Source organism: Ovis aries, chromosome 14 (genome assembly GCF_016772045.2).
Source record: "Ovis aries strain OAR_USU_Benz2616 breed Rambouillet chromosome 14, ARS-UI_Ramb_v3.0, whole genome shotgun sequence".
NCBI lineage: Eukaryota > Metazoa > Chordata > Mammalia > Artiodactyla > Bovidae > Ovis > Ovis aries.
The window spans coordinates 62,330,193-62,387,772 of record NC_056067.1 but is presented as its reverse complement, the minus strand read 5'-3'; the positions used below and the strand labels follow the sequence as shown (position 1 = coordinate 62,387,772).

At 51.5% G+C, this 57,580-nt stretch overlaps 2 protein-coding genes across 3 annotated transcripts; both read right to left on the bottom strand.

Annotated features, from left to right (window-relative positions):
- Window positions 1-10,725: 10,725 nt before the first annotated feature.
- Window positions 10,726-36,178, bottom strand: CACNG6 (calcium voltage-gated channel auxiliary subunit gamma 6). 2 transcript variants are annotated; one of them, XM_004015414.5, is made up of 4 exons: window positions 34,555-36,178; window positions 29,975-30,049; window positions 28,103-28,240; window positions 10,726-20,675 (listed from the first exon to the last, which is right to left on the bottom strand). In XM_004015414.5, the coding sequence occupies exons 1-4, from the start codon at window positions 34,886-34,888 to the stop codon at window positions 20,437-20,439; spliced, it is 786 nt and encodes a 261-aa protein (XP_004015463.2). In that variant the 5' UTR covers window positions 34,889-36,178; the 3' UTR covers window positions 10,726-20,436. The 2 variants fall into 2 exon arrangements, with proteins under 2 accessions (XP_004015463.2, XP_042088367.1); XM_042232433.2 differs by lacking the exon at window positions 28,103-28,240.
- Window positions 36,179-38,240: 2,062 nt separating this feature from the next.
- Window positions 38,241-56,731, bottom strand: CACNG8 (calcium voltage-gated channel auxiliary subunit gamma 8). Its single transcript, XM_027977981.3, has 4 exons — window positions 56,400-56,731; window positions 46,211-46,294; window positions 44,892-45,032; window positions 38,241-43,146 (listed from the first exon to the last, which is right to left on the bottom strand). The coding sequence occupies exons 1-4, from the start codon at window positions 56,584-56,586 to the stop codon at window positions 42,380-42,382; spliced, it is 1,179 nt and encodes a 392-aa protein (XP_027833782.2). The 5' UTR covers window positions 56,587-56,731; the 3' UTR covers window positions 38,241-42,379.
- Window positions 56,732-57,580: the final 849 nt, after the last annotated feature.

Genomic DNA, 57,580 nt, shown 5'->3' with positions numbered 1-57,580 from the left:
TTTAAAGTTGCCACTGTTGGAGACGTAAGAAACATGGGTTCAATCCCCAGGGGAAGATTCCCTGGAAGAGGGCACAGCAACCCACTCCAGTGTTCTTGCCTGGAGAATCCCAAGGACAGAGGAGCCTGGCGGGCTATGGTCTATAGGGTGAGAAAGAGATGGTCACGACTCAAGCAACTTAGGACTTCCCTGGCAGCTCAGACGGTAAAGCGTCTGCCTACAATGCAAGAGACCTGGGTTCCATCCCTGCGTTGGGAAGATTCCCTGGAGAAGGAAATGGCAACCCACTCCAGTACTTCTTGCCTTGAAAATGCCATGGACGGAGGAGCTTGGTGCAGGCTACTGTCCATGGGGTTGCAAAGAGTCGGGCACGACTGAGCGACTTCACTTTTTCTTTTTCACAGGCAACTTAGCAAGCACACACGCACCTATCTCTAATAATTAACTGAAATACAAATGGATTAGAAAGTACTGAACTGTAATCACCCCACAGTATTTTGATGTTATTGTTGTTTAGTGGTTAAGTCATGTCCGACTCTCTGTGACCCCATGGAGTGCAGCACGCCAGGCTTCCCTGTCCTTCACTGTCTCCCAGAGTTTGCTCAGACTCACATCCATGAGTCAGTGATGCCATCTGTCCATAGCATGCCCTGTTGTCCCCTTCTCCTTTTGCCCTCCATTTCCCCAGCATCAGGGTCTTTTCCAACGAGTTGGTTCTTTGCATCAGGTGGACCAAGTGTTAGAGCTTCAGCATCAGTCAAATTACAACATTTGATGTTATAATTGTCCCCATATAAAAATAACAACCAGCGGGCATAACAATAAGGCGTGCCAAAGGGTTTCATTAAGAAAAATTCAAACACAGGGCTTTCATAAATTACAAATAGAAGACTTGTTCTGTATGGACTTGCCCTGTTCGCTATATCCAAACTGTGACTTTGCTTTTGAAAAGGAAATAAATAAAAAGCTTGTTGCCACATCGGTTTATGTTCTCTGTAAGACAGAAGGGAGAGACAGAAAAAATAGAGCTTTCCAAACACACTCTTCCATACAGACCTCTGCTGAGAGAGCCACACAGAGCCTCTACACATACACAGCCACACACCAGAGCACACTGTCACGGGCTGAATTTTGTCTACCCCCTGAACCCACATCTTTAAGTCCCAAAGCACCCGTAGCTCAGATGTGGCCTTACTTGCAGAGGGGTCCACTGCACATCAATAAGAGGATGAGGTCATCCTGGAGTAGGGTGAGCCTTCAACCTGTATGACCATGTCCTCGTCAAAGGGGAACCCGGGACACATACGCACCCCGGGAGAGACAGCCATGTGATGATGAAGGCAGAGGTCGCGGGGATGTGTCTAGGAGCCAAGAAACGCCAACGCTCCCCCCGGGACCCACCAGACGGCTAGAGAGAGGCGCGTAGAACACGAGGAACCAACCCTGCCCACATCTTGACTTCGGACTTCTGTCCTCAGAACTGTGAGAGAACAGACGTCTGTTGTTCCAGCCTCCCCACTCTGCGGCATTTTGCTAAAGCAGCCGGAATACAGGGAAGACAGATGAATACAGGGAAGCGGGGAGGCTGCGGAGGCTAGGGGATGCAGACGCTCCCAGCATATGCTCCACAGTCCCATCGGAGCCCGCCCACGAAGCACAGAGACCTATGATTAAGAACTTCCCCATCGGACTCCCTCGGTGGTCCAGGGGTTAAGAACCGACTTTGCAATGCAGGCGACGCCGGTTTGATCCCGGGTGTGGGAACTAAGATCCCGCATGCTAGCGAAGCAGCTAAGCCCTCGAGGTGCAACTCCTGAGCCCGCATGCCACAACTGGAGAGTTCGTGTGCCAGAGCAGAAGATCCTGCTTGACTCAGCGAGGATCCCACGGGCCACAGCTCAGACCCAACACAGCCAAACAGATAAATACACGTGCAGTTCAGTTCAGGCGCTCAGTCGTGTCCGACTCTTTGCGACTCCATGAACTGCCTCACACCAGGGTTCCCTGTCCTTCATCAGCTCCTGCAACTTGCTCAAACTCATGTCCATCGAGTCGGTGATGCCATCCAACCATCTCATTCTCTGTCATCCCCTTCTCCTCCTGTCTTCAATCTTTCCCAGCATCAGCGTCTTTTCCAATGAGTCATCTCTTTGCATCAGGTGGCCAAAGTATTGGAGCTTCAGCTTCAGCATCAGTCCTTCCAGTGACTATTCTGGGTTGGTTTCCTTTAGGATTGACTAGTATATATATTTAAAAAAAAAAAAGCAGCATAAGAAGAACTTCACGATGGCCGGGACTTCGCTAGTGGTCCAGTGGCTAAGACTCCATGCTCCCAATGCAGGGGGTCAGGGTTTGACCTCTGGTCAGAGAACAAGGACCCAGGTTCGATCCCAGGGTCGGAAAGATCCCCTGGAGGAGGGCATGGCAACCCACTCCAGTATTCTTGCCTGGGAAATCCCATGGACAGAGGAGCCAGGTGAGCTACAGTCTATGGGGTCACAGAGAGTCGGACACGACTGAGCGACTTCACTTTCAGGGAACTAAATCCCACAGGCTGTAGCCAAGACCTGGTACAGCCAAATAAATAAATATTTAAAATTAAAATAAAAAAGAACACAATTGGGACTGCAGAGTGTCAGGACCCAAGCGCCGGTCACCTTCTGAATGCGAGGTCCCCTTTGCCCTGAAAGCTGGCCCTGTGAGCATCTCAGCTTCAACCTCCATCGACGGTTCATCTGAAGAACTCACTCGGCTCCCCTCCCCACCGAGCCACCCAGCCTCTGGGTGCCCAGGTGCTGAAGTCACAGCAGGGACGATCGTGATGGAGGTGGGGAGCGCCTCCCTGTTGCTCTTGCCCCCAAAGCCATCCTCTCTGAAACCTGGGAGCTCTGGGGGACCATCTGTCTCAGCATGTGGAGGAAGCCCGTCTCTAACAAGAAACATGAAGATGACTCAGAGAACTTTGGAAAAGGAGACGGAGCGACTGTGCCTTCAGTTGTGTATCTGGCTTCGGATGGCTTTCAGAACTCAACATTGCTTCCCTCCTTACTGCTTTCTTGTTCAACCATTCTGGGAGCCTTCTGAGCCAACACCGAAACCAAGAAAAACCCAAACAACCCAGAACAGTCCTTTGCATCTAAGCTAGTCTGAGAAGGGACTGTTGTTCTGATCAAAGAATCTTGACAAATATTATTAAAATCAGTGACCCTGGAGCAGGGGGGTGGGAGGCAGGTTGCCGAGGGAGGGGATATATTCGTACTTGTGGCTGATTCACTTTGCTGGGCAGCAGAAACCAACAGGACATTGTAAAGCAATTACCCTCCGATTAAAACAAGAAGAAATCAGTGACCGTAATAGACATCTTTTACGGACATCTGCTCTGGTATTCATCCTCCTTAAATTTCCGTGTGTGCTTAGTCATTCAGTCATGTCTGACTCTGCGACCCAGACTCTGGACTGTGGCCCACTAGTCTCCTTATTCCCGGGATTCTCCAGGCCAGAATGCTGGAGTGGGTGACCGTTCCCTTCTCCAGGGCGTCTTCCCCACCCAGGGATCGAATCTGAGTCTCCTGAACTGCAGGCACTTTCTTTACCATCTGAGCCGCCAGTCTTTAATTTAAATGGAGTGATCCGTGACCTTTTATTTTCCGGGATCACAAATGCCGTAGCAAGTGTAGTCCAGTTTTGTTTTCTTAACTCGCGTCTTCCGTGTGGGACACCCTGGAGAAGAGGCCAAGATTCAGGGGGCACAGGTTCCATCTGTGGTCGGGGAGCTAAGATACCACGTGCCTTGGTGCCAAAAAACCCAAAACATAAAATAGAAGCCATATTGCAACAAATTCAATCAAGGTTTTAAAAATGGTCCACATAAAAAAATAAGCTACTGTACACAAAACTGATAAGCAATAAGGATTTCCTGTATAACCCAGGGAACCGTGAGGCTCTCCAGGTGGTGAGGGCAATAAAGAATCTGACTGTCAAGGCAGAAGAAGCAAGAGGGACGCGAGTTCGATCCGTGGGTAGGGAAGATCCCCCGGAGGAGGGCATGGGAACCCACTCCAGTGTTCCTGCCTGGAGAAGCCTGGCAGGCTATAGTCCACAGGGTAGAGAGTTGGGCAGGCCTGAAGCGACTTAGTGTGCACGCACAGAGAATTATACTCAATATTTTATAATAAACTGCAATGGAATATGGGCTTCCCTGGTAGCTCAGACGGTAAAGAAGCTGCCTGCAGTGCAGGACACTTTGGTTCAACCCCTGGGTTGCGAAGATCCCCTGAAGAAGGGAAAGGCAACCCATTCCAGTATTCTTGCCTGGAAAATCCCACGGACAGAGGAGCCTGGTGGGTTACAGTCCATGGGGTCGCAGAGTCGGACCTGGCTGAGCACACACACAGGGATGCGGGAACAATGAAATATAATCTGAAAAAAAGAAAATAACCGAATCACTCTCCTGTATTCCTGAACCTGACACAATATTGTAAATCAACTACGCATGCGTGCTCAGTCACTTCAGTCGTGTCCGACTCTGCAAACCCATGGACGGTAGCCCTCCAGGCTCCTCCACGCATGGGATTCTCCAGGCAAGAATACTGGAGGGGGTTGCCGTGCCCTCCTCCAGATCTTCCTGAGTCAGAGATGGAACCCATGTCTCCTATGTCTCCTGAATTGGCAGGTGGGTTCTTTCCCACTAGGGGCCACCTGGGAAGCCCAAATTTACTTCAATTAAAGAAATAAAAATCTGGCACTCACCCTCTGCAATGGCCCACACTGTCTATAGAGCGTGCTTCTCTCTGTATCTGAAAAAATCCACTTCCTATCTATCAAAAATAAAAAAGTAAAAATCTGAGTCAGAATTTAAAAAAAGTCTCCAGGGCTCTGTGACCTCATCATAGAGACAGAGTTGTAAATAGCAGGATTAGCCAACCCAGGTTTCCTGGAACAGGTTGCGGGGCAGGGGGTGGGTGGAGGAGTCGGGGTGGGAATGAGACGTTTCCTAGGACATGAAAATTTCAGGGTTAAAACTGAGAAATTCCCGGGCAAATCGGAGTTGGTCACCCTGGTTGTAAGTACGCAAGGGACGGTTGCTCAGTTGTATCTGACTCTTTGTCACCCCATAGTCCATGGGATTCTCCAGGCCAGAAATCTAGAGTGGGAAGCTGTTCCCTTCTCCAGGGGATCTTCCCAACCCAGGGATCAAAGCCGGGTCCCCTGCCTTGCAGGAGGATTCTTTACCAACCAAGCTATCAGGGAACAGTTGTAAGTGCACGGCCTTGTAAAAATGTAGGTGTGACAATCACACTGACTCAGAGAACAGCTTTCCCCCTCTTCCTCTTGCTCCCCTACAGCACCCACATCCCGGGTCTATTTTTTTTTTATCTGTGTCCTTGCTGCTGCTGCTGCTAAGTCACTTCAGTCGTGTCCAACTCTGTGCGACCCCATAGACGGCAGTCCACCAGGCTCCTCTGTCCCTGGGATTCTCCAGGCAAGAACGTGGAGTGGGTTGCCATTGAGAGACATCTAAAACAAATCTCATGACTTTTACAGTCATCTTAGATGATAAAGACTTTCAGTCCTTTTTTTTTTTTTAACTCACATGCAAGGAAAATATTGGTCTCAGTTCAGTCACTTCAATGCATTTGGCAAGTTGCCTGCAGCTCCCGCGGGCCTGGTCAGCTTTTTCTTTACGTCCCTACCTGGAGCTTCTGCTCCTCTTCCTCCTCACTCTCTCTCGAGGCTGCAGTTTCCTCGTCTGATGTCTGTAGGTGCATCTCCTCCAGGGAGGAAACCCTCGGTCTTGGCGGGGGGAGGTTGGGGGGCGTCCGCCGTTGCGTTTCCAGCCTGTCTCTGCAGAGTTCACCTCTCACCTCCAGGTGGCGCTCCTGTGAAGGCTATAAGACCCCCAGTTTATATTCTCTCTCCTTCCCCTCGCCGCCTCTTCCCTTCCCTTCCCTCTTCTCCAGGCGGCTGTTCCCCTGAACGCTTTCCAGGCCGTTAGCACACTCTGGAGCTCCTGAGATAGTTCAGACATGAGCGAGATCCCATTCTTCTCTGGGTTCTGAGCCTCTTCCAGTATTCAGTGCTCTGAATGATCCAGGTGAAGCTTTTCCCCGCTTGAAGCTTGAAATGAGTAACCATCAACCTCACCACACTCGTATGCTGAAGAGCGAATGGGACCCACAGCTCTGCCAAGAGCTCTTGTAAACGAACACGTGAAAACAAGACAAGGCAACTCTTCCAGGGACTTCCCTGGTGGTCCAGGGGTTGAGACTCTGGGCTCCCAACATGGCGAGTGTGGCTTCCGAGCCCAGTCAGGAACTGAGAGCCCGCATGCCCCTGGTGCATGGGTGCTGAGTCTCTTCGGTCAGAAAAAAAAAAAAAAAAAGTCTCATAATTTTACCACCAGGTGGACAAGGAACCAAGGGTGGGGAAATCGGCTTTCTAGCTTAAGTCATAAATGGATGGTCCTGCTTTGGATTCTGGCCTCACTGACACCTGTAGTCTTTGAGCAGAAACTGAGTTTATAATGATTCTGCTTGAATGTTTGGTTCTGCTGTTGTTGTTGTGTGCAAACACCTTGCAAATATTGCGCAAGGGCCACGCACACAAGAATTCATGAACTGGGACTTCCCTTGTGGTCCAGTGGCTAAGACTCCTTCCTCTCAAGGAAAGGGGTGCAGGCTCGATCCCTGGTTGGGGAGCTAAGACCCCACATGCCTCACAGTCAAAAACCTGAAATGTAAAACTGAACCAATGTGGTACCAACAACAAAAGAGACTTAATAAAAACTTTAAAAATGAAACAAAAGTTTCTTAAAAAAAATGCATTCATGAATAAATGCACATGAAAATGTAAGGGAACTCCATCAAAACGTTAACAAAGGTGGGGAACTTGAGTAATTTCTTCTTTTAATTGCGTGGGTGTGCTGTTTCTTTTTAAAACTAATTAATTAATTAATTTTATTTCTGCCTGCACTGGCTTTTCCTTGCTGCTCATTGGGTGTTTCTAGTTGCGAGCGGGAGCTACCGGGGAAGTTCAAGGAGGGCTTTGAAGAAAATCTGTTTCGACTGAGAATTAAAGGCTGTGAACTGGGACTTCCCCGGTGGTCCAGGGGTTAAGAATCCGCCTGCTAATGTAGGGGATGTGGGTTTTGTTCCTGGTCTGGGAATTAAGATCTCATGTGCCATGGGGCAGCTAAACCTGCACACAGCAACTATTGAGCCTGCACGCTCCGGAGCCTACACATCACAACGGAGACCCAACACAGCAAAAAAAAAAAAAAAAGCCCGTGATCTATCTAGCCATGAGAAATGTAAGTGGGATAACATCTCAGGCAGAAGATATAGTCAGTGCAAAGGCCCTGAGGCAGAGGCGAGCTTGTCACATTCCAGTCCTAAACTTCTAGTTCTTGGCACATTCTAGTCCTAAAATTCTAGTTCCTGGTACATTCTAGGTCCAGCCAATGTGTCTGGAGCAGAGAAGGCTGCTCAGAACCTAGCACAAGAGAAGAAGGGATATGTGTGTATATGTGTGTGTGTGCTAAGTTGCCTCCAGTCACGTCCGACTCTTTGCAACCCTATGAACCATAGTCCACCAGGCTCTTCTGTCCATGGGGTTCTCCAGACAAGAATACTGGAGTGGGTTGCCAATTTTTTCTCCAGGGGATCTTGACCCAGGGGTCAACCCTGAGTCTCTCTCATCCGCTGCACTGGTAGGAAGGCTCTTCACCACTAGTGCCACCCGAGAAGTCCACGTATATGTATGGCTGGGTCACTTTGCTGTGCAGCAGATGAGGGAGGAAACAGGCAGAGCTGGACTCCATCCTAGGCCCCGCCGCGAACACTGGGCTGCACGCACGGTCACCCTCCCAGCGGACACTGAACTTTGTGCCCGGCCTCTATAGAAGTGGCATACCAGTGGGAAACCAGACCCCCGGATAAAAGAGCCTCAGGACTTGTACTTGGACTCTCCGTTGCCTAAAAGAATATGCTAGTTATCTCTGTAGCAGAACAAAGGGGTAAATTCCACTATGTTTATCAGGATATGACCACAGGCCTATTGATAAATGTCCACTGTTTATCTATCTTGTGACACATGAACCATGGGTTAACTTTGATCGTGTCTCTCTTTTACTTTGTCCAGACAAGTTTTAGGGAATTTGGGGAGGTGGGTTTGAGCAAGAACACTTAAGGTATATAAGGTTTTCACAAAAACTGGTCGGGGTCCTTGGCTAAGAGGAGACTCTGCCTTGGGCCCGCCGGCGTAATAAACCGCACTCCACTACCTGCATTGGCCTTCTGAGTCAGTTTGTTTCCTGGAAACTGGCACAACATGGTAAATCAACTACAACAGAAATATTTCTTTAAAAAAAAAAAAGGAGCTTAGCACGAGAAGAGGGCCAGGGCAAGCCACGCTGAGAAATTTGCATTTTTATCTAAGGGGCAGAAGAAGTGCAGCGTGAGAAATGCTCAGCGATAAGGGGGCTATGCAAATTCCGAAGCCCGTCTTATCCTGTGACTTTTCACATCTCACATTTCGGTGTTTTTCCTTGCACCTGAAAATGAGTGGGCAGGGAACATTTCTTTTTACGGCTGCCCTTGCTGTGTATTTCCTCCTCTTCACTAATACTGTGCAACAGCTATTAAAGCAAGGGGAAGGGCAGGGCTGGGCGGGGTGGGGGTAGGGTAGTCTTTAGCCTCTACAGGTATCCTCCAGCCTGAGCCACCGAAATTCCTCACCCAGATTATCACGATGGCCTCCGAAATGATTACCCTGTTTCTGCCTCACTCACCACCTCAACCACGTGGTCTCAACACAGCAGAGACAGTCTTTAAAAATAGAGTTGCCAGATTTAGCAAATTAAAACTCAGAATACCCAGTTAAATTGAAATTTCAGATCAACAACAACAAACGTTTTTTAGCATAAGCGTGTCTCTCGCAGTTTCAGGGAGCTATTTAATACTAAAAAAAAAAAATTATTTGTTTATCTGAAATTCAGAATTAACTGGGAAGCCTGTATTTAATTGGCCAACCCTATTTTTTAAATTTATTTTTGGCTGCAACGGGTCTTAGTTGCAGCAGGGGGGCTTAACTGCCCCCAAAGCAGGTGGGATCTTAGTTCCCTGACCAGGGATTGACCCCTTGTCACCTGTGTTGGAAGGTAGATTCTCAATCACTGGACCACCGTGGAAGTCCCAGGGCAACTTTGTGTTAAAACCTGAGTCAGAGCACACCCCGAATTTTGAAACAGCTTCCTATTTTACTCAAAGAAAAAGAGCAGCCCTAAGTCCTCAGAATGAATAAAAGGCATCTTAAGAAGCCCCATTCCCCGCTTTCTTTCTTATAACCTCATCTCCTACTTCTTCTCCAACCACACTTCTTCCCAGGTGTACTCCCCAAACACACAAGGTGTTTTCCTCCTCAGGTCTTTGAAGCGGCTGTTTCCTCTTTCTAAAATGCCCGGCCTCCAGATAAAGGCATAACTCTTAGTAACTTTCTCACTTCCTTCAAGTCTTTGCTCAGATATTGTAACCAATGAGTGAGCTGTGGGACCTTGTGTGCGGGGAGGTGAGGACAGGCTTTTCCCCATAACCTCTGCTTCAGCTCCACCCTGAAGTCCTAGATAACAGCCCTTGACGTACACTTCCCGAGCTGTTTTGCAGATGTGAAAACCCTCCGCCAAGCGGAAGATGTTCATTGCTTGATGGCCATGAGCACAGAACTCCAGGCCTTCTGAAGCCCGAGGACTAATGAAGTGAACCCCGGCGACACCGCCCTGTGACCTCATCATCAGCCAGTCAGAGAATTGTGCAGGAGCTGGTCACACACCCCGTGGCCCACCCCACCCCCCACCTGGCTTTTTAAAAAGCTTTGCTGAACCCACTCCAGGATTCTTGTCTGGAAAATCCCATGGACAGAGGAGCCTGGCAGGCTACAGTCCTTGGGGTCACAAAGAGTCAGACACAATTGAGCATGCTAATTTTTACTGCTGTGTAAAGCAACCACAGTTCTGTAGACTGCAGTCCGTGGGGTTGCAAGAGTTGGACACGACTTAGCACTTAAACCACCACCAAAGCAGCTAAAGATCTTTCTCAAAGTATTCTAACTTGAATAAACAAAAGCTTTGCTGAAACCCTTTCAGAGCTCAGGGCTTCTCAGGGCATGAGCCACCCCTTCTCCTTGCCTGACCCTGTAGTTAACCTTTTTCTGCTCTTTTCGCCAGAACCTGTGAATACATGACCTTCGCATGGTAAATGGGACTCTGCAGCCGTGATTGGTGAAGAATCCCGAGATGAGACCATTGTTCTGGATGATCCCAAAGGGCCCGTGGCAGTCGCAGGGGTCCTTGTAAGACAGAGGCAGGTGTGTCGGAGCCAGAGAAGGAGATATGACACCAAGAGGTTTCAGAGTGACTTGGTTTTTAGGAGGCAAGGGGTGCCAGCAGTCTCCAGAAAAGCTGAGAAAAGGCAAGGAGTGGATTCTCCGCTTGAGCCTCCAGGAGGGATCACAGCCTGCCAACACTGTGATCTTAGCCCAGCGGGACCCACTCTGGACTGATGCCCTCTAGAACTGGAAGATGGTAAATCTGCGCTGCTTTGAGTCACTGAGTATGTCTCTGCTACAGCAGAGAGGCCGACTGCTGTCATTTCAGGGGGCCTCCGAAGAGCTCTGGTACCATAGTCCTTCCTGTCTCGGTGCAGAGAAGAATTCATTGAGAGCCAAGAGGTAGATAAGAAGAGGTTTATTAGACTAGGACGCGTGTGGGGCTTTCAAGCAGCCAGACAAAGAGGTGTTGCCCCAAGAACTTTCTGGGCTTCAGTTTTATAATCAAAGGAAAAGGGGGAGGGGCAGAAGACCTTTCTTGTCTTTCTTGAGTAGGTGTGACGTTTCCATCATCAGCCTACTTCAGGTTGAGCAGGGGAGTATTCTTGTTCCTCCATGGTGAAGCTGCTGCTGCTGCTAAGTCGCTTCAGTCTTGTCTGACTCTGTGCGACCCCACAGATGGCAGCCCACCAGGCTCCCTGTCCCCTGGGATTCTCCAGGCAAGAACACTGGAGTGGGTTGCCATTTCCTTCTCCAATGCATGCAAATGAAAAGTGAAAGTGAAATCACTCAGTCATGTCCAACTCTTTGTGACCACATGGACTGCAGCCTACCAGGCTCCTCCGTCCATGGGATTTTCCAGGCAAGTGTACTGGAGTGGGGTGCCATTGCCTTCTCCAACATGGTGAAGCTAGGTCCACAAATTATAGTTTGTTGTTTGTTTATGTGTGCAGAGAGCATGTCCCACGGATCATTAAGTTCCCGAGCTCACAGGGCAGGATGTAGGGCTCACGCCACTACTGTTTATTGGTAGGGGCAGGTCTCCTCCTTCTGTTGAATGGCTTCGACCTGCTTGGCTAAGCAAACCTGCTTTCTGGAGTCATCATAACTTCCAGGGGTCTCCCATATCTTTCCTACCTACAATCCCCTGGTGGGATAAACTATTTAATCACCTATTTTGTTTCTTCATTCTGTCCCTATCAGTTAGCAATCAGAAGTTTATACACTCTTACTGAAATCTGCCACACACTCCAGTAATTCTGATCTTCCCTTCTTTGCATTTTTTTCTTTTTCTGCCACATTGCTGAACTTGAGGAACACCTCCTACCAAGGATTGAACTTGTGCCCTCTGCAGCGGAAGTGCAAAGTCCTAGCCACTGGACTGCCAGGGAAGGGCCTGCAGCTTTCCTAACCCTTTTCTTACTTGCACTTTCTAGCTTCTACAATAGAGAACTATCAAGGAGGTAAGAGCTGTGCATGGGGGTCAAGTGAGCCGACCTACAGGTTCTGCTAAGGATGGCACTGGGGACACTTGGCATCACCGATCTTCCCTCCAGGTGCTGAGCCGGGGAATGGCACCCGCTGAGGGTCTACAGTCAGAGAGGAAGTAAGAAACCGGATATTCACTTGCCCCTGTGTCTCCATCTCGGGGCTCATCCAAGGAGACAAGGAGAGCGTGGTGAGGAATGCTGGAAGGAAACTGGCACCTGGGGAGATGAGGAGGCTATGAACGCATCTACCTTCTTCCACCTGCAAAGGTAACTGTTGGGACACATGGTCTCTCCAGCTACAAAGCCCTAGAGAAGACCCTAGTCCCCTAGTCAACTTCTGCCCGTTCAAGTGCCCTGCCCTGAAAGGAGGCGTCTCACACTTTCACCCCTCTCTGAGCCTCTCCCCTCTCTAATAAGACTCCAAGCTATCAAAAGAGGAGTGTGGCAAATTAAAGAGTCTTCTCAGAGGCATCCTCATGGGCTTTGGTTCCTCACCAAGTCCCGTCCCTTGGCAGGATCATTCCATCAGCTAAGATAAGCTCAGTGGCAAGGAACCGATTACCTAATGCTGGCTTAAGCAACGAAGATCTTTAATCATCTTGCCCAACAGGAAGGTTTTGTACCAACGCTCGAGTGTGCCCATGAGGACCAAGCCCTTTCTGTTTTACTGCCCTGACATCCTCAATGTTTGGCTTGCGGCCTCCAGATCGCATTATGTCTGGGGCAGCTCCGAGCATCTTTTCCTGGCACAAACACACTCGAGAGTAAAGTACCATCCCAACTTGCCTTCTGTGTTCTCAGCAGGGAGTGATGTCCACCCCAGAACCCCGGCTGCCTTCTTTCTATCTCACCCTGGCCGTACTGCCCTTTGCCTATCCTCAGACTTTATTCTTATTGTGGTAGAATCACTCATAAAATCCGCCACTTCAGCCATTTAAAAACCTACAAGCCAGTGACGCTAGAAGAACATTCACAATGCTATGCAGCCGCCACCGCTATCTGGCCCCAGATATTTTTCATCACCGCAAAAGGAAACCGCAGAACCATTAAGCGAGCATGCCCGATTCTCCCCTTCCCCCAGCTCTGGCAACCACTCTGGGTTTTTGTCTCTGTGGATCGACTTATTCTGGATATTTCATCTAATTGGAACCATATGGGGGATTTCCCCGCTGGCCCACTGGTTAAGAATCAGCCTTCCCATGCCAGTGGCTTGGGTTTGACCCCTGGTCAGGGAACTAAGACCCCACATGCTACGGGGCAACTGAGCCCGCTCTCTGCAACTAGGGAAGCCAGCATGATGCAACAAAGACCCAGTACAGCCAAAACCATAAACAAATAAATAACTGGAACCGGACGCTATGGGTGCCTTTGTGTCTGCTGCTTTCTCTGAGCATCATGTGTCTGTAGCCCATATGGTAGCGTGTATGAGCACCTCAGTCTTTTCACAACTGTATAACATTCCACTCTATGACCAGACCACAATCGGACTACCCATTCATTAGTCGATGGGTGTTAGGGGTGTTTCCACCTTTGGCTCTTGTGAATAGTGCTGCTGTGAATGTGTGTACATGTGTTCGTTTGAGCCACTCCTAGACATTGAAAGGGATATGGAAGCTGTGATGATTGGTTCAGGTGAATCATTCCTGCCTGGGCCTTTGGGGCTTACCAGCAAGCAGAGGGAAAGGCTAAGGAGCAGGGGATACTAAGGGTAGGGAATACCGGCTCTCATAATTGTCCAGAATCATCAGGAGGTTGAACTGGCTCTGGTTCTTGTACAGCCTCACTCTTGCAAGGTCCCGAGGTTCTCTTCCCCATCAGACCAGGAATTACATTGTGAGGAAGTGGCGGCAACTCAGGGTCCTGTGATGCCAGAAGCGCTGGGCAAGGCAGGGCGGGGCCCCGGAGGAGGTTCCTGAAGGTCAGACTCTCCAGTTAGGGTTAGCATTCATGCCAGGTCTCCAGCAATGCCTGCTTGAGACGACAAGAATCTCTAGATAACCCTGAGGTGTGGTTCTGGCCATTCTCAGCTGGGCTTCCTTGAATTGGCCGTGCCTCGGTTTTCCTCATCTGCTCAGTGGGATAATAGGAGGAGCATCTCCCAGGGTGGTGCGGCTTAGATGCGTTCATGCAGAATGCTAGGGACAGTGCCTGGCATGGGCGAGGCACTCAGCGCACGTTTAGCTGTTACTATTTTCAGTGATGATAGTAAGGGAAGAGGAAGAAGGAGGGGGAAGAGGGAAGGAGGAGGAGAGAAAGGGAGAAGCAGAGAGGGTGAGAGGCAGAAGAGAGGAGAGCGTGATGGGCCGTGTCCAGGAGCTCTGCGAGCAGGACTGCGAGGTCCTCAGAAGCTGACACTCCGGTTGGCCCTTGCCAATCTCCTCCTGTTTTGCCTCAAATAGATTCAACTGAGCCTACATTCCTCCTCTTAGGGAACCACTCAGGGATTTGCGGCTGTCCACCCGAACTCCTCTGTTGCTAGGAAACCCTCTACTACGTCCACAGCGCTCAGCTCTCAAGGATCAGTGGGCCCCGTCCAATCGTGGCTAAAGTTAGAGTCTGGAGCCTGCAAGAACCCTCAGAGGACGAGGTGCGCAAAGAGAGATTAAACGATGGACTATGACACGAAAAAAGCTACCGCCTACACACTTATATACAGCACTATGCATTACCACCGTCAACGGTTAACACCTATTGGGACTTCCCTAGTGGTCCAGTGGTTAGGACTCTGTGCTTCCACTGTTCGGGATGCAGGTTCGATACCCAGTCAGGGAACTGAGATCCTATCTGTTGTGCATCGTGGCCAAAATACTAAAAAAGGAAAAAGTTAACAATTATTGAGCACTTACTATCCGAGAAAAGTGAAAGTGAAGTCGCTCAGTCGTGTCCGACTCTTTGCGACCCCGTGGACTGTAGCCCTCCAGGCTCCTGCATCCATGGGATTCTCCAGGCAAGAATACTGGAGTGGGTTGCCATTTCCTTCTCCAGGGATCTTCAAAACTTTACAAGGAAGGGATTCCCAGGAGGGAGGTCCAGTGGGTAAGACTCTGCACTTTCACTGCCAGAGAACTAAGATCCCACAAGCCACGTGACCAAAAACAACAACAAAAAACTTTACATGGATTAACCCACTAATCTTGCCAACAGCCCCATGAAGTAGGTAACACTATTAGCCCTACTTATCAGATAAGACTGGGCACAATGAAGCGAAGCGACTTGCCTGAGCACGCACAGCCAGGAAGCCAGCCTGCTTCATGAGACTGGGGCGGGGTCCTCCTCTTTACTCACCACTGTCTGAGAGGGCCTGGACCCACCACGGACCCCGAAGCGCACAGACGTGCAAGTCTCTCATTCAAACTGCACGGCACGGTATTCACACATAACCTACCCAAATCCTCCCTTATCCTTTAAATAATCCTTAGATTACTTATTATTACCTGACACGGTGTAAATACTATGTAAAGAGTTGTAAATACAATGTAAATGGTATGTAAATACTTGCCTGCCTTGGCAAATGCAAGTCTTGCTTTTTGGAACTCTGGAATCTCCCCCCTCCACCGCCCCCCGCCAGAGGGTTTTGCAACTGCAGTTGGTTGTAAATAAAAAACTTTGTAAACATTCTGAAGGCTAAATAAAATGCTTCTGTGGGGCTTATCTGGAGAAGGAAATGGCAACCCACTCCAGCATTCTTGCCTGGAGAATCCCATGGACAGAGGAGCCTGGCGGGCTACAGTTCACGGGGTCACAAAGAGTCGGACACTATCAAGCCTTCTGGCCATGAGTTTGAATCCTCTTCTTTGGATCTAAAAAAAAAAAACACCAGACAATTACACAGAGAAATACATATAAAATTATTCCATTTACATAAAGTTCAAACCTAAGTAAAATGAAACAACACCTTTTAAAAAATAATAGAATTTTGGCTTGTCAAACTATAAAGAAAAGTCAAGAAATGATTTAGTCAAAAGTCAAGTTGTGCTTGTTCACCTATGAGACTTGTGCCTTAAAGAGGGGATGTTAGTGAGGAAATACCAGCAGTTTCCAAGAGATTAGCTCTTTCTCTCAGCCTGGGTTCTGAGATGAGCAGTTCCTTGCTGCTGCTGCTGCTGCTGCTGCGTCACTTCAGTCGTGTCTAACTCTGACCCCATAGACAGCAGCCCACCAGGCTCCCCCGTCCCTGGGATTCTCCAGGCAAGAACACTGGAGTGGGTTGCCATTTCCTTCTCCAATGCATGAAAGTGAAAAGGGAAAGTGAAGACGCTTAGTCGTGTCTGACTCTTAGCGACCCCGTAGACCGCAGCCTACGAGGCTCCTCCGTCCATGGGATTTTCCAGGCAAGAGTACTGGAGTGGGCTGCCATTGCCTTCTCCAGCAGTTCCTTGACCAGGGATCAAACCTGTGCCCTCTGGTGTGGGAGCACAGAGTTCTAACCACTGGACTGCCAGGGAAGTCCCCTAGTAGGCGTTTTTTTTAATTTTAATTCTTTCTATGGAATATTAAGTCTGCATTTAAGAGAATCAAACTCAGACTTTTCATTTATTTGTATTCATAAGTCAGCACATATATAGTGCACTTCACATTTAAAAATAAATGCTTGCTGAATAAAAAAAAATCACACACCGCCCCCCAACACACACATACCCCACACATTTGGACGTAGGGTAAAATGTTAGCAATAGGTGAATCTGAGTAAAGCGTATTTGTCTCTAGGGGTCTTCCCAGGTGGTGCAGTGGTAAAGACTCCCATCTGCTAAAGCATGAGATGCAAGAGATGCAGGTTCAATCCCTGGGGCGAGGAGATCCCCTGGAGGAGAAAATGGCAACCTACTCCAGCATTCTTGCCTGGAGAATCCCATGGACAGAAGACCCTGGCGGGCTATGGTCCATGGGGTTGCCAAGAGTCAGACACGACTGAGCACACACAGACACTATTTTGATTCTTGCAACGTCTCTGGAAGCTTGAAATTGTGTTCCCAAAAGTCAACATAAACAAATGTAAACAAAAAGGACAGAAAAGGTGGTAGACTTCAAGAAACTTCTATTTCCCTTCATTTCAAAGCAGATGAGGTGATGATCAGAGGCAAGTGAAGGGTTTGATAAATTATCCCACAGTATAATGTGATCCCAGGTACTTGTCTCTTTCCTTCTCTCACTTTTGGAAAAGCCACAAAGACCCCAGGTGGGAAGAGGGTGAAGAGGGTGCAGAGCCCACTGGACAGTCATTCGCCGAGACCTGAAGACCCCGCCCTGAGGGCAGACTTCTCTGGGCTTCCCTGAGCTCTCTGGGCACATCATCAAGTAGGAAAAAACCCCACTATTCACGATCTCTTTTCCCAGCACTTATCTCAGTTTATAATTACACATTCATTAGTGTGATTACGTGATTAATGTCTGTTTCCATCGCTGGACTGTCAGCCCAACGGGGGTCCCTTTTTGCTCTCTACTGTACGCCCAGCCAAAGTGCCACTCGATAGACAGTAGTAACGGCAAGACTGATGGAGTTGTGACCCCAAGCCAGGCGGTCTTCCAGGGCCTTTGCAGGGATGACTGCGGCGTTCTCTCCTCACAGGCACTCTAGGAGACACGCACGGACACAAGCGTGCAGGAGCTGAGACACAGAGGGTGAGCAAGCCGTTCCAGCCGTGAAGGGGGGGCCAGGTACCACACCGGACAGTCGGGGCCCAGCACCCCCACTCTCGGCCACAGCCCAGAGCTTCTGCTGCTCCTCCAACAGGAAGGGGCCGCACCTGCCCGGCTCTGCACCCAGTACCCTTAGCACGACCTGAGTTCAGTGCATAAGGAATGCGGAGAACTATCGGAGCGGGGCGCAGTCGCAGTTAGACCAGAAAGAGTTATCCTGCCCCTCCCGGATGACAAGCGATTTCCTTGTTGAAGAAGCGGCTTCCAGCCCTCGGACAAGTCATAACAACATTATGAACATTATAAGACTTATGCAGTTTAATTATCATGGTACATATATGTGTTATATGTGTATAGACTACAACATATAAATATCATGTCATATATATAGGTATTATATGTATATAGGTTATATTGTATAAATAACATTATAAATATAAGTAACATATTCATATAAGTTACATATGTTACATATATATTACATTATTTATATAATACATTATGTTGTGGAAATACTGTTACATATATGTATCTTCTGAATGCTCTATTTATATGACAGAATATTAATATATTTATCTAAAATTATGTTATAATTATGTATGATTATATAACACAATTGTATTTATAATTTATATAGAAACACTTATATGAATATAAAATGTGTCATGATATCCATAATATTAATATAACAATCTGCTTATTATGATATAATCATATATAATACTGGTATATATTATATATAATTTTATATTATTAGAATTTTATATTATATTATTTTCTGTTTATAGTAAAATATTTAATTTATAATATTACTGTAATTATATATATTTATCACCCCACTCCAGTACTCTTGCCTGGAAAATCCCATGGACAGAGGAGCCTGGAAGGCTGCAGTCCATGGGGTCACCGAGGGTTGGACATGACTGAGCGACTTCACTTTCCCTTTTCACTTTCCTGCATTGGAGAAGGAAATGGAAACCCACTCCAGTGTTCTTGCCTGGAGACTCCCAGGCACGGGGGAGCCTGGTGGGCTGCCGTCTGTGGGGTCGCACAGAGTTGGACACGACTGAAGTGACTTAGCAGCAGCAGCAGCAGCAGTAGCATACATATAAAATATATACTGCTAACATATTTAACTGAACTTATAGTAAATACTTTAAATTATATATAATGTTTTATGTAATACATATATTATAGATAATCACATTATAATTTATTCTTAAATATAGAAGCACTTAAGAGACTCACACTCACAATATTTAAACATTTGTAGTCATAAGCCAGCACATTTTCCATATTTAAATATTTTTAAACTTAAATTTAAGAGACTTTGGCCTCTGAGCTCAGCTTCAGCGATTCCTACCTAATTGAAGAATTCATTCTTCGTTCTTGAGTTGAGATTTCTGAGTTGAAAGGCGCACACTGGTCCTCCCGGGAAGAGGCTGGGCCCTCGGGCTGAAGGGCTTGAACGTGACACCAGGTCTCCTGGCCTGCTCCCTGAGAGCTGCAGGGGACTGTCTTCCACCAACATTCCGCTCGTGATGATCCGAGTGTTCTCTGAGATGGTGGACACTTTCTCCACAGCTCTCTTCCCCTCTTCCCGAGTCCTCCTCAGAATTCCTTTCACATCGTATTCCTACCAATGGTCTCATCAAGGCAATTTAGGCTGATTCTAGAATGCACCTCAAAGCACCTCCAGCTGCTGCCCATCCCCACTTCCAAAGCCACTTGTACATTTGTGGGCGTTTGTTACAGCTGAAGCCCCCTGCCAGGCACTGACGGGTGTGCCAGCTTGCTGGGGCGGCCCTGACAAAGCCCCCAGACTGCGGGCTTAGACCCTGAAATGCTCTGGTGCTGGAGACCGGAGGCCTGAGGTCAGGGCGTCTGCAGGGCTGAGGCGGGTGTCTCTTACAGGCAGCCCTCCTAGGCTTGGAGACGGTCGTCTTCACCTCGCCTGCCTGCTGTCCACCCTCAGAGTCCTAGTCTCCTCCCCACACGAGGACACCAGGCGACTTTCCAGGAGGCTCAGTGGTAAAGAAGCTGCCTGCCGTGCGGGAGACCTGGGTTCGATCCTGTGTCAGGAAGATTCCCTGGAGGAGGGCATGGCCACCCGCTCCAGTGTTCTTGCCTGGAGAAGCCCAAGGACGGAGGAGCCTGGCGGGCTACGGGCCTCGGGGTCTCAGGGAGTCAGGCACCACTGAGTGACTGATCGCAAGCACCTGCTGGACTGGGGCTCGGACTAGTGACCCCTCGTTCACTGGATCACCTCCGCAAGGCTCCGTCTCCAAACGCGGTCACATTCTGAGGTCCTGGTGGTTCCGACCCCACACATACTTCCCGCAGGGTCCCCATTCAACCCGTGACAGTGCCTGTGTTCCATACTGGATTTTCCATTGCTCACTATGGGTTCATTGACACGTGACTTTGGGGCTGACGAGCAGCAGGCAGAGGTTTTCTGAAGAGCACAGTGACCCCTTTTCCCTACCCTGGAATACACAACCCACATCACAGCAGACTCCAAAGTTGTTAAATTTCCAAACCTTTAATCCCAAATCAGACCCAGAGATTCTCCCCTCCCCCCTCTTCCCAGAAGAAGTCTCTCCCACAGCTGAATACATCCCAATCTGGGCAATGAGAAGGTCCAATTCCCTCCTAAGACCCCCTGACCTCGCCCACCCACCCCCACCCCCACCCGCTAGTTACCCCATCAGGTCCCCAGCAGTCTTCCCTGGGGACCCTCGTTTGCAAAAAATCCTCTCCCCGCCCCACCCCCAAGCAACCCAAATCCAGCCATGGAGGAAAAAAAAAAAACATATTTACAGAGGAAAAAGGTATTTACGAGGGGGAGGGGCAGGTTTGTGCAAACAGCGTGGGCCCCAGAGTCCAGAGAACACAGTCTCTCTGGGGCACGGAGTGAAAGATGCAAAGGGGATGGTGGGGAGGGCGGAGTAGCGTTGGGAAGCTGCTGAGAGAGCGCAGGATGGTGGTGCTAGGGGGCCCGCTGGCCCCACTTGGGACAGAGGGGACTCCAGGGTCCGGGAGGCAGGGTGAGCAGCAGAAAGCAGCCACCTCCCAGCATCAGGATCAGGCCAGCCCCCACGCCACAGCCCAGGGACCAGGAGTACTCATAGGTCAGGGCCGGGGCCGCGGGGGGCTCGGGGCTGACCCTCTGCATCAAGGCTCGCACGGAATGCCGGAAGACCTCCAGGCTGACGAGGACCAGCAGGCCTGCGGGGAGAGGAGAACAGATGTGGTCCTCAGGCCCCGGGGGTCCCCCACTGAGGTCTGAGCACCTACCCCAGAACAGCCCCCCAAACATGCTTCCTCAAGCCAGAAACCTGAGAGGCCCCTCCTAGTGACGGGGTGGAGCAAAGGGACAAAGGAGGTGATTTAAATAGGTAATCCCGCCAGGGGGTCAGGAGTAAAGGAAAATGTTCGGGAGACCCCTGTAAGTTAATGACCATTCCAGAAGACATGCCAGGGAATTCCTTGGCGAGCCAGTGGTTAGAACTTCATGCTGCCACTGCAGGGAGCTGGGGTTCAATCCCTGGTCAGGGAACTAAGATCCTTGTGTGCTGTATGGCACACCCCCCCAAAAAAAAGAGTAGGTTTGCTTAACCACAGAACCAAAACCAAACAGCTTGCTTAGCAATCAGACCATGCAGCGTGAGACCTGCCCTCACACAACGAAACAGTGATGGCATGAGCCCCACATCCTGCCCAGTGGGCTCAGTAAGTGAATGACCCCTAGGACATGCTTCTCCAGGCATGCACACTAAAACAAAGATATAAGGAAAAGGGGACACCATGCTGAAACCTGAGAGGATTTTCCTTATCTTAGTTATTTTATGTTACCACCTTTTTGCTCATTTCCATTGCACTGTGACTGTCCTAGCTTGACTCTGTGTGTGTGTGTGTGTGTGTGTGTGTGTGTGCGTGCGTCGCTCAGTCGTGTCTGACTCTTTGCAACTCCATGGACTCGAGCCTGCCAGGCTCCTCTGTCCATGGGATTCTCCAGGCAAGAATCCTGGAGGGGGTTGCCATGCCCTCCTCCAGGGGATCATCCCAACCCAGGGTTTGACCGTGTAGGGACAAGAAAACTCCCCGCCTGACACGGAGGAGCTGCTGATGATGGAAGCTGGATGCGGACTTAAGAATGAGAGAGCAGGGGGTCCTCTTCCCCTCCCCACTTTACTCTTGTTTATAAAACTGCAGCCCACTAAGTGCCCAGCACGGCACCCTCTCACCTGCCCACTTACAAGCGTGCTATTCTAATAGATCTCTTCTTATCCATCACTTCGCATCTCATTGAATTCCTTCTGTGCTCAGATATCAAGGACTGGAGCCTCCCAGAGCCCGCCTCACCCGAGACATAGTCTGTGCTTTCACTAGTATCCTTTCAACGATCACTTACTAAGCACCTGCTCTCTAGCAGGCACAATTTCGGAAGCCGGAGAGAAAGAACAAGACCCAAATTCACAAAGACAGAGTAAAAGGTGGGTGCCAGGAGAGAAAGGGTGAGCAGAGAGTTGGTGTTTAATGGGGAGAGAGTTTTAACTGGAGAAGATGTTAAAGTGCTGGAGAGGGGTGGTGGGGATGGTTGCAGGACTGTGTGAATGAACTTAGCGCCACAGAAGGGGGCACTTAAAACGGTGCAGGGTTCCCTGGTAGCTCAATGGTTAAGACTCACGCTTTCAATTCAGGGGGCATGGGTTTGATCCCTGGTTGGAGAAATAAGATCCTCCATGCTGCATTGCATGGTCAAAATATAAAATAAAAGTGTTTTTAAAAAAGGGTTCAAATGGTAACTTTTATGTCTCTTTCACTGCTTAAAAAAAAAAAAAAAAGAATAAAGCAAACCAAGGAATCAAGAATCACAAAAATTAAGACTCCATCAGGGGACTTCCCTGCTGGTCCAGTGGTTAAGACTCCACGCTCCCAGTGCAGGGTGCCTGGAGTTGGATCCCTGGTTAGGAAACTGGATCCCACATGCTGCAACTAAGACCTGTCACAGCCAAATAAATGTTGTCATTGTTGTTCAGCCGCCAAGTCGTGTCCGATTCTTTGCGACCCCGTGGACTGCAGCACGCCAGGCTCCCCTGTCCTTCACTATCTCCTGGAGCTTGCTCAAATTCATGTCCATTGAGTCGGTGATGCCATCCAACCATCTTATCCTCTACTGCCCCCTTCTCCTTTTGCCAAATAAATAAATGAGTACAAATAATTTTTAAAAGGAGAGAGACTCCATCAAGGCTTTAGTAAAGAGTGATGACGGAATCTAACTCAGCTGAAGCCACTGACGCAGAGAGCAGAATGGTGGTTGCCCGGGACTGAGGGGAGGGGGAAATGAGGAGATGCTAATCAGAGGGTTCAGATGTCCAGCGGCAAGAGGAATCAGTTCTGGAGGTCTGCTGTACAGTATGGTGACCACAGGCTTCCCTGGTGGCTCAGGTGGTAAAGCAGCCGCCTGCAATGTGGGAGACTGAGTTCGATCCCTGGGTTGGGAAGATCTCCCAGAGAAGGGAAAGGCTAGCCACTCCGGTATTCTGGCCTGGAGAATTCCAAGGACTGTATAGTCCATGGGGTTGCAAAGAGTCAGACGCGACTGAGCAAGTAAGCACAGCACACTGTGATTACAGTTAATGTACCATATACATGAAACTTGCCAAGAGAGTAGACCTTAAATGTTCTTGCTACCAAAAAAAAAAACCAATTAGTACGTGAGGTCATGAAAATGTGTCAGCTAGTTAGATTGCCATGAGCACTGTATCATGTGTATCAAAACATATCAAAACATCAGGCGGTAGGGGAGCTCCTTGGCGGCGTGGTGGTGAGAACTGGGGGCTTCCACTGCCATGACCCGGGTTCAATCCCTGGGCAGGGAACGGAGATCCTGCAAGTCACACAGTGTGGCCAAAATACAAAACGAAGAAACGAAAACCCAACACCATCAAGTGCACACCTTATATACAGCAGTGTGTATATAGAGGCATGTGCTGTGTTGTGTGCTTAGCCGTGTCTGACTCTTTGCGACCCCTTGGACTGTAGCCCACCAGACTCCTCTGTCCGTGGGGATTCTCCAGGCAAGACCACTGCAGTGGGTTGCCATGCCTTCCTCCAGGGGATCTTCCTGACCCAGGGACTGAACCCACGTCTCTGGCATTGCAGGCAGATTCTTTACTGTCTGAGCCATCACGGAAGCCCGTGTATAAGTGTGTATATGTATATATGCACACAATTTATGCTTGTCACTCACGTGCCAATGAAGCCGAAAAGAAAAACAGAGTGATGGCAGATGAAAAGATGAAAAGACGATCAGGCAAGTTGTAATGCAATTGGATTACAAAAAGAAAAAAGAAAGGGAGACCCTCACAGAACCTATGTTCTACTTGGAGAAGACAGATGGTAAACAAATAAACCCAGGCTTGCAAAACTCAGAGGCCTCCAGGGGACAATGAGAAAGTACAAACAGATGAGCAGGCAGGTGTGGTGGGGACAGTGACAAAGGGTGGCCCAGTCCCAGCTTCAGCCAAGGGCAGCTCATCAGAAGCAGGGACTTAACGGACTAGATTTCCTGGTTTTCCAAGAACAGCTGGAATTTTCAAAACCGATTATTATTTCTTGGGGGGCATTCACCCAAAATATTGGGTGAGTTTAAACATTGGCTCAGAGAAACCTCTATCCGCTGCCTGCCAAACAAAGTACATTTATGGGCTGTTGCTGGCCTGTGGGCAGCCACGCTGTGACTCTCAAAGTAAACACATGAGAAGACGGGGTAATTTCAGACCGTGATGCACGCTAGGAAACAGACAAAAACAGAGTGATGGGAAGGGGCGCGGCATCCGGGGCGGGGGCTGGGACTCCCCCACTCGAGCTGAGACCCAGATGGACGAAAAGAAGCCAGCCGTGCACAGAACTCAGGGGTAGCGGCTCCGGGCAGAAGCACGGCCTCTCTCATATGACCTAGAGGGGCCCCTGGGACCCTGACCCGGCCTACTTCTTCAGCCTCCTCTCAAGCTGCCCTTCCCGCCCTACAGTGGCATGGTGTACGATTTCTTTCAGGACTTGAATGCACCCAATTTGTTCAAGCGTGGAGACCTTTATGGTGCTTGGAATAACTGCTTGCCCCTCCCTAAGCCTACATTTCACACGCTCATTCTCTACACCCCTACTTAAGTTACATTTCTTCCGAGAAGGCTTCCCTGACCACCACCACTTAAGTCTCTGTTGGGTCTACCCAGTTACAGGTTTCCATTATACCCTTTACTTTTCATTTATAGCATTAATCACAATTGGTAATTATTGACATACATTAATTTATATAAGTGTTATTTATTTGCCTGGTTTCTATCTCTCCCAATAGAGGATAAACCTGTGAGGGCCAGGAACTTGTTTGTTTCATATTCCTAAAACATAGGGCACCTGACACATATACTTTATGGACAAAAACAATATGACCTGAACATGTTTGAGGTCTAGAGAGACCTGGAAACCCCCACCTGCCCTGATATCCAGTATAAGAAAAATAACTACGGAGTCAGATCTACCCCTCACTTTCATTTGGTTGTACGATCTGCAGAGCATTTTTGTGCCCGAAACTTTCATAAAACACTTTAATGTCCACACTTTCGTGGCACCCTCAGGAATAACACAGGCATGAGTTCGAGAATAACACCAACACCAAATTCCTACCTGCTGGCGACGGAATGAAACACCAACACTGCAGAGTGGTTTAAATCTTTATATTTTAACACTTGCTTCTTACAGCTACTTTATTTTATATCCCTTGCACAACAACCTACAGGGCAAGCTGCCAAGCACTATGATTCAGAGACTATACAGCGCACAGGCGCGGGGCGAGATAACCTTTACCTTGACTTATTTACTGCAGCTAAGACTTTGTTTTGGGGAACTTCCTTATCAACTTAGAATCCGTTTTGTCCCAGGGTCTGTTCCTTTCGAGGAATCAGAGAAACATGCTTGTGTGCAAGAAATGTTCTTTCCCATGGGAACAAACAGGATTCTTAGCTGAACATCTCGTTTGCAAGAATGTTCAGCTCAGGTTGAGAGTCTCGTTGGCAAGCGCTTCTCAACCTTCCTTAAACCTAGTTCCCTAAACTGGGCAGAACATCTCGTTTGCAAGAATGTTCAGCCCTGGTTGAGAGTCTCGTTTGCAAGCACTTCTCAACCTTCTTTATACCTTGTTCCCTACACCTACCAAGCTAAAAATTCCATGACAGCAGAAACCATCTTAATCTGGTCTTCATTCTGTCCCCAGTAGTACCTAACACAGCATCCAGCACTTACTAGGTATTAAAGACACACCGTATCATTGAATGAATGGATGGGTGGACAGACAGATGAATATATGAATGGAAGGAGAAGCAGAAAAATGGGGGGGAAAGGAAGGAAGAAAAAGCAGTGGGGAGGGAGATGACTGAGGGATTAGTGCAAAGATGGATGGATGGACAGGATAGGTACTTGATAAACAGGTACTTGAATGCATGAGTTCATAAAGATGAAATTTAACCTCAGAGAAGGAGAGCAATTTCCCCCAAGGTCACTTGTCTCTTAGTTACTTGCCTGTGCTGGGTCTTCAGTTGCGGCATACGGGCTCTTTAGTTGTGGCACATGAAACCTTAGCTGTGGCACGTGGGATCCGGTTCCCTGACCAGAGATCAAACCCGGGTCCCCTGCATTGGGATTATGGAATCTTAACCACGGGACCACCAGGAAAATCCCTCCTGGTTTGTCTTTTACACCGGTATCCTCACTCTCCATGCTCCAACCTCACTGGCTGTCTTTCAGGACCTGAAATTCACCAAACGTTTTCTAGCTTGGTTACCCATAACTTGATGTTGTAAGTGTCACCTCCTCCAAGAGGCCTTCTCTAATTCTGCTTTAAACCAAGTGCCCTCATTAGGCACTCTCACAGGACTCTACTTACTGCCACTTATAACTGTGTGATATCTGTATCATTTCTATGTCCTTAGCCAGATGATAATTCCCTTAACCTTTCTGTCTTGCATAGTCTTACTATGACACACATGTTCACACGTATACATAGTGTAATGGGTCTGTGTGCACAGCAGTGATTTAAGTGAACTAATGGATGAATGAAACAAAGGAAAGGGAGTGACTGACCTTCTCCCCTTTATTTAGGAAGCTCTCTAAGGCACAAAACAAGAATAAGAATGTGATTACTGGGACTTCCCTGGTTGTCTGCCTTGCAATGCAGGGGATATGGATTTGACTCTTGGTTGGGGAACTAAGACCCCATTTGCTGCAGAGCAACTAAGCCTGAACGCCACAGCCAGAGCGTCCACGAGCTGCAGTGAAAGATCCCCGGCGCCACAACCATGACCCGACACAGCCAGTGAGTGAATAAATGCTTTTTTAAAAGAATGTGATTATGGATCATTTCTGTTTGAGTGTGCTCTTGACCATTTGTATCTCCCTTGCCTCATTTTTCACCAACCATCTGTGGATTAAGGTTACCTTGTACATTTGTGCAAATTTTGCCCTGCGTTCTGCTCTGATCTCCATTCTATTCCTCAAACTTGCCCAATATTTCACAGACTTCACATATCCTGTTTATAATCACTATTACCACATTACCAGCATCACCACCACCACACAATCACCACCAACACGGCTGCCACTACCGTCAACACCATACTCTGGGTAATTTCTGTTCCTCATCTGATTATTAGCTTTAATACCACTTTCTCAAATTTTCCCTGACATACCTCCCACCCCAGTGTATACCCGTTATATGCTTTATCATAACTCTCATCACAACTATAGTTGAATTGCTGGTTACTGTCTATTTCTGTCAGAATCTAGGCTTTATGAGGGCAGACACAGTGTCTGTCTTATGAATCTTATATCTCCAGCCTTTAGCCTAATGCCTGGAACATAGTAGGTGCTCAGTAGATCCATGAAAGATAAGTGAAACTTTTATAATGAATGACCTATCTATCCACCTTAGAAAGCATCTGATCCAATGAGGGCTACATTTCACAAGACGCAGACTTTTGGGACCGTCAGCTCCAAAAATGCAACAGTTCTTACAGACTCCAAGTGCAAATCTAAAAGAGTGTCTAGAGAACCTTCAATTCTTGGCCAACAACAGCGCTTAGAATTTTCTCATATTTAAGACTACTATAGCCCTTGTGCTTCCCAGCATGCAACCAGTGCTTAACTTCTTCAGCCTCCCAGCATGCAACAGCCCATGGGGCTCTCCCTCACCCTGTGAGCAGGCTACAGTGCTTGGAGACCCTAGATTCCAATCCAAAAAAAGTGTTTGATTCAGCAGCAGAACTTAGAACTCTCCCATCTCTGAGAGTTCTATAGCACTTGAGCTTCTGCCAACTCCTAGCACACAACAGTGCTTGGAGACCTGATCTCTCAACGTGCAACAGTGCTCAGAGACCTCCCTCGACCTCCCCGCATGCAACAGTACTTGGAAACACAACTTCCCAGCATGCAACAGGGCTTTAAGACCCAACCTCCCAGCATGCAGTGCTGCTTGGAGACCCGACTTCCCACCATGCAACAGGGCTTGAAGACCCGGCCTCCCAGCATGCAAGAGGGGTTGAAATCCAGATCTCCTAACATGCAGTGTCCTTAGTCTGCAGGCTCTCAACCCTCACCTGAGAGGCCAAAGCAGACGGCTCCAACCCGGAGCAGGAACTCTGCACCTTTGCTGAGCACCATGATGATACAGAGGCACCCCAGGGCCATAAGTGCCAAGCCTAGCACTGCTATCACTGCAGCTGCCTGATTCACCTCTGTGAGGAAGAGAAGGGGACATAGAGGACCCTGGGTGCAGGAAGCGGCGAGAACTCCCCTCTGGGGACTCAGAACCAGGAATATGAGAGGTTCAGGACTGGAGAAGAATTTTCAAGTAGCAAACCATCCAGTCCAATATTTCCCTTATACTGTTCAAGGAACTGAGACTCAGAAAGGGTCAGTTATTTGCCTAAGGTCACAGAGCCAAGAATGGGCAGAGCCAGGATTAGAAGGAGATGGGAACTACCGATTATTATTTATGATCTGGTCACCGTTTGTTTACTAGTGGGGAGACTGAGGCAGTGGGGTGTGTGTGTGTGTGTGTGTGTGTGTGTGTGTGTGTGAGAGAGAGAGAGAGAGAGACAACAGAGAAGGCAGTACATTACAATGGGATGATCCAAGTTGGTATTCTCCCTAGCTACTTCCTAGCTGGAAGATTCTGCTAAAGCCACAGAACTTCTCTGAGCCTCACTTTCCTCTTCCAGAAAAATCAAGACAAAAGTCCCTATTTGGTCCTGTTTGTGAGGATTCGAAACACACATGTAATGTGCCCAGTACACAGCGCGGTGCACAGCACTTGGTCCATAGCCATATCCTGAGAGTATTTTACTATCCTGGGGCGGGGGGCGGGGGAAAACAATGGCTTGCCCAAGCCCACTTAGCACCAAGGTAAGGAAGAAAGGAGTGGAGAAGATAGGAAACCACTGTTTAATGAGGACCTACTATGTGCAGGCACCATACTGTATGTTTTAGCTGCACCATCTCATTAAATCCTTATAAAAACTAGATGAGGTTGATGACACGATCACAGTTCCTTTACTGGTGAGGATACCGAGGTGCTGGGGTGGTGGAGAAACTGGTTAGGGTAGAAAGGGTAAAGTCTTAAGAGTTTCATTGTTTAGTATGTAGCCACTAACCACAGATGGTGTTTTCATTTGAAATGGATTTAAATGGAACAAAATGGAAAACTCAGTGTCTTAGTTGCACCAGCCACATTTGGTCAGTGGCTGCCATACTAGTTAGTGCAGATTCAGAAACATTTCCATGTCCGCAGCATGGTTTATAGAAGAGCGCTGAGTTGGAGTCGGAATTATTTGGGTTTAAATTGTGCCTCTCTGCCACTTCCTGGGAAAAGAAATCTTTTATGGGCTTCCGTTTTCTCATCTGGTAGATTAAGATAAAGGCCCTGCCCTGCAGAGTCATGGAAAGGACTGGAAGTCTTACAAAGGAAACTCTCAGGGCTGTGCTTAGCATGTGGGAAATGCACACGTGTGAGATGTGATCGTACTTCCCACAGAGAGGGGCTGGGGCGTGCCCAGAATAGCACAGCATGTGGGAAAGGCACACCTGAGGCAGGAACGCTGGACAGAGGGCCCTGAGGAGCCACCTCTCCCCAAAGGTGAGCCCTCCCAAGGCTGAGGAGCTTGAGCCCATCCTGCGGCAAAGCAGAGAAGAGCATGATGCTATCAGGAACTCCTCTGGCACTAACAGATACAAACTACTGTACGTAAAGTAGATAACCAACAAGGACTTATTGTCTAGCACGGAGAAGCTTAATCAATACCTTCTAATAAATAAGGGAATATCATCCAAAAAAAAATAATGGAATCAATTCACTGTATCCCTGAAACCAACACAATATTGTAAACAAACTCTATGCCAGTTTAAAAAGACAGAAAAGAATTCCTTTGGCGTGGTCAGCCCATCCCCTCTCCTGGGGGAAACGTTCTTACCTTTCTTTGTGGTTCTGTGGAAGATGTGTGCATTCTCTCCCGTGGTGAAGAATTTAAAGTAAGTGCAATTTGCTTCTGTAGGAGGAGCAGGGGAGAGAAAAAGAGAGGTAATGACATGGAGATCCCTAGTGTAAGCTCAGGGTTGGACATTTAGCATAGCTCACAATAACCCTGAAATATGACATTAGCATCCCTGATAGACAGAAATGATGTCCCGAAAAGGAAAGCCACCTGCTATCACACAGCTATCCAGGAGCTGGGACTCCAGTCCAGAGCTGAGAAGTCCAGATCTGTGGCCGTGAGAGGGCTACTGACCTTTCTGAGCTTCTGACTCTTCCTCTATAAAGTGAGTTAATAGTCTCTTCCCTGACTCTATCATATGAACTTGTTTAGGGTCAAATGAGATTAGAAACGGATAACCGCTTTATTCAACAGAGCACACCAAGATCCAGGCAGAAGGTTAACACATTCAGAAGAGATTCTTTATCTCAGAAAGGGTTCCTGTCTACACAAAACACTCCTGCTGATCACCAAGAAAAGAGAGATAACCCAGTTGAAAAATGGGCAAAGGAGATGAATAGTCAGTTCATAGGAGAAGAAGCCCGGATTACTCACAAGAACATAAAGAGATGCTCCATCTCACCGGGGATCAAAGGAATGCAACTTAAATCAGCAGGGAGATGCCACTTTAGATCAATTGGATTGGCAAATATTAAAAGGATAATATTAAGCACTTGGAAGGATAAGAGGAAACATCTGGGGGTATAACAGGTACTAGTCTTTTTTGGAAAGCACTCTGGAGTACTTTATGAAATGAAGTATGTTTATACCCTATAACCCAGCAATTTTACTTCTGGGTATACATCCAGAAAAAAACCACATGCAGGAAAATATATGTATTGCCTGATGTTCATTGCAACACTGTTTATAAAAAACATGGAGTCAGAATAATCAACCTGGTGCTCATCTCTACGGGAATAGTCAAGTAAACGTGATGGATGCTCCCCAGGCAAGCCTCTGCAGCACACAGTAGCCACGAACTAGAATAACAGAAAGTAGACTGGAAAGATGTGAGAAACACACCACTGAGCAAAAAAAAAAAAAAAAAAATCTAGAGCGTGATATCATTTATGTAAATTAAAATACATATATAAAAATAACACTGTATATTTTCCAAGTTAAAACATATACCCAATGCATTAAAGAGATGAATTAGGGAAAAAAATTTTTTAATGTAAAATAATGCACAAGAAAGAACCAGCTAAGGCTGGTAATGATTTTGTGACACAAGCTGAAAAGCTATGATTCATCTAACTCTGTGTACTTGAAGTTTAAGGAACCCCACACTTTGGGGGAGGGGAGATGCTTTCTAAATTGCATTTTAAAGCCAGAATTTCCCATAGAAGACACCTAGAATCAGCTTTCTCATTCCACAGATGGGGCAACTGAGAAGAGTGATAAAAGGGGAGGAGAGAGGTTGCGAGCAAGAGGGGAAAGGAGACAGAAGTGAGGTCAGGTGGTCTTGGGAAGTGCTAGGAACTTTCCAAAGTGAAGAGGGGTGCTGAAGGACAAGAGGTAAGCTCCTGAGCCAGGTGGTACTTGGATGTGGACACTCCACCTGGTACTCAGAGGGAAGGAGAAGGGCATGACGTATCCCGGCAGGGGCAGTGAGTCCTGATTCTGCAGCAGTAAGAAGCAAAAGATGCTTTGTGCAGTGGAGCAAAGGGCGAGGATGCTATCTGTAGTGGCTGGGGGAGGAACGCGGTCTTCTTCCACAAGGGAAATGAAAAGTCTCATCTAGAGAGTGAGAGGCCGTGGTACATCTTTCTGAGAGGGTGTGTGGTATCTGGCACCCTGTTTTGGCTGCTAATGATTTAGGTTATCTTGTCTCTTATCTCAGAGGATGTGCTACATCTCATTTGGGAAAAGAGTGGGATATGGGTCACCCCTGCTTGGGGATGTCCTTTCATGGGCCATGAGATGGGTGGGATATTTCTAAAACCTTGAAAGCTGGGAGATGTCCTCTGAAGGGTCAGGACTGTGGGCTAATGGGGATGGTCCTTTAAGAAAGCTGAAGCCCTTTCTGATCATTAGAGAGACATCAAGGGATGTGAAGGACAAGAGAATGCAGTTAGGGGAGACGGGACATCCCGTCCAGTGCAGTGAGGACCTCTGGGGCATATTTACAGATTAATGAGATGCAGTATATTGCAGTTGTTAAGAATGAGATGACCAGGGTTCAAGCCCCATGTGACTAGCCTGGGTGCTTAGACAGAGCCATTCATATTTCTTTCTCTTTTAAAAAAACTTCAGCTCTTTTCAAATTGCATATACTTAACTTTTTTTTTTTTCTCTGCATTACAGTGGCCTGTGGAGAAGGCAGTGGCACCCCACTCCAGTGCTCTTGCCTGGAAAATCCCAGGGACGGAGGAGCCTGGTAGGCTGCAGTCCATGGGGTCGCGAAGAGTCGGATACGACTGAGCGACTTCACTTTCACTTTTCACTTTCATGCATTGGAGAAGGAAATGGTAACCCACTCCAGTGTTCTTGCCTGGAGAATCCCAGGGATGGGGAGTCTGGTGGGCTGCCGTCTGTGGGGTCGCACAGAGTCGAAGCGACTTAGCAGCAGCAGCAGCAGCACAGAAGCATGTGGGATCTTAGTTCCCCAAACAGGGATGGAAGCCATGCCCCCTGCATTGGCAGTGTGGATTCTTAACCACTGGACCACCACAGCAGTCCAGATCCATTTATATTCACTTCTTGCTCTTCGTTTTGGGGATGATAATAACTACTTACAGGGTTGCTAGGAAGATTGATAAGTTAATGCAGATGAAATACTTAGGACCAAGCCAGGCACTACATAAGCATCTAATACATATTTCTGACTTTATCTCTATTAAAACTTTTTATTAGAGCATACTTAATTTACAACATCTAACACTGTTTTTTGTTTTTTTTTTTCACCAGAGCATCCCATTTCTCAAAAATTTGGGAACATCTGCTTGAGGCTCTGAGGAGTGAGCATGAACCCATCTGCACACTGAGCGTGTGGGCATCTCAGGTCAAGGGTGCGTGGCACCCTGTTTTGCTATCAAGGGTGTGTGTAAAGAATCTGCCTGCAATGCAGGAGACCTGGGTTTGATCCCTGGGTCAGGAATATCCCCTGGAGAAGGGAATGGCAACCCACTCCAGTATTCTGGCCTGGAGAAGGGAATGGCAACCCACTCCAGTATTCTGGCCTGGAGAATTCCATGGACAGAGGGGTCTGGCAGGCTACTGTCCATAGGGTTGCAGAGAGTTGAACACAACTGAAGCAGTGGAACACACACAGGAGATGATAAGACATCCTTTGGAGAGGAAAGAGGAGGGCTGGCGATGCCATGCGGGCAATCAAGCATGCAACATCCTAAATGGGCTCTGAGGGGTGTCAGGTAGTTTCCTTGGGTCAGTAGAGGTGGAGTGAGATCTCGTCTCCGTTCCCAGGGGGTATAGGGTGTCCCACTGGTGTAAGTTTAGGGCACGGCATGGCCCGTCTGGGAGAGTGAGAGGTATGGGATAGCTCTCTGGCAGGGCTGGGGGTGAAAGAGCCACTCTGTGGAAAGGTGAAGGCTGTGGGAGTGTCTGGAAGAGACAGCGAGGGGGGCTGGAGTGTCCAGTCTGAGGACGTGAGGTGAAACAGGGAGAGAAAGAAGATTTTCCAGGAAGCAGGAGGGCTGCCCTGGGATGTGGGAGGTGTCTCCTGAGAGTTCTGTCTTGGTGGACTCAGTAGGAGGGAACAGCAGATTGTACTCTGGGGTAGGTGTCAAGCCGGGCTGTCTCCCCAGGGCCTGCAGGGTCAGCCTGCAGGCTGTCTCCAGAGTGGGAAGAGCAAGCTGACACCAGGAACCCAGAGTCTTTCTCTAAGGGAGCAGACTGTCTCAGGGGGGCGGGGGCGTTTCTGTGGGGACACAGGCTGTCTGAGGCACCAACTGTGTCCAGAGTCACCATCTGGGTCTTGCGCTCCAGGCTGTGGGCAGAGACGCAAGGTTTCTCTAGGGACACGGGCTCTCTGGGGCTTCCCTGGTGGCTCGGACAGTCAAGGATCTGCCTGCAATCCAGGAGAGCCGAGTTGGATCCCTGGGTGGGGAAGATCCCCTGGAGGGAGGCATGGCCACTCCAGTATTTTTGCCTGGAAAATCCCAGGGACAGAGGAGCCTGGTGTGCTACAGTCCATGGCGTCGCAAAGAGTCAGACAATTGTCTACCTTTCTATCTATCTTATAGGTTCTCTGGGGGTACAGACTGGTCCAGGGGCACACAAATGTCTGGGATCATGGGTTGTGCTGGAGGTGCAGAGCTTTGGAGGTCCTGGGATAGTCTGGGGAGTTTGGCGATACAGACTCCCTCTCCGCACGGGGTGCGCCTGGGGCAGTTATTCCCGGAAGCACAGGCTGAGGTTGGCAGGGTAGGGGGCGCATTCTGAGGGTGCAAGCTCGCTCTCCTGGGGGCGATGGGGGCGAGGGGCGCGGCAGGCTCTCTCTGGGGCCTCTCGGCGGCCTGCGGGGGTCCCAGCCCCCGCGCGGGGGCGGGCGCCGGCCTCACCTCCGGGCAGCTCCGCGGGCCCGCAGGTGTCTCTGCCCGCGGGCATGTCAGCCTGCCACAGTCGCTTGGTGCACATCTTCCAGAGGCCCAAGTGCGCCGCGTCGCAGACGGCGCTGCCGTTGTCCCGGTAGGTGTTGAGCTCCACCCAGAACTCGGTGCCGACGGCCAGCACGGCCAGCGTGGCGCCCACGGAAGTCAGCAGCAGCGCCAGCTTGATCTTGCCCTCGCGCTCCGGGGTCATCTGGGCGTTGGGCTGCCCGCGAGCCCGCCGCCGGGCCGCGGCGCCCCGCCGGCGGTTCTCCTCTTGCAGGAAGAAGTTGGACCACATCATCATCGCGCCTGGCGGGCGGTGGGGCTCAGGGCCCGAGAGGGCAGAGCTGAGGCGGGCTCCTAGGGGTGGGTGCGGGGGGGTGGGGGGAGGGGCGCGCCTGGGGTCTGGCAGCGAGGGTGAGGGGCTCGGAAAAGGGAAGGTCTGAGTCCCCCCAGGAACCTCAGATGGGGAAGTCGAGGTCACTTCCGAGTCTTAATATACTAGATAATATACTATACAGAGAAAATACTAGATCCTGAGCTGAGAAGCCTCTGAGATTCCTGCGGGGCAGGTACCCAGAGAAGCTCAGCAAAGAAGATGGGACCAGAGAAAGGCAAAGTTCCCCCAGCCTCAGGGCTAGAACCTGGGTACCCTGGAGCAGAGGTGGGAGGGCTACAGAAGAAGGAAGTGAGGGTCTGCGGAAGCTCTGAGGGGCTGCTCTGGGGTCCCCACTGGGAGGAATCTGTGTTTCCACAGGGAAACTGTGTTCCTGGGGCGTGGGGAAGGATCCGAGCTTCCCCCTAAGGCTCAGAGTTTGGGGTCCTCAGGAAGGGGAGCTGAGGTCGTCCTGTGTCTGTGGGGGAGGGGGATGCTTCCTGGCTTCTTTTGGGCTCAGAGTCTGAGAAGGAGCTGGGTCCCCTCTGGGGTTCAGAAGAGGAAAAACTGGGGTGCAGGGGCTCCGAATGGGCGGTCAGAATTACTTCTGAGTCTCAGAGAGGCAGTAGGAACCACCGCCTCCCACCCCCAGCTTTAACAGAGAGGGATCAGCAAAGTCCTGACTGGGGTTCAGAACGAGGAAGCTGGGGACCTGCTGGAATTCCGGAAAGTGGGGGGCGGGGGTGTTCTCCCTGGCCATTCAGAGAGGAGATGGAAAAGGTCTGCCCGGGGCTGCGAGGGGGCCGGGGACTGAGGGGACCGTGGGGCCCAGAGAAGGGGCCTGAGGGATACCCGCCACCCCGAGACTCGCGAGGGCAGCCCGGGGTCCGCACTGGGGCTCAGATGAAGGGGCTGTGGTCCGCACTGGGGCTCAGGAAGTGGGGATCACGTCCCGCCGCGGTTCGAAGGGCGGCTGGGGCCCGGAACGGGCTGGGTGTCCCTTTGCGATCGCTTGCCTCCCTCCCCCGGGCTCCCAAGGCCGGCCGGGACGGGCCCGCTCCAGGCCGGGCGCCTCCCTCGGGCCTCCCACCCCCGGCTCCCGGGCAGGGACCCCGCGGGCTCTCCTGCCTCCGCGCCGCGCCGCCCCCAGCTCCGCGAGGCCTCCGAACCGCCGGCTCCGCGCGCCGCCGCCCGCCGGACCGGCCGCTCCGCGCACTCCCGGCCTCGCCCCATCCGCCGCCCCCTGCACCCTCGCCGGCTATTTCGGGCTCAACCCGTAAATAACACCCGCACCTGTTGCCCGCGCCCGTTGCCATAGGGACCCCGGGTATTTTAAGGGGACGAGGGGCGGGAGGAGGAAGGCTGCCCGCGGAGGAGGGGCTGGGGGCGGGTCCCGACCCCAGAGGAGCCCGCGGGGGCGTCTGCTTCCTTAAGGGGCGCGGGCGGGAGCCGAGGGTCCCGTCTCCTGGGGGCCGGCGGGCGGGGAACGGGCGGGGAACCGGGACCGAGCGCGCCCGCCTGGAAATCCAACTGTTGGGTCTGAGGGAGAAGAAAGCTGCGGCCAGGGTTCTCGGTTCCCTGAAAGAGAAGAAACCTGGGGACTTTGACTCCTGAGGCTGAGAGAGGGAGCGAGGGGACTGGACCCCCGGGTCTGAGGGGGAGAGGAGGGGGTCTGGACCCCCCGGGTCTGAGGGGGAGGGGCGGGGGTCTGGACCTCGGGGTCTGAGGGGGAGGGGCCGGGCCCTCAATCCCTTGCATCTTGAAGGAAGGAAGCACAGCGCCCCACGCTGGGGGCCTCGGCTCCCCGAGAGGGAGAAAGGGCAGGCCTCAGGCAGAAGCTGGTGCCCGGGGCAAGGGATCCAGAGTCGCAGTCCTCTCCACCGAGTTTATTAGACGGGGCACCCCCGGGGGACCGTCCATGCAGTTCCGGCTCCCCCAGGGACAGGACGGGACAGCCGTGTGGAGTGGCAGCAGGGCTGGGTCATCACCCCACTCCCCCCAACTCAGCCCCTCGAGGACCGCCCAGTGAGACCCATCTCTCCCCAGTTCCTTCGCCCCTGGCTGGCGGCTCCCGCCGGCCCCGTGCACCCTCAGCCTCTCTGTCCACCCTGTACCGCTTCTGTTGGGGCACCCATCGCCCTGGGATGTGATTCCGATTGTGGGCATGTGTGTCCGATCCTTCGACAGGGCTCGAGTGCCAGAGGAACCATCTCACCATCCTCAGCACCGCGCAGCCCAAACTGCGCCCACGGGAAGACTTAGGAAATGTGCATCTGTATGAATGAATGAGCAGAGGGACGGGTGAAGGGAAGCCCCCCAACTTCAGAGCACACCTCCCCCTGCATTTGATGGATCGTACTGCCTGTCTGTGGATCTGAGCTCCCAGCACTGAGATTGTGCGGCCTGGTGCCTGGAAGGCCTCAGGGACTGTTTCTTAAATGAATGAGTGAAGCTTGTTCTTTCCTTCACCTCGCGGGTATTCCCAGGCCTTGGCAGGACCCAGAGGGGAACCCGAGAAGGTGCTCGGTGCTGGCGGCGACGTGAGATGGGAGCTGGGCTGGGTGACACCCACCGGTGTCTCCATTCTGAGAAATCGGACAGCCTCTTGCAGCACTTCTGCCCTGCCTCTGTGCTCCCCTCGCAGCCCCGGGTCTCCCCGTCGTTCATTCTTGCCGTGGCTCCGTCCTTTCCGCGTGCATTTGTCTCCCTTCCATCTGCCGCTCTGCCACCCTTCCTACTTCTCCTTTCACAGAAAGGATATGAGCTTTTTTGGGCGGGAAAGTTCTTGACAATTTCATACCAAAAGGATGACCTCGCCCCCGATTCTCTCCACCTACCCCCATCTCCCCCCCCCCCCCCCCCACCCCTCCCACCCCCGCCCCAGGTGAGTCTCTTCCTTGCCCTCCCTCAAGCAGGACTCCAATCCTCACCACTGCATGGTAATGACCTCATGTCAAGGTCAAGGCCATGTTATCTAACCCATAGCCACTTTGCTCCACAAATCCTCTCCTGGTTCTCAGTAGCATTTGGCTGGTTGGCAACTTCACGATCTCTGCCTAATTCAGGGTCACTCTTCACCTCTTTAACTACATCCTCCTCCCTCCTACCCCCATGGAGATGTCCCCCCACCCTAAGGCCCTGGCCAGGGTCCTTTCTGTGTCCTCCACACTCATCTCCTAGGTCACCTCATCCAGTCCTGGGGCTTTAATCATGCTGTCTCCTCTCTGCTGACATTTCCAAAACTTAGATTTCCAACCATGGCTTCTCCCCCAGGCTTCAGTCTCAAATATCCAACCGGCTACCTGATACCTCAGCTTGGATGTCTCATAGGCATCTCAGATTGTCTTGTCCCAAGGAGGTTGCTTGGCTTCTGCATAATCCCTTCTCCCCCAGTTGACCCCCTTCCAGGCAGCACAGAACAGCACCACCCAGGCTTAACAGATCCAGTTAAAAGAGTTCCCCTCTTTCTCTTTAGTTTTTCTTTCCCTCTTCTGTTACATCCAGTTCACAGCCACCACCATAGACCCTGCCTCCACAATCCCACGCCCTGTTCCTCCACATTGGTCCAGGCCACCATCAGCCTCAACTGGAAAAGGATGACACCCTCTTAACTCCTGCCTGCCACCTTCACTCCTAAATCTCTTCTCAGCACAGCAATGTGGGTCTGTTACTTCATTTTTAAATAAAAATAGGGGCTGTCATTCTTATGCTCATCCCACTGAATCTAGAGTAAAATTCAGATTTCCTCCCAGAGCTACGAGGCCCTACACGACAGGCCCCCAGCCCATGCTTCCAAGCTCAGCCTAATTTGCTCACCCTTCTTCCTCTGCCCTCCACGGGGTCTCCTTGAAAATGGGTAGCTTTCTCAGAACTCTGCGTCACTGCCTGGCCGGAATGTTTGGTGAGCGCCTTTCCTTCTCACAACCCTTGTTACCTTTGCAGTGGGTTGTTCCTGAGGTTCCTCATCTGAAGTCACCACATCCCGCTTCACATTTTTTTTTTTTTAAGACACACCTTGTGGCTTCTGGGAATCTCAGTTCTCTGACCAGGGATTGAGCCCCGGCCATGGTGTTGAAAGCTTGGAATCCTAACCACTGGACCACCAGGGAATTCTCTTTCCGGCTTCATCTTGGAAACACTTTGCCGTAACTGAAATTTCTTATTGTTTCTTGTGTGTCTCTCTTGTGAGTTCCAGGACAGTACAAGCCTGGCCATCTGTTTACTTGCACATTCCCTGCACCTAGACTGGCCTAGAAGAGGCGGGCACTCAATAGCTATTTCTTGAATACTGAAACCAAAGAAATGGGTTGCCCCTACACCCTAAGCGTGCTTCTGAAGCCCCACCTTTCTTTCTGGGCACATCCCTGCATCTTTCTCCCTCCATCTGTGTGTGTGTGTGTGTGTGTGTGTGTGTATATATTTGCTTCTCTGAGCCTCCTCTGTCCTGACTTGTGCATCGCTGTGTCAGCCCCTCCTCGACCCTCTTCCTCTCCTTTCTGGATCACTGTCTTTGTTTCCTCTGCCCCTGTAACTCACTCAGCTTTGGCCTCTCTTGCCCTGATCTCCCCCACCCCCGGCCATCTCTCTCCCTTCTGCCCATGCTCCACCTCTGTCTTGCTTTATGTTTGGCTTTTGAACACTAGAATCCAATAGCCTCTAGCCAGCTCTGCTCCCCTTCTCCTACCAAATCTGTCTCTTTTAATGCCACCTCTTCCAGTCCTCTCTGTTTATCATCCGTACAGTCAGTGCCCCTCTGTCCTGTGAGTTGTATTCCTTTCCCCACGTTTCCCAGAATCTCTTTCCAACACTGCCCTCGTCCAGTTCCTCGCTGGTCCCCTGCCCATCAGTCTTTCTTGTCCACCACAGGGACCCGAGGGAAATCCCCAATACCCAGTTGTCGTTCCACCCCTCCTCTGTTCTGCCTGCTTTCTGCGGCTCCAGGTCATCTGCAGAGAAGCTGGTGGAGCCTGGCACGTTGCCAACCACTTCCCCCTCATCTGTGTCCAGGTCTGTCTTGCCACCAGGCTGGGAGCCCCTGGAGGACAGAGCAGACTCTGAATCCTCCCTGCTCCCCCCAGTATTGCTGAGCACAGAACCTGCCACACAGGGAAGCTGGGGGCGGGCGGGTCTTGGGAAATACTTGCTGAGCAAATGAAGGGAAACGCAGTGAGCGCTCTCCCTTCTGTGTCCTCAGTGACCTTCAAATCCATCCTTCCACCTTCTCCACCCCGAGCCCTTTCCCAGCTCAACTGCCATCCTGTCTCATCTACTTCACAGCATCGACATCCTATCCATTCCTTTCCCACGTCCCAGGTGGTTCCTTCTGACACTCCTGTCTCAACCTGCTCTTCACTTGCTCCAAACTCTCCTGTTTCCTGGCACCCTCAGAATAAAGTCCAGACTCACCAGCCCAGAGCCCTAGCGCATTTAGACTCTGGCTTCTAGCTGTTTCTCTAGTCTCACCGCCCACCCCTACCCTGACCTTTTGCACCCTAAAAGGAGGAGTCCTGACCCCAGAACTTCATGCTCTTTCAATCCCCCGCCCCACCCCCACCCCACTTGAGTTATTCTGCCATGAAAGCCATCCTTACTCATCCTTTGGAAACCCAGGCTGGGCCTGAGGTTCTCCAGGAAGTTTCCCTGAGGACTGCCCACTCCTGACACTTGGTCACTCTCTCTTCTTCTCTGGTCAAGGTGCCCATCCTGGTCCCTGTTACTGCACCCTACTTGGAGTCTGGCTTTTGACTCCTCCTCGAGAGCAGCTCTGGGGATCCTGATTCTAGCACACTGCCTGGTCCAGAAATGTCAAGGAGTGAATGAATGGCTGAATTAGTGAATGAGTGAAACATGCATTTCTAAGTCCTAGTGTTTTTCCTGCCCACCAAACACCAGGCTTGTGCTTCAGTCTGCGTGATTATCTGCTCCCTCCCAGCACTGCGAGTCTGAAGTGTCAGTGCCTATATTTGATCCTTATTTCAGCGCATCTCTGCCTCTCACTCTCATCTCCGAGTTCTTGCCTCCCATCGTTCATGTTATGATCCTGTTTAAAGCCACCTTGTGGTTCCCCGCTGCCCTCGGGTTAAGATTTAAACTCTTCCCTGGAGAAGAAAATGGCACCCCACTCCAGCATTCTTGCCTGGAGAATCCCATGGACAGAGGGGCCTGGGGGGCTACAGTCCACGGGGTCGCCAGAGCTGGACACGACCTAGCAACTGAACCACCACCAAACTTTGCAAGTTTTGGCCACAGGAGAACAAATTCATCCTTTTCCATAAATAGTTTAAAATAAATTTTTAAATATTAAAAAAAAAAAATCTAAACTCTTGACCTAACCTACAAAGTCCCCGGGGCAGTCTGGCCCTGTCTCCATCTCCAGTCTCATCTTGTTCCACCTCCATCTGGCTCAGTATATACATGTTAGCCTTTTCCGGAAGCTTTTCCTGCCCCAGGGCCTTTGCATATGTTGTTCTCTGGCTAGGACACTTCCCTCCAGCTTCACCTGACTGGCTTCTTATCGTCCTTTCACTGTTACCTGGTTTATCCTTTCCTTTTAAACTGGGTTAGCCTCCCTGCCGGAGGATTTTGTAGCACTTCGGGTTTCTCTTTTGCCCCAACTGTAACTTATTGTTGTGTATGCAATGCTTTGATTAGTGCCTGTCTCACGCACAAGATGTAAACTCTGTGAAGACGTTGGGGAAGTCTGACTTCCTCCCTTCTGTAGACTCAGCATTCAGCACAATGTTTGGCACTGAAGTACACAAATAAATTGCTGGGAATGAATGACGGAGTCTGTCTCTGGGCCTGTTTATGTTTCCTGCCCAGCCACCATCCTGGTACACAGCAGGTGCTTTTGAAAACCTTGCGGAATGATGAACGAAGAAGTGAATGAATGCCCACACCCACCCACCTCATTGTGCCTCTCTGCATCCCTTTGGTCTTTCTGCCTCTTTATATAGAGCATATATATATATAGTTTGTAGGTATAACTCTATATTCGTGTGTTATGCGCCCCTCTCCAGGAGTTGGGCTGGGCTGGGAGTCCCTCCCTGCGCCCCGCCCCCACATGCACACAGCAAAACATTAAAAAGAAAACATCTCAAAACTGCAAAAAACACCACAGCCCTCCCCCCTCCCCCCCAACCCCACAAAAAAATAAAACACAACGCTCGCTCCCAACGGCCCCCTCCCTTCCCTTCCCTTCCCCCTCCCTCAGGGTCCCTGATTCAGAGGGTGGGGGGATGTTCCCCCACAGCCGGGTGGGCGGGGATAGGGCGGGGAGGGGGCGCGGGGGAAGGCTGAGCAGTCTCCAGCGCGCTCACGGGGAAGGAGGGGGGCGCCCCCGACCCCCGGCAGCCTCGTTGCACGCGCGCCCGCGCACGCGCCCCGGACACGCCCCCCTCCGCGCCCCCAGGCGCGCCCCTACACGGGCGTGGTTTTCCTGTTGAGCGTGTTGGTGTTGGAGGCGCCGGCCTCCTTGGCTAGGGTCCCGGGGGCGGGCGCAGCGGGGGCGGGCGGGGCGGGCGCGGGCGCGGCTGGCGGCCCGGTGACCGTGACCGTGACGCCGCCGCCCGCCTCCTTGGGGAAGGCGTTGTGCAACGTGAGGAAGCCGGGCGCCCCCGCGCGGTCCCGCTCCGCGCCCGCCCCGCCGCCACCGCTGCCGCCTCCCCCCGCGCTCCCCGCGCCCCCGGCCGCCCCGCCGTACGCCCCGCCGCCGGCACCGGCGCTTGCCAGCCCCGCGGCCACGCTGCCCTTGGATGGGTCGCGGCTGAGCGTGTACATGGAGATGTCCGTGGAGGCGAAGCCCGGGCCCCCGGCGCCGCCGGGAGACGCGTCCCGCGAAGGCGACGGCTCGCTGGAGCGGGAGCTAGAGCGGGAGCGGCGGCGGTAGCGGAAGCGGTAACTGGGCAGACGGAGGATGGCCGAGGGGCCGCTCCCGCCACTGCCGCCCGCGCCCCCGCCGGCCTTGAGCAGGTCCGAGCGAGACTGGCAGTGCGCCTCGCGGCTTCGCTCGATGTAAATGTTGACGGCCAGCACGCCGATCACCTCGGCCAGGATGAACGACAGCCCGCCGAAGTAGAAGGACCAGCCGTATGAGTAGTGGTTCTTCTTCTCCTCGTCCCGCTTCGGGCCCGGCTCGCCCGCGTTGGCCGAGATGTACACGATCACCCCGATGATGTTGCTCAGGCCTGGGCAGGGACGGTCAGACGGGAGCCTCGAGGCCGTCCCTGGCCCCGCCCCCTCCCGGGGCCCCGCCCCCGGTCTAGGCCCCGCCCCGATGGTCTAGGCCCCGCCCTGCTCTGGCTTAAGCTCCGCCCAAGATGGCCTAGGCCCCGCCTCAAATGGTCCCTACCCAGCCCGGACTTGCCCAGGCCCTGACCCTTTGGTCTAAGTTTCACTCCTGATGGTCTATGCCCTGCCCTGCTTTGGCCTAAGCTCCACCCATGGTGGCCTAGGCCCCGCCCATGTGGTCTAAGCTCCACCCCTGAGGGTCTAGGCCGCGTCCTACTCTGGCCTAAGCTCCACCCATGATGGTCTAGTCGTCACCCCGCTCTGGTCTAAGCTCCACCCACTATGGTCTAGATCCCACCCCAGATGGTCCATATACCACACTGAGCATTTAGGCCCCAACCCGTGTTGATCTATGCTGGACCTGACATGGTCCAAGCCCTTTCCAGATGGCCTAAATTCCTCCCCAGCTGGCTCAGGCCCCACCTTAAATGGCCTCAGATCTTGCTTCGGATGGTCCACCATCCCTGGCTAATTCAGGTCCTAGTCTGTTGTTCTAAAGCTCACTCTAGCTGATCTAAACGCTGCCCTAGTTGGTCCAGGGCCCACCCTAGATGGTTCAGGCTCACCCTTAGTGGTCCAGATCCCTCTGGGAAGACCCAAGCCCTGCCCTAGACAGTCTTAACTCCTGCCTAGATGGTCCAGGCCCTTCCCTGGCTGGCCTAAACTCTGCCCTTGATAAGACGACCCAGGCTCTATACTGATTGGTCTAACTCCCCCCTAACTTTATAAATCTGGCCTCACCCTCGACTCGTTTTAAGTCTGTTAATAAGGTAATCCTGTTGACTCTCTAGACCCCAACTCTGGTTGATCTGAACTCTCTCATGATTATCATCTATTCTAGGCTTTCCTCTTGGTAGCCTAATTAGAGCAAGAAAGAGGGGGACACAAGTTAGGAACTAGACAATCTTCTAGTCTAAGCCCACCTCCAGCTTGCTAAGCCCCGCCCCCTGAGGATCGAGGCCAGACTTCCCTAGGCCCAGTTTGTAGTTACCCCTGCCTTTCAAATCCTCCAAGCCCCACCCCTGCAGGTCACATCCTTCTCTGAAAGCTTCCCCTGCTATTTATGCTGAACCCTCCTCCTCTTCAGGATTCCACCGCTTTGAGAAGATTCTAAGTTCCGGAATTGCCCAGTACTACTAACATCGAGTAGTAGGGGGGTCTTGCCCCTTTAAAAAGCCGTGCCTCACTACCGAGTTGGCCTGGAAACTTTCTCAGGACCCGCCCCTTCTTGGATACACCGGAGACCACAAGGTCCGGCCCCCTAGGGCAGGCTCCTCCCCAACTGCGTTCAGGTCCTTCCTCCAGGTCCTCCCGATCCTCAAGACCTCAGTTCAGCCTCAAGCACCCCTCTTCCAGGTTCCTTCCCTTCCATCTCCTGGACCGCCGGCTTTGGAATCTGAACTCCTGGAATCCCGGATTACGCGGTAGACGCCTGTCTGAGCTGGGTTCATTCCCCGAGAAGACGGCGGGAAGGCTACACCTCCCGCGCCCAGCGGGTGGCGATGGAGCTTGGGATAGAGCCTAGGAAGGCTCCGGGCCCCAGGGAGCGCCCCGGCAAGGTGGCTTTGCAGGCGCGCCCGCGCGCGCACACACAGACACACGTGCGCGCGCAGGTGGGTCGCCCCCTCCCTCTGCCTCTCACCTGCTGCCACGAACAGGATCCCTGCTCCCAGGATGATGTTCCTCTTGGACTTGTAGACGCGGGAGGCCGCCACGCACACGCCCCCGAGCAACAGCAGGATGGCGCTGAGGATGGGGAAGATGCTGGAGGCCCGGACGACCCCTGGAGAGAGACCGGAGACGGGCGGGGAGTGGGGAGGGAACCAGGGCGTCAGTCACAGCCGCCTGCGCCCCTGGGGCCCCGCGCCTCCTCTGTGCCTTGTCCCCCTTCTCTCTCGCTGGTTCTCCAATTCCTCCCCTCTGCCCGTGTTCTGGTTCTTTTTTTTTTTTTTTTTTTGGTCTCACTTTCTTTCCTCTTTAAAATTTCTCTCTTTCGCGATCTGATGGCCCCCCCTCTCTTTTTCTTCGTCCTTTTCTTTCTTCCTCTGTGTTTCTGCTGGCATATTTTTTCTGCCCTTTAATTTTTCTAACCATTCTCCCTCTCTTCCACTCCACCCACCCCGCCTCTGGACGCCTCTATTTCCTTTGTGGACCATCTCCCTCTCTTTTTCCTTCTCGCACGCGCGTTCCCTTCCTCCCTTCTGCGCCTTTCCCCCTTTCTCCAGATCCTTCTTTCTATCACATCTCTAAATCCCGCTGTCCCTCCCACCCCCCCGTCCGCCTGGCTTCACCTGTCTCTCCGGGTCTCTCTTCTCTCTTCCCCTGCCCCCTCCATCGCTCCCTCTCCCGCTCTCTTCTTTTTCTCCTGTCTCTTCTCTCCTCCCTTTTCTGCCTTGCTTCATCCGTAGCTCTGGGTTTCCCTTCTCTTTCCCCCTTTCTCCTCTCTCTCTCTCTCTCTCTCTCTCTCTGTGCAGTCCTTTCCACTCTCCCCCAAACCCCAGGCAACCAGATTCTGCGATTTCTGAGCCCGGCTGAGGCCACAGCCAATCCCAACTCGGGGTTTGCCGCGTTCTCGGGGTAGCTACCAATCGCACCGCGGGCTTCCCCAGCCAGCTCCCGGGAGTGGCCAGGCCGCGCCGCAGATTGCCTCTCGGGCCCAGGGTGCGGTTGGCCAATCCCGGCCGGGAGAGGGACAACCAGTCACGGCCCGGAGTACCCAGGCCGGCACGGCAGCCAATTAGCTCTGGGGATCCCCCGTCTGCCCGCCCCGAGGTGAGAGGAGGGGGCGGGAGAGGGCCCAGTGACCCAATCGGAGGCCAGAGGATCTGGTATCTTGGCTTGGATTGGCTGACAAGCTCATCTCGGCGCGTCGATCTAAGCGCGGGAGCACAGCCCCCTCTCCCCTCCCACGTGTCCGAGCCCAGCAGCATCCCCCCAACTCCGCCCCAGACCCTCACGTACGGAGCAGGTACTCCGCGCTGTCGTGGTCGTAGTCCGTGTCCTCCGGGAAATGGTTGATCTTCACGCAGACGCCTCTTTTCAACCCTGGAGGGGAATTGGGGGGAGGGGGGTGATGGTAGTGGGCACTTAACAGTTGGGGAACTCTGGGTGAGAAAAGACACCTCCCCCCTTTTCCTCAAACCCCTTCTCTTTCTGGGCTGATTGGGAGACAGGAAATACTGGCTTCTGAACACGTCTGCGCACCTGGGACAAACTTTCAAACTCCCTGGCCTCAGTTTCCCAACCAGGTTTTAAAACAAGGACAAAGGAAAACATCTAACACTCGCTAAAAGGCCACAAGGACCTTTGCCCTGTAACCTGGACGGGTACAGTCTCTCCGGGCTCCGTTTCCCCCTCTGTAAGAAAGAAGGTGTTGGTTTCAGTGATGTCAAGGACCCTTCAACTCGAAACCCGTTGAAAACACGTGGGAAAACGGAGAGGCAACAGACGACGAAAAGGACTCCATTTCCCCTGTGTATGTGTGTATGCTAGTCACTTAGTCGTGTCCGACTCTTTGCGACCCCATGTACTATAACCTACCAGACTCCTTGGTCCTTGGGATTCTCCAGGCAAGAATACTGGAGCGGGCTGCCATTTCCTTCTCCAGGGGATCTTCCCAAACCAGGGATCGAACCCAGATCTCCCGCATTGCAGGCAGACGCTTTACCGTCTGAGCCACCTCCCATGAGGCCCTATGAAGCCTTGATTCCCCGTGGAGGAGAGAGCAGCCCCAGTGGGTCAGTGGGGTTGTCGTCTCTTCAATCCTCTGTTTGGGGAGTAGGCTTCCCCCTCTTTTGGCGCCCAGCACCTGCAGTCCTCAGGGAGGCGATGGAGCGGTTGGAACAAGCCAAGGCAAGCTAGGGGTGAAGTATGCCTCCAGGGGTCGTGGGGTCACAGCCCACTCCTCCCTCCCAGAACATGCATCCTTACTTAGCTGGAGACTGGCATATAAATCAGTATAAAGACACTTCGTTTCCTCAATTCTCCAGGCGCCTTCCCATCTCCAGGCCTCTGCCCAGTGCTTTGGAACTCTCAGCTCACATTCTTCCTGGAGAAGAACTTAACCCTTGCCAGAGAGCAGCGCCCGGGCACCTGCTTGAGGAAGTTTTCCCTCACAGAGACCCCTCCCACCCATTCTGGGTGGGGTAGCCGCTCTTTTTTTTTTTTTTTTAAGCATGCGTTGGGTTGCTCTATGATCTTCTTCAGCACGCTGGGAGTTCCTGAATGGGGTGGTGGGGCATGGGGTCTGATTCCTTCGTGTGTCTCTAGCATTGCCTGGCACCAAAGGAGGCGTCAAGAAATAAGTGTTGAAAGAATTAGATTATGAACCATAAGGATAGCAGAAAGGGAGGTTTGAGGCAGAAGATGACAGGGAAAGAAATGCGGGTAAAGGAAAGGATTGGAAAGAAGGACTATAAGGCAGTGAATAATTCCACTAAGCGCTAACATTTGTTAAGTGCTTCTGAGGTAGATTAACTCACCCAGAGCTCCCAGGAGACCCATGAAATAGATAATGGTATTGGTGTCGTGCAGTGGCCGAACGTTAAGAACTGGAGTCGCACGGTTTGATAATGAAGCCTGAATCCATCATGTCCTTACACCACATCCTTGTTGGCCTTATTTGGACTAGTTTGCTCCTGTCCCTTTTCCTATAACATGGGGGATACTAGGATGCACCTCCCCGGTTTTTACGAGGGTTGAATCCAGGTACAGAGATTTAGCACTTTGCTGGGAACACTGATACCACGTCATACACCCATTGTCCAGATGAGGAAATAGAGGCATACAAAGGGTTCATTGATTCACAGCTGATGGGTGGTGGAAGCAGAATTCAAACACACAGCAGTTTGCTCCCACTGGAATCTAAGCCTGTAGGTGTCCCAACATCTAGAACAATGCCTAGAGCATTGGAAATGCTTGATATTTGTATATAAGAATGGTTGAATGGGCAAGAAGTGCATGAAAAGACGGTCCATATAAACTAATCATTAGGGAAATGCAAGGGAAAACAACAATGAAATACTATCTCATAGATATGAGATACCATCCCATTCAGACGGCTACTATAAACAAACAAAACAGAAAATAACCAGTGTTGGTGAGGATGTGGAGAAATTGGGACCTGTCTGCACTGTTGGTGGGAAAGTAAACTGGTTTGGTTTCTATGGACAATAGGATGGAGGGACCTCAAAAAATTAAAAACAAAATTACTATGAAAGTGAAGTCACTCCGTCTTTGCGACCCCATGGACTGTAGCCCTCCAGGCCCCTCCGTCCATGGGGTTCTCCAGGCAAGAATACTGGAGTGGGTTGCCGTTTTCTTCTCGAGGGGATCTTCCGGACCCAGGGATTGAACTCAGGTCTCCCACATTGCAGGCAGACTCTTTACCCCCTGAGCCACCAGGGAATCCCATAATTCTTCAGTTTTAGGTTTTGGCTTATTTGGCCAGGAGGCATGTGGGGGACCTTAGCTGCAATTCCACCTCTGGGTATATACGAAAAAGAATTGAAAGCAAGGTCTCTAAGAAATATACAAATATATCCATTTTTGTAGCAGCAGTATTCACAACAGCCAAAAGCAACCTAAGGGTCCATCAACGCATGAACCGATAAACAAAGTATGGCATATGGATAGAACGGAATATTATCCAGCCTTTTTAAAAACAATGGAATTCTAAGACATGCCACAACCTGGATGAACCTTGAAGACATGCAAAGTGTAATAAGTCAGTCACACGAATACAAACACTATGATCCCACTCATATGAGGTGTCTATAGCGGTCAAATCCACAGAGACAGAAAGAATGATGGTTGCCAGGGGCTGGGAGCGGGGAAGAATGGGTAGAGTTTCAATTCTGCACAATGAAAAGTGTTTTGGAGCTTGACACGCAAGGTAAATATACTTAACACTGCTGAACTGTGCTTTTAAAATGGGTTAAGATCATATATTTTATGTTATGTGCATTTTACTACACTTAAAAAAAGAGCAATTGAATGAATGAATGAAGATCCATCTTGTGGGAGCAAATGCTTACCCAACAGCACATCCACTATGGTCTGGTAGGTGGGTTCAAGCTCTCTCTGTCTTGAATGGGATCATAGTGCTTTTCTCAAAATATGAATGATAATTCAGTGAGATTGAGCATGGAAGGTAGACAGCATGGAGACTCTCTCCACAGACTAGTCATGCTGTAAGTAATAATAACTAGTACTTTGTTGTTATTTAATCACTAAGTCATGGCTGACTCCTTGCGACCCCATGGACTGTACCCACCAGGCTCCTCTGTCCAAGGGATTTCCCAGGCAAGAATACTGGAGTGGGTTGCCATTCCCTTCTCCAGGGGATCTTCCTCACCCAGGGATGGAACTCGTATCTCCTGCATTACAGGTGGATTCTTAACCACTGAATCACCTGGGAGGTCCACTTAACTAGTATAAAACTTACTGAGGGCTAACCACACACCAGACACCACTCCAAGCATTTGACAGCTGTTAACACTCTCAAAAGAGGACTGGATGGCATCACTGATTCAATGGACTTGAACTTGTGGCAAACTCTGAGAGATGGTGAGGGACGGGGAGGTCTGGCGTGCTGCAGTCCATGGGGGGGTCACAAAGGGTCGTACGCAACTTGGCGACTGAACAATACCCTCAGCATGGATGACCAACCCTAAGGATACCAGGAAATAATAGCACTCCTGCAAATTTCCCTGGTCGCTCAGACAGTAAAGCGTCTGCCTACAATGCGGGAGACCCGGGTTCAATCCCTGGGTCAGGAAGATCCCCTGGAGAAGGGAATGGCAACCCACTCCAGTATTCTTGAGCTTCCCTGGTGGCTCAGATGGTAAAGCGTCTGCCTGCAATGTGGGAGACCCGGGTTCGATCCCTGGGTTGGGAAGATCTCCTGGAGAAGGAAATGGCAACCCACTCCAGTATTCTTGCCTGTAGAATCCCACGGACGGAGGAGCATGGTAGGCTATAGTCCATGCGGTCGCAAAGAGTGGGACATGACTGAGCGACTTCACTTCACTGCTTCACTTCACTGCATTACAGGTGAGGAAACTGAGGCGTAAGTTGCTCAATCCCATGTAGAAGTTAAATCATGAGGAGGAGAGTTTGGACCTCAGAGGTGAGCTTTCTGCTTGTTCGTTTGTTTGGGCTACACTGTGCAGCTTGTGGGATCTTAGTTCCCCAACCAAGGATCGAACCCGTGTCCCCTGCAGTAGAAGCAGGGAGTCCTGACCACTCCACGGCCAGGGAATTCCCAGAAGGGAGTGTCTTTAGGGAAGCAGAACCCAGTGGTTATGGTAGCCCCAAGCTCAGGCTTTGAAAGTGTATTCTCTGGCTCTGCATACCAGGACGGTAACTTCCCAGTTGTGTGGCTTTGGGGTTTTGAATACCTCTGAGCTTCAGCTTCCTGGCTTGGAAAATGAGGATGGTGATATGACCAGATAAGGTTTGACAAGTGCTCACTCCGCGCACGTGTGGGGCTTCCCACCTGGCGCCATGGTTAAAGAACCATCTGCCAATGCAGGAGACATAAGAGATGCAGGTTCGATCCGTGAGTGGGGAAGATCCCTTGGAGGCGGGCAAGGCAACTCACTGCAGTATCCTGGCCTGGAGAATCCCATGAAAAGAGGAGCCTGGTGGGCTACAGTTGATCGGGTCGCAAAGAGTTGGACACACTGAAGCGACTTAGCACGCACACGCTGTGAAACACAGGAGTTAAAGAGCAGAAAACCTGGGGGTTATGCAGCTTGCCTCTGCATATTATCCAACCGCCTGAGCTAGGAGCTCTGTGTGTGCAGGAATGGTGGTGATGCAAACCGGCGCGTCCCTGAGGGCCGGCAGAGCACAGACCCCGGCAGGCGTGGGGGTGAAGGCCTGTGCAGACGCGTGCACTGCCCCCCGCATGTTGGGTGGCCTTGTAGCTGACTCACTTCCCCTTTCTGGCCATCAGCTTCCTGCTCTGACAAACTCTCATGATAATAATACCTTCCCTCCTGGAGCAATTGGGAGGATTCAATGAGATAATAAGGCCTGCAAAGTGCTGAGCACAGGGGCTTTCAATAGGCTGCTAGAGTAAATTGGGCTGTAGGTCCAAATTCTGAGCGCTGAGATTCCTGAGAAGGGGGCTAGACGCATCCGGATGCCCCCAGCCCCAGGAGGTTGGTTCTGAAAGGTGGCAGTTGAGATGAAGGGTGAGCTTAAAATATGCAGCAGATTTCAGATTCATTTTGAAGAAGAAAGCATCATATTTCATTAATATTTGTTATATTGCTCACATACTAAAATAATATTTTGGCTCTGCTTGATTAAATAAAATCGGCTACTAACCTTTATATTAATATACTATATTGTCTAATTGCATTTATTAAATTAGATCCGTTGAACCTTCCCTTTTTACTTGTTTTAATGTCACTTAGTGTTGCTGTTGAATCACTCAGTCGTGTCCGACTCTTTGCGACCCCGTGGACGGTAGACCGCCAGGATCCTCTGTCTGCGGGCTTCCCCAGTCAAGAATACTAGCGTGTGTTGCCGTTTTCTTCTCTAGAGGATTTTCCCACCCCAGGGACTGAACCCACGTCTCCTACATTGGCAGGAAGATTCTTTACCACTGAACCACTAGGGAAGCCCTTTAATGTCACTAGTACAAAGCTACAGTCCACGGGGTGGCAAAGAGTCGGACACGACTGAGCGAGTCAGCAAAGCACACAGCACAGAAACATCTAAGTTAGAGAGAGGCAGCTTGTGTGATGTTTCTGTTGGGCAGCGCTGGTTGGAGGGATGGGACTCCCTGGTTATCGAGGAGGGGAGATTCAGGGATGGGTCACCCAAATTCCTAACAATAAGAACAGAATAGAAGCCACACAGTCTAGCCTTTACGCTGTGTCTACTGGCCTTCTGAATGGAATAACTCACTGGGCTCCCTCCGTAGCCCTGCAGGCTAGGGGTTATTATAACGCCCATCTCACTGATGGTGAAAAGAAGCAGGGATGTTGAACATATGGCTCAAGGTCGCGTTTCAGTGCCTGGCAGGCAGGAGGTAACCCAGTGAGTTCTGTTCCAGAGTCTGGGTCTCCAACACCACTTCCTACTGCGTTTCTCAGAGACACTTGGAAGGAGACAGGATAAGACCCAAGAATTCCCTGGGGGACAGCACCTTCTGGGGACCGTGGCCCCAGGGGAACAGTTTCTACACTCCTGGATCCTTGGATAGGATGGAGGCTGGTGGATGTGCTGACTTAGGAAACAAAACAGACGTGGACTCCAGCGCGGACTCGATGGCCTGTTAGCTGTGTGACCTTGGGAAAGTTGCTTCCCTTCTCTGAGCCCTAAGCTTTTGGTCGTAAACAGTGCACAGGGTTACTGTGAGACTCTAGTGGCACACGAATGATGATCAAGTAACAATAAAGCCGACCTGCCTTTAACCCATCCTTAAGTCATTTCCTTTGTCTCTGGGGACCCCACTTAGCCCATTATTTCCCCCCAACCTCTGTGGTCTCCCCTTTCTTAGCTCCCTTCGCTGGCTCTTCTCATCTGTCTGATTGTCTTTGAATACTGGACTAGCTCAGTCATTGGCCCTTCAGCTACTCTTTGTGTGTGTTTCCGCCTCTGCTCATCCATCCATGCCATGACCCACCGCCCCCCCAGCCCAGACAGCCTCCTGAACTCTGGCCTCATACGTCTTATCGCTAATGTCTTAGATCGGGGGCGGGGGAGGTTAGCAAACTACGGCCCAACGGCCAAACCCAGTGAAGAGTAGGTTTTACTTATTAAAAAAAAAAAAAAAAAAGATTGAAAAACTGTCAAGGAAGACTCTCGTGGTATGAGAAAATGATATAGAATTCAAATGTCAGTGCCCGTAAAGGAAGTTTAATTGGAACCCAGCCACACTCATCCACTCACGCATTGTCTCTGGTTGTTTTCAGGAGTAGCGGTGACAGAGATCACACGCCCCACGAAGCCTAAAAGATCGACTGTGCGGCGCTTTGTGGGGCCTCTCCTATGCGGACTCCTGTCTTAGACATTATGACCAGCAGGCACCCCCAATTTAACATTTCCAAACCTGAGCTCATGATAGCCCTCCTTACGATAAGTTAGGGCTTCCCTGGCGGCTCAGATGATAAAGAATCTGCCCACCAATGCGGGAGACACGGGTTCGATCCCTGGGTCCTGAAGATCCCCTAGAGAAAGAAGGGAAAGACTACCCACTCCAGTCTTCTTGCCTGGAGAATCCCATGGACAGAGGAGCCTGGTGGGCTACAGACCATGGGGCTACAAAGAGTCGGGCGTGACTGAGCAACTGAACAACTGAGAGAAAGTAAGACAAATACATAAAATACCGACTGTTTCAACTGATAAATACCCCCTGCCTCCACTCCTACCACACTGTCCAGGGCTCAGGCCATAGACTCCGAGCAGTGACTCTCACTAGGGGCAGTTTTATTCCTAGTCCAGAGACAGCTGGCGATTTTGGTGGACACGCTGATGGATGCTGCTGGTCTTTGGAGGTAGAGCCCGGGAATATTGCTAAACCTCCTGCAAGACAGAGGACCTTCCTTCCACCTGCCACCCACCACCACCACTGGCCACTGCGATGCGGAATTATCCATCCCCCAAAATGTCAACAAGGCTGAGGTTGGAAAACCCTGCTTTCAAAACATCCAGACTCCCTTCTCTCACATCCTGCCACTGTCCCCATCAGCAGTTCCTGCCTGCCCGCTGTAGCTGCAGAAAGTGCTCTCAATTCAAACCCTAATTCTACATCTCCCATCCCAGATAAGCCAGCTCCTGTTTTCCCTTTTCCCTCCCACCTCCCTCTCAGAGACACAGCACAGCGATCCCCTTAACCTTTCAGCCAGCTCCTATCACTCCTCTGCCCAGGAGCCTACGACGGGAAAAGCAGATCACATCCCAGGACCTGAAAGTTCGTGCACCTTGCTGGCACCTCCTACCGCGTTCCTCCTTCACCAGCTCTGCCCTGGCCGGGTGGTGGGTCTCCCCTGGCAGTCCCAGACACGAGGCACATTCCCATTGATGAGCCGGGTTCTACAGCCTAAAGCATTTCCCTCCAGAAGCCACATGGCTCCATCTCTGGGTCCATTCAGCCCACCCTTCGGATGTCAGCTGCTCGGTCTCCTTTATCTCCAGTTTCTACAGCTTTACACTCTTGCCCCTAACACTTCCCGTCCCCTCCTTTGCTCTTTTTCCTCCTTAGCACTCAGCTCCATCTAACACCCTAGATGTTGTATTTACTCATCTCTCTTATCATCTGTCTCTCCTTCTAGAATGTAAGACACATAACAACAGGGATCTTTGTTGTTGCTGTTTTTCCTTGCACTGAGCTGTAGCTCCAGTATCGAGAATGGTGCCTGGCACATAGTAGAAACTCAATAAACAGTGCTTTTGAAGGAGGGGATGAAAACATGGAAATATTACGATTCACAGTACATTGTCCTGGGGGTTCCAAGAGGCAAGTCCCCACACACGGCTCTGTGCCTGATGCTCGGTCAGACCAGGGAATGAAGATGAAATCAGATGCCCGCACGAGGAAGAGAGTAACATCATGGGGAAATTGGATGGGTGTGAGGCAATAGGGAGCAGAGGTGACTGGGGAAAAGGAGACCCACGTGCGTGATCTGAAGAAGCAGCTGCTACTGGGACCTGGCCGACCAGGACTGCTGGACAATGCCAGCCCCATGTTATCAGATCTCCCACTAATTCAAAAGAAGCTGGAGATCGGATTCTCAACGTGCAGTCTCCCTATTTTTAAATGTTGGCAACCGATTCCGATTGTGGTTTCGGTTTTAAACGCTCCGCACGCCAGACAAAGCATATCTGTAAATCCCATCCTTCAGACCTGAGTTCTCTTGGCTCTGCCCCCAGCCACAGCTGGGTGACCTTGGGCGAGTGGCTTAACTTCTCTGAGCCTCAGTTTCCTCATCCCTAACCAGAGGATAGCATCCTGCCCCCGCCAGGGGATTAAATAAGAGAATAACATTTCTGGCCTATTGAGAGCGCCCAGCAAAACGGAGGAGGAAACGATGGGGAAAAGAGAAGGATTAAAAACAGAGAAGTGACAAATTGTGATCTTTTGGGTCCTGTAGGGGGAAATTGGGGATTGGCTGGTTCCTTCTTCGCGTTGCAGACCAGGGCTGGTGAGGCTGGGGAGGTGAGCAGGTAGCGGCCACACAGGGGAGCGGGGACCGACGCACGAGAGGACTGGGACTCAGGTGTCCTGCGCCCCAGCACCTCCATGCCATGTGGAAAGAAATGGCAAAGCTGAGAATGGGACGGAGGGGTTGCTAAGAGGAAGAGGGCTGGCCCAGGGGTACAGTCGGGGTAGGTGGGAGGCAGAGGCAACCGACTGGGAGGGAGGCTGCAAGAGGGAAAGAGCAGGACCAGAGAAAGAGCTGAGACGAGACTGGAAGAGGCAGTGCCTCCGCTGCGAGAGGAAGAGGCCAAAGGGAGGCTGAGTGGACACAGTGGGAAGCAGAGCCCCAGAAAGGGCCAGGAAAGACAAGGACCAGGGGCGGAGGCGGGGAGAGGAAGCCAGGACAAGACTCCCGGAAGACAAGCCCCCAAAAGCAAAGAGGAGGGGACCACGAGTTCCGGTCGGACGGGGCGTGATGTTTGAGGGGACAAACAGCCCACGTGGGGCCAGAGGGTCAAAGGGGATGAGGACGGCGCTGGAAACGGGGTCATCCGAGGTCGGGGCGCTCAGAGCCAGGACGCGGGGAGCAACGATGCCGCGGGCGAGAAGGAGCAGCCTCGAGATCAGGGGTGAGAGGGCAGGAGGGCGGGAAGGCAGAGGGTGCCAGCGTTGGGGTCCAGGCTGAGGGGGTCCCCTGGTAGAGGGAGGCCGGACCCCCGGAGGGGTGGGAGGGAGAGAGGAGGGGGCGCTTTCCCCGCGAAGGGAGGGAAGAGGAAAAGGCTCAAGGGGCCCTGCTGAGTGATGGAGAGGCGAGCCGGGGGGCGGGGTTCAGGCGGGGGTCAGGACCCAGAGAAGGGTGGGAAGGGTGGGGGGCCGAGGGTGAGGGGTGGCGGGGGGCGGCGGCCAGGCAGGAGCAGCGGGGCACGAAGGGCCACCCAGGGCGGAGGCCGCGGGAGACCCGGGAGGCTTGGGGGCGGGGGCGCGGCGCCCTACCTTCCAGGCAGCAGATCCTCCAGAGGCCCGAGTGCGTGAGGCCGCCGGGGTCCCTCTTCTCCGCGGCGCCGCCGCCGCCGCGCTGGGGGGGCCCGTCGTCGCCGCCGGCGCCCGCCGTGAGGTTGGTGGTGTTGCAGATGAAGGCGCGCGTGTAGAGCCAGTAGTCGGTGCTGATGGCGATGGTCATGAGGCCGAAGGCCGCGAAGGCGCCCACCGTCGTCAGCAGCACCTGCACCCCCTTCTCGCACCAGAGGCCCCGCTCCTCGTTCCAGCGCTTCAGCGACTCCAGCTTGACCACGGGCAGCCGGGGGGCCGCGGGCCACCACCGGGGCAGCGGGGGCGGGGCCGTGCCGGCGGCTGGGGGGGGGCACAGCGCAGGCAGAAGTGGGGGGCCCCCCGAGGCGGAGGGCCGGGGAGGGGGGGCGGCTGGGGAGGGGGCCGGCGAGGAGGAGGCTGCAGGCCGGGGACGGGGTCAGAGGGCCGCCATGGTCGCCTGCGAGTGGAGGGCAGGGGTAAGGCGAGAGAAGGATTAGACAGGGGCTCGCCTGGATACCGCCGCACCTGCACCCCTCCCCACGCTAAATATATATATATACCCCTACTGTTTCCTAGGTTGAAGAAACGCCTTCCACGATGCTTACCTCTGCCTCCCTCGCTCTGAAAAACATTTCCCTGTGTCCAATAGTCTTCCCACTAACCTCCTTCTGAGAAAAAGCCACCCCCCATCCCTGCATCCCTGCCAGTGGGTAGGACACTCTTCCAGGCCCCCCTGACTCCGCCCCCTGGTCTCACTGTCCCCCACCCCCAACACACACACAGGGAAACCATCCCTCACTCCCAGCCCCCAGAGCCTCCTCCTCCCAAGGAACCCCTGTCCTGCTCCTCATTTCTTACAAAATGTTCTCATAAAGTTCTCCCCCTTCTCTGTCTGCCCCTGCAAGGCCCACCTCTTCACCTACCACGGCCTCTACTAAGGAAAAAGAAATCTCCCAATCTCTCCTTAGCTGGAGGGAAAAAAAGAAAAAAGCCAACAGCACAACAGAACCTAAATCTCCCCAACTGATCCTCACTGTTTGCACAACTCGGAAAAACACAGCTATCACCATCTCACCTCCATAGTCTCCTCTCTATGGGAATCCCCCTACCTCCCACCCCACCCCCAACCCCAGGACTCAGTCTCT

Excerpts from the sequence above, each read along its gene's own strand:
- CACNG8 (XM_027977981.3), bottom strand. The coding sequence starts at position 56,586 with ATGACCATCGCCATCAGCACCGACTACTGGCTCTACACGCGCGCCTTC. Across the intron at positions 46,295-56,399 it reads GAGGATCTGCTGCCTGGAAG|GGTTGAAAAGAGGCGTCTGC; the intron begins GTAGGGCGCCGC and ends ATTCCCCTCCAG. Across the intron at positions 45,033-46,210 it reads CAGCGCGGAGTACCTGCTCC|GGGTCGTCCGGGCCTCCAGC; the intron begins GTACGTGAGGGT and ends GTCTCTCTCCAG.
- CACNG6 (XM_004015414.5), bottom strand. The coding sequence starts at position 34,888 with ATGATGATGTGGTCCAACTTCTTCCTGCAAGAGGAGAACCGCCGGCGG. Across the intron at positions 30,050-34,554 it reads GCCCGCGGAGCTGCCCGGAG|AAGCAAATTGCACTTACTTT; the intron begins GTGAGGCCGGCG and ends CTCCTCCTACAG. Across the intron at positions 28,241-29,974 it reads CCACAGAACCACAAAGAAAG|AGGTGAATCAGGCAGCTGCA; the intron begins GTAAGAACGTTT and ends TCTTCCTCACAG.